This window comes from Schistocerca gregaria, chromosome 3, assembly GCF_023897955.1.
Source record: "Schistocerca gregaria isolate iqSchGreg1 chromosome 3, iqSchGreg1.2, whole genome shotgun sequence".
In the NCBI taxonomy this organism is placed as follows: Eukaryota; Metazoa; Arthropoda; class Insecta; order Orthoptera; family Acrididae; genus Schistocerca; species Schistocerca gregaria.
This window is the reverse complement of record NC_064922.1, coordinates 108,172,339-108,244,427: the sequence shown is the minus strand read 5'-3', so window position 1 is coordinate 108,244,427 and position 72,089 is coordinate 108,172,339. Positions and strand designations below refer to the sequence as shown.

Below are 72,089 nucleotides of genomic sequence, written 5' to 3'. Positions count from 1 at the left end.
GGCGATTAAGAATTATTTTCATATTACTCGCTGTAGAACTTGTGTCACCGACTGTAAGACTGTCTGAAGGGCGGAACCATTCGATCAGTACAAGTACTTTATTGGAATGTATCTTGCTTCAGAGAATCTGCGAATTTCTTTATTTATCTTGAGGTTTGTTCACACACACACATAAACAGAGAATTAAGCCTTCCATGAATACAGGGTACTTTTTGAGGCCCCTTTGCATGTTAAAATGAACTAAGTTGGGATGAAAATAGCCCAGAATTTTGCCCTATTGAAAATATCCTCTTTCGTCCAAGTGTTTAGGCTCGTTCAATAATTTTGCATCGCAATTTGATTTCAGGTATAATCTTAACAAAGGAAAACTTTCTTAGCGCAGCTATTAATTGAGCATTTGATGTTACTTAACGGTACGCGAATTCTCTTTCACAGAACCTAGCATGTGATTATCTAAACATTTCTTTCATTACTCCTCTCAGGGGAAGTAAGTGTAAGGAGCGTGTTCGTCTCTTGCTTATAATGCTGTTGAGAACGCCTTTTTACAATAAACTGAGAACACTCTCTGCGCGTGTCTCTGCCACTACATGTGGCCCCGCCACAGCAGGTCCGCAGTGCATCTTCTTCCTGTCGGTAAAATTTCGCGTCTGTAGCACGTCATCTTCGTGGTGTAGCAATTTTTCTGGCCAGTGGTGTATTTCCTTTCCTCTCCTGGGTTTCTTTATACCTTGAAACCCTGTTCTCCGGGCCACTTTTATTTGCCCCACCATGTACCATCGAATTCGAAGGTCTTCTCTCCACCATCGAGACCTTCCAGGCAGATACCGAGGAAGTCCCAGAACTAGGCACAGTAGAGAAAGACATGGCCGTAACAGCGGAGGCTGCGAAGATCCGGCCGCAAGAGTCGTCTCGGCAGAAGTGGACTGATGACAGTGAGGAAATCGAGCCGCCTGCAACCTCGGGTACCATAGTTGAGGCAACACCCCCCGCAGAGCACGTTAGATCTGACCATGGCTGATACAGTCACGTCACCGAAGTAGAGCCCGCCTAACACGCACGCCCCACAACACGTAGGACGCCAACCAGAATTCCGCACCGCATCCATTAGTACTAATACAATACGATCAAGATGACCTTTCTCGCAGATATGCTGCTAGCGGCAGATATTGATATCGCTCTTTTACAGGAAGAATACGTCGACGAATTCCCGTCACTCTGTGGTTACGACAACTTGGTTTCACCAGCTTCCGAAACCGGTAATGCAAACCGAAAATTGTTATGGAAGGCATCGTAGCGGACGTCTCCTACCTGCTATTTTCACCCGGATGGTTGTGTGCCTGAAGTTCGGCTTATCAACGTCTAGGCACCCTCGGGCATGGACAAATGATGTGACGGAACACGCTTCCCCGCGGAAGAAGTAGCCTCGTTCTTTCTAGAACGGGACTCTCATTACATCCCAGGCGGCGACTACTTTTGTGTGCTGAAGCCAAGGATCAGTTTCGACGTTATAAACAGTGCCGATAATTGAGAACATTGGTACAAGATCTTTAGTTGGTAGATTCGTGGGAACATATGCATGGAGACCGAACCGGATTTACGTATCTAACTAGCTACTCCACCAGCGGCATAGAACGCGTGTACATTAACGCGCCGCCTTCAGCGTGACATCCATGATGCAGAGCTATGGCCTGCAGCCTTTACCGACCGTTCGGTGCTGTCTGCACGGTCGCTCTCCAGAGGCAGAATGTATGGCGAAGCAGAGGTCAATAAAAAGTGAATGCAGCCCGCCTAAAAGTCCAGAGTGTTACCAAATTACTGAAGAAATCTCGCAATCTTGTGACTGGCGTAGACGGATACGCCCTTCGACTTTATGCTGATGTTTGGAATGTACCAAACCAGCGATGCGGAGTGCATTGATCCTGTTGGGACGCGAACATTCATAGTGGGGACGGCAGACTTTAAACTTCTGTTTCACCAGGTCCCCTCTCCTGAATGACAGGTACAACGAGCCAAAGCAAGGGCCGTCACTGTTATGCGTTCTCATCTGGAAGGAGCTGCGGTCTGCGTGAGGACACCCGATTGGGTCGAAAGCGAACGCCCATCAATGCAGACTATCATTAATCAACGTAAGCGGCGCAGAGTCCAAATAAATACCTTTGACACTGAGGGTGCCGCACGACACAAAACGGCATAGCAAATGTCTTCGTTGACGGTTTTAATGAAGAAGAACACGACAGTACGGCCCTACAACATGTTACTTGCAAGATCTTTGGCACGCTCCATCAAGAGGTGGAGGCCGTACTATTGAAGGAAATTAATGAGGACGAAGCGATAGAAGCTATGGGCGAGGGGACGCCGAATAAGTCGCCGGGGCTGGACGGCATGCACTTGATGTTCTATCGGACATTTCAAGACTTGATGGTTCCCTGTTGGAAAATGGCTCTAAGCACTAGGCGACTTAACTTCTGAGGTCCTCAGTCGCCTAGAACATAGAACTACTTAAACCTAACTAACCTAAGGACATCACACACATCCATGCCCAAGGCAGGATTCGAACCTGCGACCGGAGCGGTCGCTCGGTTCCAGACTGTAGCGCGTAGAACCGCACGGCCACCTCGTCCGGCACAGACATGATGAACAGTATTTGTTTGGACTGAGTCCAGCTATGCATTGCGGTTCCCCGTTGGACTGAAATCTGCCATGCAGCAATGTCTTCCGATGTCCCACGTCCACCTGTCTTTCTAGGGGTGCTGACCATCCCCTTATGCATGATCATATAAGCACTGGCCCTTGGCGCGCGTGGTAGCCGCGCGTTCTGAGGCCACCTTGTCACGGTCCGTGCGGCTCACCCCGGTTGAAGGTTCGAGTCCTCCCTCGGGCATGGGTGTGTGTGTTGCCCATAGCGTAAGTTAGTTTAAGGTAGATTAAGTAGTGTGCAGGCTTAGGGACCGATGACCTCCGAAGTTTGGTCCCATAACAACTTACCACAAATTTCCAGTTTTTGCACTGGCCCTTGAACCACTTCTCAGCGACCTTCGCCAACGGTTGAAATGAGTTAGGACACGGGGACATCGTTTGATGTGAGTTAGGACACGGGGACATACTTTTCGGTCCAAGATGTATTCAGACGGGCTGTTACTGGAAGTGCGGACTGGCAACGAGACAAATTCTGCGTTAGACTGGATCAACAAATACGGCACTGCTACGGGTAGCCATATGAACGTAGACAAATCGTTCGTCCTGAATATTGGTACTGGACTACCTGCTGATTGAGTTTCCACACTTCCAGACAAGGTACAATATAAACGGTCTGGGGATCGTCTTTACAAATTACAAGAGACGCACAGCGGCGATAAACTTCAAGAAATTCCTGCAAATAATCCAGGATGGTGACAGAGCGAAAACCTTGCGCACCTTCGACATGATTCAACGAGTCGCGTACATAAATACCCGCATCGCGAATAAATTTTTCCGATGCCGAAGACGATGGCTCGACGCATACAGCCAGTATCTGCATACTTCGTAAGCGCGGGATTACTCTTTAAGGTTCGATATGATGCCGTGAATTAGCGCATTTGTGGGTGAGGCTTAGGGCTCGTACACGTTCATGATAGTAAGGTGGTCCTTTATCACAGTGCGATGTTGAAAATGTGGAACAGACAACAGACGAATCTGTTGGGACTCTTGATAGATGGACTGGCACCACCTTCCCGAATTTCACCGGCGATGGTGCAGAACACTTCCCAATGATTTCATCATACCAGAGATTTTATTCTTGAATATAGCCACGTTGTGACATTCCCCCTGCCAACAGACGACTTACAGCGTGCTGTATATACTCACGGTCAGTCGCACCGCCCCACCCCCCTCCACGGCACCTGCAGCCTTGTACAAGCACTGCGCCCCACAATCCAATGCCCGGTGATATGGCGGACATTTCACCATACCCCACCCTTAATACAGAAACTCGAACGACATGGTACCAGGGGATTAACGGTAAACAAGTCGCCGCATTCCACCTCCACGCCATCAAATTACTGAACTCCCCGTTATGTAGTGTTAGAGACGACGACGCCCGCCGTCTTGTGTGGCACCTGGTGACGAAGATGTTTTCCTTCCTTCTCCGTGAAGGACAACAAGCCACTGACCCTACATTAGTTCTTCTTCCGGGCTGCCAAGACGAACGCGGCGACATGGATACGAGCCCAAGCGGTGCATTACCTGCTTCGTGGCGGCGCGAAGAAAGTGCTGGACTTCGGAAGCACCTATATGATCGACATACGGCGATTGTGGCAGGCCGATATACCAACAATATTTTTCTAATTTCCTGGGAAGTGAGTTACAAGATCCCCCGCGCAGCTGGAATGTTCCAGGTTGATGTTGAACATGATGAAAATCCATAGACTGACAATGACGAAACTGTTACATTCTTTTTTCCTCGCTTTTTATTCGAGAAAACGTATTATTTCTTTAGTGAAGAGCGCCCGGTGGATGCTATCGTTGTAAACATAAAAACATGTGTTTTGTTTTCTTTGAGTTATTTCCTTTCAAAGTGTAATAAAAAAATTCGGAGATGTGTCTGGCTGCAATATGAGGTAAAGGGATATATAGGCAAGCAACGCGGCAACGAAGAGGAACGCAGTCCATTATTGTTCTGTGGTGCGCGAAGAAGTTTATGCCTATTATTTGTTTCACAATTACCGCTTGTTATAACATCCTATTCCTTACTAAAAATCACTCCGTCGTCAGGCCACGAGTGGCCTACCGGGACCATCCGACCGCCGTGTCATCCTCATGAGGAGGATGCGGGTAGGAGGGGCGTGGGGTCAGCACACCGCTCTCCCTGTCGTTATGATGATAGTCTTGACCGAAGCCGCTACTATTCGGTCGAGTAGCTCCTCAATTGGCATCACGAGGCTGAGTGCACCCCGAAAAATGGCACTTGTGTTAACGTGCCACAGCAATGCCTCTGCGACGTCGCTGGCGGCGCAGTGTACTTGTCTATCGCAGTTTGAAGGCTATTGATATTGACCTTGCTGGTCAATTTAATAAACAGCAATTGATTGGAGGTCCGAATGTATTTCGTGGACTGCATCTGAACTTTACCTGTGATGTACAAGCAGTGTTTGGAGGTAGTACTTGGCTCACACTTGCTGTTGTGTGGGGCAATCAAGCAGATTATGGTGGCCTTGAAGCTTTTCCTGATGCTAACATTTTGACTTGGAAGACATGGAGTATTTCGGAGACTACAGGACTGTTGGCTAAACAGCCTAATGGTACTCTAGTTCCAAGCATGCCATTTGTTTTGAGTATTAGAAAGAAGAAGAAATTAAATGCTGATGAGTACCTCTTTATATGGGCCAAAGTTGGTAATGGCAATTGTAAAATAAAGATCAACGGCGATTGTATGATTTATTATAGACAAGAAAGATTCTTATCTCCTTTCCCATGGTAGCCCATCCAAGTGCCGACCACGCCCGATGGCGCTTAACTTCGGTGATCTCATGGGAACCGGTTCATCCACGGTGGCAAGGCAGTTGCCCCCTATTCCTTAATAAATAAATAAATTAATAAACAAAAATTTACTCATTTATATTTTCATGTTATACATGCGACAGAGTAAAAGAAGGAAAAAATAGGGTTTGTAGAGCACCTGATCTCGAAAAGCAACAGTCTCCAATTCGAGTCTCGGTCCAGTACATGGTTCTAATGTGACACGAAGTTTCATACTAGCGCAAAAAAAGGGTGAGGCTACTGCTCGCGATAAGCGGGGAAACCGGGGTAGAGTCCTTGTCCGGCACAAACTTTCACTGTCGTCATTCCAGTATCCAGCTGATGGTTGTCCATATTAGCATCTGCGAATACATTTCATGTATATATAGATGCTGAGTTTGTCGAATATCATGCAGGTTTCACGCCAAATACATCTTGTCCAGAACAAATTTTATTTCGGGAACTAGTTTTTAGGCTATAATAAGGGTCTAGTTTCTATCTTAGTCACATGGAAAGAAGACAAATGAAAAAGTGAGTAAACTATTTATTATTTTATAAGTAATTGCCATATTTGTTAATGTGTTTATCCCACTTGTGGGACTAGTCGGTCACTGCCTTCATGGAAGAATGTTTGCTACTGCGGTTTGTGGTTTTGTGGACCCGCTGACGCTTTGCAAAAGTTGTTTCGAATACGCTGAAGGGCTTCGCTGGGAAGCCCTTACACATCCTCCATAGAGTCCCGATCTCTCTCCATACGATTTCAGTGCTTTGGAGTCCTGAAGAATAACAATACGGCTGTCGATTTATTTCGGACGGAGAGGTACAACCATTTTTCCCTTGGCAACTGCAAACACTTTCCAAGAAGGCACTGACCGGCTTGCCTCACAGTGGGATGTGTTACCAGGTATGTCTATCAGTTTTGTAATTATAAACAGTTTCCTGAGTTTTCCATCCGTGTAGCTTTCACTTGACTGTCCGTTATAGATTTTAAGACAGCTTACACGATACTGCGCCTTCGTGGTTGAGTGGTCAGCGTAGATGGCTACCAGCTACCATGTGAAGGACCTGGGTTCGTTTCTCGGCAATGCCAGAGGGTTTTTTTTTTGTAGTAGGAGGACTGGTACGGGATGCTTTCAGCCTAGAGAAGCTAATAGGGGAGATACTTGATCGAGCAGCAGAGACTCCACCGCTTGGAAAGTCCGCAAAACGCCAGCGAGACTAGTTTGCTGAACACATGCTCCTCCACAACGCATACGCATGAGGCTATAAGGTGGAGGTTGACACGGCGGCCAGTGGAGATCACTTGTGACTTCACGATGTGGCGAGGAGATCGTCTCCTTTATGAACCAGTAGTCTGTAAATCTCTGTTACATATTCTGAATAAGCAAGATGTGGACATCAAATCCAGTACAGTTATTAGAGAAACGCTATATTTTTAAGTCTACGGTAAAGTTCAAGGGAGACACTTCAGATGACTGAAATCGAAATAGGACTGGGACGACGAGATGATTCTCTCCGTTGCTTCCCAACTGTGCTATAGAAAAAGTAATGCAAGTGTGTAAATAGGAGCTTGCAAGTTCAAATGGCTCTAAGCACTATGGGACTTAACATCTGAAGTCATCAGTCCCCTAGACTTAGAACTACTTAAACCTAACTAACCTAAGGACATCACACACATCCATGCCCGAGGCAGGATTCGAACCTGCGGCCGTAGCAGCAGCGCGGTTCCGGACTGAAGCGCCTAGAATCGCTCGGCCACCGCGGCCAGCAGCTTGCAAGTAAGCAATCAATCGAATTAGGAGGGACTAAAGTTAGAGAAGACTGCTTATTGTTGCTGACAGCCTGACGATTCTGACCCTGGACATTCGAAAAGTACAAAAATATATGGGACTTTTTAAAGGCACAGCAGAAGGATTAGGTCTCCTAACATCATTTCAAATTAAACGGACTATAGGTCTGATAACAATCTGGCACCCAACATCATTGAACCAAATATGGAAAAATGGACATTAAGCGAAACCATTCAAGAGTCTAACCTAAAATACTGGCTATGAAGTTCGTCGCCACAAAATAAGAATTGCAACAAAATTCTCTTTCAAAAGGTGGATAAAATTCTAGCCTATAACTCTTGTTAGCCACGTCGTTAACCTGGGCAAATACATCAAACCGTTTCACACAGCAATGTGCGTGATACGAATCTTAATAAGGAGCAGGAAAGATCAGAGTAAAGAACTCAGCAGTTTCTGAAGGAATTTGGAGTGGAAGTGTTGTCATGGTCAATTTTCATTTCACTAACGATTCGAATACGTAATTGACTTAATTCGTAAGAGTTAAGTGCTTGTGTCAGTTTTGCAATGTAAAGATTGGCAGTAACTAATGTGAAGATTTATCCAGTTGCTTCAAATAATTTTGAAATTCTCCGTTCATGGTTTGCGGTTATTTTGTATACGAATTTTGTCGCTCTAATTTTTTGCTTTCTATCAAAGTGTTATTACTTTTATTTACTGTGTTCAGAACACTTGAAATTCTGAGACAACTTATGGTAGGTATAAACTTTCGCGCGAGTTTACACGCAGAATTTGCTATCGTGGAAAATATTAACTATAGTGTTATCGATTCGTATCATGTTTAGTGATTCTTCTAAGCCAGTTCATATTCCATGTAGACGTTTTATAGACCGTAGTGATTAACTTTCGGCGACTACTGAGTTAAGTTCCCCGACTGCCGACTGTACAAGTTTCTTTTAGTGGCACTTGTGGTCCACGTGTATAATTAAAGCTGAAAAAAAAAAGTCTATCCCTCTCGGATCACATGTGAATGAGAGTTTTTTTTATTCTCGTTTCAGAAAACTTGTACATATTCCCTTAAAATTCCGTTTTGTATTTCCAAATCTGTATCTTATTATCTATAAAGTACTATATTCTAATTATCACCGCACTAGGCGATGAGATTTGAAAAATTAAAAGCTAACACACATTTAATCGCGCGCAGTTTCAAGTAATATGTGGAAAGATGTCATGCGATGTCGGTAACATTACGTAACGATATGACTACTTGAATAATAAAAGACAAACACCAGCGTCAGCTGAAAGTGTTTGACAGTATTTTGTGTGAAGTCCTAAGAATATGGTCAGTAGATACCACACGATTTAAAAAGTTTGGAAATTCTTCGTTCATAAAAAGTGCAATGCGTTAAAGTATTGTTAAACTGAAAAGGTTTTGGATTTGAAATGTTATCAGGTACTATAAACAATGCTGTCTCTTAGTTTTAGTACGGTAACCATTAATGTTCCTTCTGTAATCAACAAGATCGTGTAATACAGTCGTAGGCACGTTGGCAGTGTATCCTCTCGCACTGATCAGCGCGAAACAACCGCCTGTGATTTCACAATCTGTTCTCTGAAGGAATCGTCCCACTACACTTTTCACCTGTGTATCAGAAGTACAGTACGGTGGAAAGAGATCGGTCCAGAAATACATACTTCTGTTTTTATATCAATCACCGGGTCCTGAGGTGACTGATGATTTTCAGAACGCCAACATCATTGTTGTTCATGTTCACACACCCCAATAAATGCAGCCATGCTAAATAAAAAAGAGAGCGTTTTAGGATCAACCTCTCCATAGTGTACGGACTTCAGTAACCAGTCCCGGTACTCATGTAGAGAAACAGCATCTGAATAGGTCAGTTGATACATTACCGTTACTTTCTAACGTTTCAGTTTTGGTGCGAGCACAGCTGTGCAACGAGATGCTCCACACATCCCTGTCTGGAGCGCTAGGTGGCGAAACGATTTTCGCTGACTTGTCTCCTGGGTCCCATAGTTCGGTTAAAACCATTCGCCACACTCCACAATTCGAGTAACCGGCCGCAGTGTTATCGGCGATCGGTGTCGGTCCTCTCTTATTGGCTCTCTCTCAATGCAACATAGCATTTGCTTACTGCGTGGAGTAGTCAGTGCACACCAAGGGGAAAAAAGACGCATCACGAAGGAATTATCGGAATGGGGTGGAAATCGGTAGATGCAGTGTATATGTACAGACAGACAAAAGATTACAACTACGGAAAAATTGAATGATTTATTCAGGAGAGAGAGCTTCAGAAACTGAGCAAGTCACTAACGCGTTGGTCAACCTCTGCTCCTTTCACATGCAGTTAGATCGTCGAACTCTCGAGCACTGCCCATATTGCTCCAAAGGTTCTGAACTGGGGAGAGATCCGGCGAGCTCACACGCCTAGGCATTCCCTGGCATGAAGATAAGTAATACACTTCTGGCCATTAAAATTGCTACACCAAGAAGAAATGCATATGAGAAACGGGTATTCATTTGACAAGTATATTGTACTAGAACTGACATGTGATTACATTTTCACGCAATTTGGGTGCATAGATGCTGAGAAATCAGTACTCAGAACAACCACCTCTGGCCGTAATAACGGCCTTGATACGCCCGAGCATTGAGTCAAACAGAGCTTGGATGGCCTGTACACGTACAGCTGGGCATGCAGCTTCAACACGATGCCACAGTTCATCAGGAGTAGTGACTGGCGTATTGTGACGAGCCAGTTGCTAGGCCACCGCTGACCGGACGTTGTCAATTGGTGAGAGATCTGGAGAATGTGCTGGCCAGGGCAAAAAAATGGTGCAAATGGCTCTGAGTACTATGGGACTCAACTGCTGTGGTCATCAGTCCCCTAGAACTTACTTAGAACTACTTAAACCTAACTAACCTAAGGACATCACACACATCCATACCCGAGGCAGGACTCGAACCTGCGATAGTAGCAGTCGCACGGTTCCGGACTGCGCGCCTAGAACCGCGGGACCACCGCGGCTGGCTGGCCAGGGCAGCAATGGAACGTTTTCTGTATCCAGAATGGCCCGCACAGGACCTGCAACATGCGGTAGTGCATTATCCTGCTGAAAGGTAGGGTTTCGCAGGGATCGAATGAAGGGTAGAGCCACGGGTCGTAACACATCTGAAATGTAACGTCCACTGTTCAAAGCGGAGCCAATGCGAACAAGTGGTGCCCGAGACGTGTAACCAATGGCACCCCATACCACCGGGTGATAGGCCTGTATGGCGATTACGAATACACGCTTCCAATGTGCGTTCACCGCGATGTCGCCAAACACGGATGCGACCATTATGATGCTGTAAACAGAACCTAGATTCATCCGAAAAAATTACGTTTTGCCATTTGTGCATCCAGCTTCGTCGTTGAGTACACCATAGCAGGCGCTACTGTCTGTGATTGAGCGTCAAGGGTAACCGCAACCATGGTCTCCGAGCTGATAGTCCAAGCTGCTGCAAACGTCGTGGAACTGTTCGTGCAGATGGGTCTTGTCTTACAAACGTCCCCATCTGTTGACTTAGGGATCGAGACGCGGCTGCACCATCCGTTAATGCCATGCTTATAAGATGCCTGGCATTTCGACTGCTAGTGATATGAGGCCGTTGGGATCCGGCACGGCGTTCCGTATTACCCTCCTGAACCCACCGATTCCATATTCTGCTAGCATTGGATCTCGGCCAATGCGAGCAGCAATATCGCGATACGATAAACGTCGGGCCGCATGGTGTGCGACAGTCAAGTTTGTGTCTCACTGCTGTCCGTGGCGTCTCCAAACACGTCTTTCTTAGTAATCGTGGCTCAGTTCGAAGTAGAACTCGTCACACAAAACAGTGATACTCGAATTAATGAGGCTATGGACTGAGGACATGTCTGGAGACGCCCCGGATAGCAGTGGGATACAAACCTGCCTGTTGACCTCCATATGGCCCGACACTCTAGAGTAATGATCTGGGGTGTCATTTCATTTCATAACAGGCCCCCTCTGGTTGTCATCCGTGGCACCCTCACAGCACAGTAATACTTCGATGTTATTATAAGCTCCGGTTTGTTGCCCTTCATGGTAAGCCATCCTGGGTTTACGTGTCGGCAAGATAATGGCAGCCACACAGAGCGAGTTTCTACTGCTTTTCTTTGGGCTTGCCAAATACTATTTTGGCCAACAAGATCGTCGGATATCTCCCCAATTGAGAACGTTTGGAACATTATGGGCAAGGCCTTCCAAGCAGCTCGGGACATTGACCATTTAACGTCCCAGTTGGACAGGATTTTGCACGATATTCCTCAGGAGTACATCCAACGATTCTGTCAATAAATGGCAGGCCGAGTAACTGCTTTCATAAGGTCCAGATGTGAAACAACGCCTTACAGACTTGCCCAATTTGTGAAGTTCTTTTCCTTCAATGAATCATCCATTTTTTCTGAAATTGTAAATATTTATTTGACTGTGCATATACATTACATCTACCCGTTTCCCTCCCAATTGGACAGTTCCTTGATGTTGCGTCTTTTTTGTCTTAGAGTGTATACACACAGTCTAGAAAAAAAAAAGCAGTTTAGCGCCCAGCACACATGATCGGGTGTCGATGTAACGTTGTACAGTACACACCATCGGCGGGGAAGTGAATGATAAGAGTTTGGGTTCTCTGCGACAGGAAGAACGCCACCAGAGTGCATTAGTTTTGTTCGCCTTTAGTGTTATTTTCTGGCCTGGTGGCTATACAGGGTGAAATGTATTTAAACCGACAAACACTGGGAGATTGTAGGGGAGATCAAAACAAATATTTTTCACTAATGTCATTTATTTCTATGAGGAGTATTTAAACCGGTAGAGGAAGATTTCTCTGGCGGCAAATTAATTAAACCAACAAACACTTTTCCATTTTTTATGACCAACAGACAACACATTAACACAACCCTATTTCAATTACAGTAGATTTTCAAAAAATGCCTCCATTGACACGAAAACAAAGGTTGCACCGTCGGATCATGTTCTGTCTGACACGGGCAAAAAAAAACCAGGAGTATCCTGAATTGTTTCTGCTGCTGCTACTATCCCGGCAATCAGAGCCTCTTCTGATGCAACAGGAGTTGCGTAACAAGGTTGCGCATCTCTGCCCACAAAGAATAGTCCAGAGGGGACGTATCTGTGGATCGAACAGGCAATGGTACAGGACTACCTCTGCCAATCCACGTTTCTTGGAAACGTCGGTCCAGGAATCGACGTACACGACGACTGAAATGTGCCGGCGCCTCTTCATGTTGTAACCACATGCGTTGTCTCGTAGGGAGCGGGACGTCTTCCAACAATTCTGGCAATGCTCTGGCGAGAAAATTGTAATAGTGCCTGCCATTTAATGGCCTAGGTAGCAGATACGGCCCAATTAAACAGTCCCCAACAACACCGACCCACACATTAACGAAGAACGTCACTTGATGAGCGCTAGCAACTGTGGCGTGTGGGTTATCCTCACTCCAAACATGCGAATTGCGCATGTAGAAGATACCATCACGTTGCTTCATCGGTAAACAACACCGATGATGGAAATGTAGGATGCATTTCACACTGTTCCAGGTACCAATGCGAAAACTGTACACTGGGTGGATAATCAACTGGTTTCAGGTTGTGGACACGCTGTAAATGAAATGGACGTAACAATTTCTCTCCAACGACTGTTTTTACATTCGTCTGTTTCGTCCCCATGTTACGTGCAATTGCGCGAGTGTTGATTGAAGGATCCCTCTCCACATGCTGCAAGACAGCTTCCTCAAATTGCAGCATTCTTACCGTGCGACGGCGTTCCTGTCTATGTAAACTGCTAAATGACCCGGTCTCACGCAGACGTTGGTACACAGCAGAAAAGGTCGTATGATGCGGGATACGGCGACTAGGATATTGTTGCTGATAAACACGCTGTGCAGCTCGTCCGTTGTGGTGCGCTACGTAGTACGCACCAACCATATCAGTGTACTCAATCCAGGTCTATCGCTCCATTAGTAAAAAGAGACAATGCACTACTACACTGGTGGACAGCAGTTGCCTACAACTGAAGAGCGTAATACGGCCTCCACCGGTTTACACACTCCTCATAGGAAAAACTTACATTAGGGAAAAATATTAGTTTTGATGTCCCCTACAACCTCTCAGTGTTTGTCGGTTTAAATACTTTTCACCCTGTATAAGGGACATGAACAGCGTCAGTTTTCGACTGATCACTGTGAAGGACACGAAGTTGCCAGATACTCATGTGAGACGCCGTAATCAGCACCTGCTAGATCTTGAAACAGGACTCACTGTGAGTGTCCATTTTGCCATCTCGTCAAGTCGCGTAATATCAACATTTTGGGGCATTCGGTTGTAACAGTGGCCCAATGTTGGATTTCATGGGAACGTGAGGGAGGGCCCATTCGTCGTCAACATTCTGGTCGATCACGTCTTGACACGACAAGAGGGACTGGCCGCATTGCACACCAAGCACATTGTAGTCGTTTCGCATCCGTTCTTGACATCCGAGAACAAGTAATGGACTCCTTGCTACATTACATGTCATCGCGCACCTTTTATCAGAGTCCAGCAGCAGCCGGCCTACGGAATTACTGTTCCACCCTCATGTTCCCGTTAACACAAACGGCTGCTTTTGAGGTTGTGTCGTAACTGGGAAGCATGGACTGCTAATGAAAAGCGTCGTATTGTGTTCAGCGATGAATCACCGTCCTGCGTACCCGAGATGTTCATCGTCGGCGAATATGACGGTGACCTGGGAAGTGGTCCCGTTCCTCGAATGTTTTGGGACAAGACCCGTCCCTCGAATGTTTTTCAGGGCTACAGTGGTGTTAGAATTGCTGTCATGCAGTGTAGAGCCATCCAGTATGACTTCAGATCACGTCTGGTAGAGATTGAGGGAACTCTCAGGGCACAAGTGCACGTCACAAACATCCTCCGTCCTCATGTTTTTACGTCTTATGCGACGGTATCGTGTTGCCAGTTTTCAGCAGGACAATGCTCGTCTACACGTGGCCATTGTCCTTTGATGTTGGGGTACTTCCATGACTAACAAGATCCCAAGGGCAGCTTGCCTCAGTATAGGATACGACTGTTTTATGACAACCTTCCCGAGAGAACCAGCGATCTATCCAGACCCAGAGGGGCTCTAACGTCGTACTGATAAGTGGATTCATAGCTCCAAGGTCTTTGTACATTTCACTTTATACTGTAATCACTGGAATATCCTATCATCAATCCGTAAAGTTTCTTTTCGTGTCTACCTTCGCTTCTGGGTGCTTCACTTTTCTCTGTCGGGCAGTGTACTTACTCTATATTGCAGTATAATTGCTTACAGTGTAAGTGACCCTGAACAGCAAAGAAAGTAGAGATAGGTGCATAAATGCTCTTTTGCTGAGTAGAAGCAGACGACACTATCAGTGAAATGAAACAGGTGCAGCCATCTTAAGGTTGGCATAATGGGCGGAAACCAGTCACTGCAATCAAATAACAACATTTAACTGCACGACAACCACACATTTTAACATCATCCACCACAAATAAAATAACTCTGAAATAAATGTTTGGTGCATCTACAATTTCCTCTTTGTGGATAGATAGCGTAACATCAACTTAATCCATAGAATATACTCCTTGCAATATCTGTTCTGTATATTCATACTGTTATTGATTTAGGCTTTTGCTGATAATATGATCTGGGGAGAAACATAGTTGGAAGTCCAGTTGTTGCTGGACAAATGAATTGCAGAAAAAACGGCTCAAAATAAGTAAAGCCTAAACGATGTCAATGACAATGAAAAGCAAAGGGCGACCAGTAAATATCAGGCTAGGTAATTACTCCCTGGAAAAGGCAAAAACTAGGCCTAACATGCCAGTGTAATTTCTGGAAGCAATCTAGCAAAGGAAGCCTTTGCAAATGGGATAGAAAAGAGGTCACGCTGCTAAAATCTTGTTTTTTTGTGAGATCCCAAGGTGTTAGAAAAAGCTAAATCAGCGATCTTCAACAGCTACTTCAAACTAATCCTAAGTAACGCTATAGAAACAATCACCCTTACAAATAGTGATTCATCGCAACAAGAGGCGTCAGAGCTATTTTTTGTGGTCACGAAATAGGAACAAAAACTAGACATACTATGGAATAGAGAAGTGAGACAAATAGAAAGTCATAATCTTTCAACTCAGATGGTTTGAGCACACTTTAGTTATGGAACCAGCGAGGGATGCTCCAGCATACAAATTGAAAACTCTGTGCGTAGAAAGACAAGGAGCACTTTGGATGGACATTATAAAATTGTGCATTACAGCGAGAAGAGGTACACTGGCCGATGTCATGAAAACCAAGATTTATCCGGATAAGGAATTACTGATTAGGCTTTTAAATAGCGCTGGAGAAACTGGACCTGTTGAAGGTCGAGGTATGTTTTCGGTCATTTCCCTTATCGTGTCTTCAATTAGCGCTAGAATTGCTGGGAAAGACCGAATATACTTCAAAAACGGACATAATATCAAATTCACATTTGTGCTACATCTACGGGGGTATAGATAGGAAGTGGAAATATAGTAATTTGGCCACTGCTCGATATAAACTGTACCTTGTCGTATGTTTCCCGTACAGCATTTAAAATAAACTCATGTATTTTTTAAGGAATTATTTATTTTAAAAGTAAGTTATTCAATGTACCAGACATTATGAAACTACCATCCATTTTATCTATGAAAGATTATACAAAGATGCCAGTACCATCCATCTGCAGCACTTTTAAATTGCGACGTCTACATTCCGCACAGAAAAACTTTAGTTTTTCTTTTGTAATTGCTGTAAGGGATCTGAACACGGTTGCCGCCGAAACCGGTAGCTAGAATAAAGTGCGTAAGCGATGAGTGACGGAAAATGATAATAAATAGAAGACAGCTGAAACACATATCCCGTTTTCTATTTGGTTATTGTGTTTGTATTTCTGGCCGACGTATTTGGATGCACGAGATATTGAACTAAATGTGCGATAGTTCTCGCATTTGGCTGCCTTTGATATCTTCGGATTCTGTGGATGGCAATCTTCCGAAACTCCAATGCAAAGACTTACTTCTCATAGATTATGCACACTAACCGACCTTGAACGCTCAGAACTGCACAAAAATATACGTAGAACATAAATCGCTCATCCCAAAAGCAGTGGTACGAATCATTCGCATACAAATCTAAGCGTCTTACCACGAGAGACATTTGAATGAGCACATAGTCAAGGCATGAGAGAAGAACCTTAGTGTCGCGAGGAAACAAAATCTCGATATAACAGGACCAAGAAAACATTTTTCCACGACTTGGTAGTTTGCTATATTTCCTTCTACTTAAAGTAATTACGCTATCTTATCAAAAGACTTTTTCCAGCCACTTAACTGTTTTGCACAACAATTCAGTGTTTAAAGTGCAGGAGTGGGATTTCAATGAAGTGGTGTGGGCAAACCGGAACAGAAAGAAATGCACATCTGACTAAAGCTCCTTTTTCTTCTTCAGAATAACTTCTGCATTCGAGCAGTCCAGTATCAAACACCACACTAATTACACTTTCAAACAGTGATGTTGGTATGTAGATGCCATAACCTGCCTATTGCCGAGTATATTGGAAAATTAGCTTGTACTTTGTTGCAGAAGGTTGATTGTATAGCAGTGACGGCGAGTGTTCGTCAGAGAAAAGGAGTGCCCGAAGGCAGTGTGACAGAGCTGCTATTACTCTCCATAACACGTTAATGGTCTGTCGGACAATGTGGATAGCAATTTACTTCTGTTCCCTGATGACGCCGTGTTGTAGGGAAAGATGTCCTCATTGACTGAGTGCACGGGATACAAGATGACTTAGATAGGACGTGTAGTTGGTACGATGAATGACAGCTTTCTCTAAGTATAGAAAAATTGTATGTTAATGCGGATGAATAGGGTACACATTCCGGCAACATTCGAATAAAGCATTGGTAATGTGCTGATGACACAGTCAAATAGATTAAATACCTGGGCATAACGTTGCAGAGCGAAGTGAAATGGAATGAGAACGTCGGCTGGTAGTCGCGTAGGCGAATGCTTTACTTCGTTTTAATTGTAGAATTTTCTAAAGAGTAGCCCATCTATAAAAGACACGGCGTATAGAACGCTAGTGCGACCCATTCTTGACTACTGCTCTCGTGTTTGGGATCCCCGCCAGATCGGATTTAAGGTAGACATCGCGCAATTTAAGCGTGCTGATAGATTTGTTGTTACCTGTAGGTTCGATCATCACGCGAGACTTAAGGAGACGCTTCGTGAACTCAAATGGTAGTCCCTGGAGGGAAGACGACACACTTTTCGCGAGGCACTACTGCAGAAATTTAGAGAATCTACCTACTGTAGATCGATTCTACTGCCTCTTAGTACGTTTCGTGCAAGGATGACGAAGATAAGAGAAATTAAGGCTCGTCCGGAGGCACGTAGACTCCAGCTGCATTTTCGACTGGAACAGAAAAGGAAACGACCTGTAGTGGTGCAAGGTACCCTCCACCACGCACCGTTCCGTGGCTTGCGGAGTATGTACGTAGATGTAGATGGTCCTATTATTGAGACAGTTTGCTCCTTCGGGCTACCGAAGTTCCTCTCTCAGTTCCTGAACAGGTGGTTATTTAAATAACTTATGTATCGGAGTAAAACGCGCAGATTTGAAAGCGAATGGCTAATACTACAGATCGTGGGCTGAGCAGTTCGTATTCTGAGCACATTCCTGGCAATACTGAGGTTTCGAGGTCACGCACCTCCTTTGTTAGTGTGCAGAATCTATGTGAATTGAAACATAGCATCGAATTTTCGGAAGATTAAATCCACACGGGCAGCAGATGCCAAAAGCAGACAAATGTGAGAACCATCTGCAACCTCCTCTACTTTCAACAGTGGAATTTCCTTTGCCTTCTTGATATTGATGGTCTAACTACTAATTTCATCGAACATTGGTTAGGCGCGTGTTCATGCCTGCACTTCCACTGTAGTTTCGACGCCGCTAGAGGCGACCTGGGAGGTTTTGCTGGACTCGTCTCGGAACTAGGGTCTCGCTTTGTCGCCGTGAGAGCTGTGTGAAGCTCTGCAGAGATTGCGAACTCGAGAATAACTTGTGCCTGCCCGCAGACACTTGCCAGGAGGGTGTTCTGAGAAGGAGGGGGAAGGGGGGGGGGGCACCCACACCAGTGTCCATGGTCAACTCCGGGGTAGGACTTGATACACTCCCTACCTGTGTAGTCTGGTTACAGCGACACAACGCTCTGCTTGTGCTCTGGTCTCTGGTGTGGTAGTTCAGTGACAACCGGAAGAAGAGGTTGCTACAGTGGCCTTTAAGCAAATGCACGGTGGAATGTGTCCTATTTATTGGAAAACTTTTATTACTATTAGTTGTAATAATAGCAGTACAATTACACTACTGCCCATTAAAACTACTACACCACGAAGAAGACGTGCTACAGACGCGAAATTTAACCGACAGAAGGAAGATGCTGTGATATGCAAATGATTTGCTTTTCAGAGCATTCACACGAGGTTGACGCAGGTGGCGACAAATACAACGTGCTGACATGAGGAAAGTTTCCAGTCGATTTCTCCTACACAAACAGCAGTAAACGCGCCTTACCTGGTGAAACGTTGTTGTGATGCCTCGTGTAAGGAGGAGAAATGCGTACCATCACGATTCCGACTTTTATAAAGGTCGGATTGCAACCTATCGCTATTGCGGCTCACCAATCGTGACGTCGCTATCCGCTTTGGTCGATATCCAATGACTTTTAGCAGAATATGGAATCGGTGGGTTCAGGAGGGTTATACGAAACGCCGTGCTGGATCCCAGCGGCCTCGTATCACTAGCAGTCGAGATGACAGACATCTTATCTGCATGGCTATAACGGATCGTGCAGCCACGTCTCGATCCATGAGGCGAAAGATGGGGACGTTTGCAAGACAACAACAATCTGCACGAACAGTTCGACGACGTTTGCAGCAGCATGGAGTATCTCCTCGGAGACCATGGCTGCGGTTACCCTTGACGCTGCATCACAGACAGGAGCGCCTGCGATGGTGTGCTCAACGGCGAACCTGGGTGCACGAATCGCAATATGTCATTTTTTCGGTTGAGTCTAGGTTCTCTTTACAGCATCGTGATGGTCGCATCCGCGTTTGGCGACATCGCGGTGAACGCATATTGGAAGCTTGTATTCGTCGTCACCATACTGGCGTATCACCCGGAGTGATGGTATGGGGTGCGACTGGTTACACGTCATGGTCACCTCTTGTTCGCATTGACGGCACTTTGAACAATGGACGTTACATTTCAGATGTGTTACGACCCGTGGCTCTACCTTTCATTCGATCCCTGTGAAACCCTACATCTCAGCAGGATAATGCACGACCGCATGAAAACGTCTGATCAATGGTGGCAGAACAACTGGCTCGTCACAATACGTCAATAACTACTCATGATGAACTGCGGGATCGTGTTGAAGCTGCATGGGCAGCTGTAGCTGTACACGCCATCCAAGCTCTGTTTTAGTCAATACCCAGGCGTATCAAGGCCGTTATTACGGCCGGAGGTCGTTGATCTGGGTACTTATTTGTCAGGATCTATGCAGCCAAATTGCGTGAAAATGTAATTACATGTCAGTTCTAGTATAATATATTTGTCCAATGAATACCCGTTTATCATCTGTATTTCTTCTTAGTGTAGCAACTTTAATGGCCAGTTGTGTAGCTTCTCGTAGATCACTTTTAGAAGTATACAGGACATGCCTTGCACTACAACATAAGAGTAACAAAAACAACATAAATCATATGTGGAAAGTCGTACACAGTTACAGCGTAGGACCCAAAAGAAGTTACTGGTCAAATCATTACAAGTGCTATTTATTAAGATAAGAATAATTGTCTCAAAATTGCTTTTTTGAGCAATAAGCGGTAGGAAATATCAAAGTATCTTTAATTTGACAAACGTGGTAACCTTAGTAGTGATATTCACTATTAATCATTTTATTGAATTAACTGGAATCACTTGGTGAATAATTTCGGTTGTAATATTAAATTTTATTTTTCTGTACTCTACATTCCACATACCTCTAATTCTGTACTACCGAGATTACGGTTTATTGTTGCTTTATCGAGTGCAGCGACGTTGCTCTGAACGATGTTAACCGTCTAATGCAGTAGCAACGATGCAGGAATAAAAGTACACTTGTGGCCATTATAATTGTAACACCATGAAGGTGGCATGCAACAAAGTTAAAAATGGCTTACTTGGATATGTAAATGGTTGGTATATCAGCACAACCGCACAAAGTTCTTAGGAGTAAGGCCATCTACGTTTTGTATGTAAGGAAGGACCGTGCAGTGGTGTTCTCATTCAGAAATAGCATGTGAATGTTGGTTCTTTGTTACATGGAGCTGGTAAGTTTGGTCGACATCTGACGACTGCCAAGCAAAATATGGAATCGATGGGTTGAGGAGGACCGTGCTAAGCGCCATGCATCATCTGAACACTTCCACGCGACTAACGCCCGAGAGGGCAGAGATATTGTTTGCTCGGTCGTGCAGAATCATACAGCCACGTCACATAATACGACCGAGGAAATGCGCTTGTTTTCTACAGCCGCAGTGGCCGAGCGACGACATCTTCTGCACCGCCCATTCTCAGCTCGGCGAACATCGTTGAGGCTTCGCCTGATGCGACAGCAGAGAGAGGTGCCTGTTAAGTGTTCGACCGACAGCAGCACTGATCTGGCACTGCGTCGTCATTTTAGACCAGCCCCTCATCAGCGTACAGCGTCACGGTGGCCGTATCCTATGCGAAGGCGCCAAAGGGGACAAACGTTGACATATTCCTACACCTGATAATGTGGATAACAGACGACATATTTCTAAAGTGTTAACGCCGGTGATAGTTCCGTACCTTCAAACTGTCCGTAATATTATATGTCAAACGTTGTTACGCAAGAGCTGTGCTGGACTACTGCGACACAGAGGACGTTGGACCTTTGCCTTGGCCAGCGCATACTCCACCACATCTCTCAGCTGTTGATGTGTTGCAAAGGGACTGTCACACGACCATTTCTGATTGATGAACTCAGGCATAGAGCTGAAATATCATAGAATAACATAAACGTATCCGCCACCAAAGCTCCTTTCCACTCGAAGCCCAGCCGTGTTAGAGGCAGTGTTATTTGCAGAGCTGGCATCTCCGTGTACTAAATTACACTCTCTGTGTACTCCCAGATCACATAGAAAGTTGGGCCACGTATTCACCCTACTATACTGTATTCGCACAATAACTAAAATGTTCTTACGTCAGCCAGCCGGAGTGACCGCTACAGTCCGGAGCCGCGCGACAGCTACGGTCGCAGGTTCGAGTCCTGCTTCGGGCATGGATGTGTGTGATGTCCTTAGGTTAGTTAGGTTTAAGTAGTTCTAAGTTCTAGGGGACTGATGACCTCAGCAGTTAAGTCCGATCGTGCTCAGAGTCATTTGAACCATTTTTTTTCTTACGTCTTATCCTCCCTCATGAACCAATTTTAAAATGGTTGAAACAATGGTATTCAGTAACTTCCCATTTTCCACTCTATAAGTTGCATGAGGACCTAAAGACATTGCAGACTCTATGAACGGTGAATAGCATCTCATACTGTTAAGCCACTTCAATCACTTGCGGCGCATATGTTGCATCTCCGCCTCAACTTTATTAAATTTTTAGGGTTCCGTAAGTCAGTCAGTAAAAACAGAACCCTTGAAGGATCACTTTGCTGTCTAACTGTCTATTCGTCTGTATGTCGGCCCCACTGGCAAAAACCATATTTCTTAGGAACGCCTAGACTTATCCAGTGGAAATATGTGTCACATACTGAGGTCTATGATCCTTTGGAGGTTGAAAATTTTAAGCTTCTAAGATAATGCAGTCAAAAGATACGTCCATTTATGTCATATGCATTGATGCTAGCAAAAAGTGGCTCTGAACACTATGGGACTTAACGTCTGAGGTTATCAGTCCCCTAGAACTTAGAACTACTTAAACCTAACTAACCTAAGGACATCACACACATCCATCCCCAAGGCAGGATTCGAACCTCCGACCGAAGAGGTCGCGCGGTTAAATCCTAAAACACGTAGAACAGCTCGGCCACATCGGCCGGTTGATACTCGCAAACTCACTCACGAAATCTATAGGATACTTCCAGTCGCACTAGAATCATGAAATCTGACAAGAAGCAAGGTTTCGAAGTACAAAAAAGGAAAAAAATTAGGAAATTGTTATTTTCAAATTATATCACACGAAAGAAATATTTAGTTTGGCATTGATTATCCAAGGTCAAACTGGAAATTAAAACTATCTGCATTCTGGCTAACAGGTTCACTATGCCAGAAGTCAAACATTAGGCAAAGAATGACTTATGGCTCATATGACGCATTTCGGAATTTATCCATCGTCAGATATCCAAGAGAGACTATTGTGCGTGGATATGGCCTTTGAAGACGTATGTGAAACAAACATTCACCGACTAGTCTACGTGCAGTAATCGCTCCTGGATATCAGATGGATAAATTGCGAAACGCGTGATATAGGCAATAACGTCATTCGTTGCCTGATGTTTGACTTTTACCGCTGCGACCCCAGGCAGCCTGAACGAGGGACCACTGATTACAGTAATAATGGTCGTCCGCCTCCTGCATGACTTATGTCACATTTATATTATCGAAATTAAAACATTCTATAAAATCTTTGGATCAGCTGGACCGGTGTCTTTCTTGTGTCACTGTCGGTAACAGGCAAACATGGACGAGATTCTCGATTCCCGGAATGGATGAATTGTCTATATACATAATTGAGTTTGTACAGAACCTTCAATGAGTGAGCCGTACGCGCACCTGCCGAATTTTTATTGCTACACTCTAACGTCCGATACAAGAAGGTTCATGTGACTATAAAATCACCGTAAACGATCAAACATGTCGTTAAACTTAACTATGCTTGCCAAATATTTGACCGCGTACGGTGCAGTTTGACGTGTCTGTTGACAGAAAGACAAGACGGCGGAAGTTGTTTGTGTCGACGTGTCACCGCTTATGTTCAGTGAAAAAATTGTTTTATTACGATTTATTTCATTGTATTGTGACTTTCCGCTATTATGAAAACTACGGCCACATTTTACCAGCCATATATGAACAAAATCAGTAGCTTGGGCATACAGTGACATACACTGAAGCGCCAAAGAAACATGTACGCCTGACTAATATCGTGCAGGGGCACCCGCGAGCACACAGAAGAGCCGCAACACGATGTGACATGGACTCGACTACTGTCTGGAGTAGTGCTGGAGGGATTTGACACCACGAATCCTGCAGGGCTGTCCATAAATCCGCAAGAGTACGAGGGGGTGGAGATCTCTTCTGGACAACACGCTGCAAGGCATCCACGTTAGGCTCAATAATGTTCATGTCTCTGGAGGTTGGTGGTCAGCGGAAGTGTTTAAGCTCAGACGTGTGTCCCTGGAGCCACTCTGTAGCAATTCTGGACGTATAGGGTATCACATTGTGCTGCTGGAATTGCCCAAGTGCGTCGGAAAGCACAATGGTCGTGAATGGATGCAGGTGATCAGACAGGATGCTTACGTATCACCTGTCAGAGTCGTTTCTTTACACATCAGGTGTCCCATATCACTCCAACCGCACACACCCCACTCCAGTACAGAGCATCACCTAGCTTCAATAGTCCCCTGCTGACATGCTTGGGTCCATGGGTCCATCTGGTTGTCTTCATACCCGTACACGTCCATCCGCTCGATACAATTTGAAACAAGACTCGTCCGACCAGGCAACATGTTTCCAGGCATCAACAGCCCAATGTCAGTGTTGACTCCACGCGAGGCGTAAATCTTTGTGTCGTGCAGTCATGAAGGGTACACGAGTAGGCGTTCGGCTCCGAAATCGCATATCGATGATGTTTCGTTGAATGGTTCGCACACTGACACTGGTTGATGGCCCAGTAGTGAAATGTGCAGAAATTTGCGGAAGGGTTATACTTCTGTCACGTTGAACGATTCTCTTCAGTCGTCGTTAGTCCCGTTCTTGCAGGATCTTTTTCCTGCCGCAGCTATGTCGGAGATTTGAAGTTTTACCAGATCCTGATATTCACGGAACCGTACACTCGTGAAATGATCGTACGAGAAAATCCCCACTTCAGAGATGCTATGTCCCATCGCTCGTGCGCCGACTATAAAGCTATGTTCATGCTCACTTAAATCTTGATAACCCGCCATTTTAGGAACAGTAAGCGATCTGACAACTGCGCCAGACAGTTGTTCTCTTATACAGGCCTTGTCGACCGGAGCGCAGTATTCTGCCTGTTTACATGTCTCTGTATTTGGCTACGCATGCCAGTATCAGTTTCTTTAGCGATTCAGTGTAGAAGCGGACTGGAATAAAATAAAAGAAATCGAAGTCCTCCGGTTCTTCCACGGACCATGTGGACTGTATGTTCCGACTCTGCGGTGTTTTAATGACTTGTCGTTAGAGGACCGAGGAGACGAGAATAAATGTTCGCATACTTGTGTCTTCTATTTTGGTGTGAAGATGGAGTAATGCTAAAGCAGTTATTCAACGTTTCACTGTCGATCCGCAGAAGGTTCATGTAATCATCAGGTTCTGAGTGAAACATTTCCGTTGACTGATTCCTACTTGTATATTTCCCATTTTAAACCATTCGCTGGACAAGCGTTTTGTTTTCGTATTCTTTAAACGCATTGCCAGACGCAGTGTTTGATATGCTTTCTCTGAATTCGTAGCCATTCCCACCAATGCCGAAATACAGCATACACTGCTTCAAAAGTAACGTTTAACTGACAAGCTTTCTTACTACGTGTACGGGCTTGTTTGACAAATCCCTGGCTAGATAAGAGCGAACTTGACAGGCAAGTCTGCTCTTTTAGGAGGCACTTAAATAAGTTTCAAAAACTTTTTATTGTCTTTTCGAAGAACGTTGATGTAATCATCTGGTTCTGAGAGTAATATTTCCATTAGCATGTTTTCTTTGATAAATCTCTCATTTTACGCCATTCCCTGTACCGGAGACCTGTTTTCTTCTTCTTCCTCTTTAAACACAGTCTCAAAGTCCAAAGCCAATGCAAGAACTGCTTTCTCTGCGTTTAGGGCCATTGTCATTGCTCTCAAAATACACACGGAGACGGTTAGCATATGCTTCAAAGCAGTCTTGTTTGAAAGTATGTCGGCTACGCTTGATTGTTCATGAGGGCCTCAAGGAAGCTTTTGCGTCACGCGGCAGATGATCTCAGAGCGTGAGAATGGATAGGTGAGTGAAGGCCATGTCGTGCTGGGACAAATACTGACTGCACGGAAGCACGTACGAGGCTTGGCGCTAAGGACAATAAGTTTTATCATTTATATTTATTGTTTAAATATTAGCACGCTTTTACAGCCGTTCTTCTGTCGTTTCTGTCACTGAAAGCTCGTTAATAACTATTTCAATAGCTTTCAATCGATACGTAAAAGACTTCAAACATTTCAGTTAACGTTGCTAGCCGTTGATGGAAAACGACGAGCCAATCACAAGCGCACCAAACTGTCAAGATAGGTTTCCGAGGAGGTAACATGTGCTTTAATGCGTCGAGCGTGGTTTGGCTAAAAACTAATCGAATCTTTAAAAGTTGTCTAGTAACACGTTTATGTGTGATCTCGTCTGAAGTATGAGCCCTTGTGTATCATTAATGTAATGTGAATCTGGAAATTTTTGCCGTGATTAACTATAAAGCAACTTCGTTTCAGTATCACTAAATTTTCTCGAGTTTGCCGTTTTATTATGCAATGTTTACTACTTCCACATCACAGTTTTTAGTCAGTGGAGAAGAAACCGATTGGGAAATCAGTTACGAGACGTCTTTAGAAGAGATGAGGTAAGCAAGTTGCTTCCACTTGTGCTAGGGAAAGCGATCGCTGGCATCATTTACTAAAATCCACTGTGATTTTTAATCCCTGCACTTCTTTAATGTGGAAAGTGTCATTTCCTGTAACTCATCATGTTGTTTACGGGTGTCAAATTGACGTTTGTCGTGAGATGACATTGTCAACACCCGCCGAATATCTTCTAAAATTTCAGATGCACAGTTAGGAGCTTCATAAGCTAACATCAAAGGGACGAATGTCTGTCTCATTGCATACATTAGTAGCGAGTTTCCACTTCATAGTGCAGTTTCACATATTTGTCACGATACATGTCAGGGGGGCAGTCAAATGAAGACCAGACATGTGGAAAATTTGGCCAGGTGCTAGTACGACTCACACACTGAGAGTTACGTACATACTTAATTATGTATGTACACCCTTCATTCATTCCGGGAATCGAAGATTTCCACATTGACATTGTCAAGATATCAGTCCCAGAGATTCACCATTTCTCAGAGTGTTTTAATTCCAGGATTACGCATGTTATATAAGTCACGTAGGAGGCACGTGACCATTATTATAAAAATCGGTTGTTCTCCATTCAGGCTGGCTGGGTCACAATGCTAAAAGTCAAACATCAGGTAAGGAATCATTTACTTTCTCAAATGACTCGTTTCGAAATTTTTTGACGAGTCATACTAGCAATAAAGTCATTCTTTGGCTGATGCTTTGTCTTTACCATTGGGACCCAGTTAGCCTGAATGCCAAACTACTGATAAATTAATTTTAAGTTCGACGTCTGATAACAAATGAGAAAACAAATATATTTTCGTGTAATATAATTAAAAATTTACAGTTCTCAAATTTTTTCTTTGGATCTACCTTCAAACAATTTTATGATTCCAGACCAATGGAAAGTACCCTATGGGTTTTGATGAGTGAGTTTGTAAGTCTCAAAATACGCAACTTAAATGGCCGTAGTTTCTGGTTGCATTGGCTTAGAAGCTGAAATTAATTAAACCGAAAAGGTCCTACAGACCTTAGATTGTGACAAAAATTTCAACTTAATACTACACCCATTCATGATAAAATTGGGGTTCTAACAGGAGGATGAATAGACAAAGTCAGATAAGAAATGAGAAAAAAATTCCTTTGATATAAATACAAATTTAAAGTTGTCGGATTTTTTCCCTTTTTGTTGTACTGTGAAACCTTGCTCCTTGCCAACTTTCATGATTTTAGGCCGTATAGGGTTTGATGAAGGAGTTTGTATTAAAATACGTGACATAAAGGGCCGTATCTTTTGATTGCATCGACTTAAAAGCTTCAATTGTTTTACACCGTTAAGAAATTATAGACCTCAATATGGGACTATGTGACACAAATTTCAACCTGTTACGCCTTCCCATTCCTGCAAAAAGGTTTTGTAATAGTCAGACAGGCAGGCGAACAACAACGCGATATTTTACGCACTAGGGGTTCCGTTTTTACTGAATGCGGACTCGGAACCGTAAGAGGTAAGTAAACTATTGATTAGTTCAGAAGCTTCGTTGGGAAACTCTTACACGTTCTCCACACAGTCCCCATCTCTCCCCATGCCATTTCCATATTTTTGGAGCGCCGACGAAAGACAATCATGGCCGTAGATTTGCTTCGGACGAACAGGTACGCACCTGGCTACAAACATGGTTCCGTGGGCAACAAAAAACATTTTTCAATAAAGGTACTGTCCATCTTGTCTCACAGTAGTAAGAGTGTGTTAACAGTTGTAGCTATTACGTTTGATACAGCAAACAGTTTACCTTCAAACAGTTTACTTTCTTTTTCGCATCTGTCTCGTTTTAATTTGACTGCCTCTTATGGAAGTTAGTTTTCTTCAAGATGACTATGACACCTCTTACAGAACACTTCCAAAACAGACGCCGTGCTGGCTTTCCATTTGAACCTGATATATATGAATACTGATTTCGCGTCTAACACAATTTCATTTGGTAAGACACAACTATTTATTAGTAGTGTCTACATGCAAACATCTAGCACATGTTCCTACTTTTCAAAACTGTAATTCCAATAGAACATCTAAGTACTTCACTGTTTCGATCATATCATGTCCACCCAATTATTTCATGCATGACACACTTTTTTTATGAAATATGCTGGTTTATGATGATCTCAAGAGCTACAGTACTGGCTGAAAAAAATGAAAAAAAAAGCGCATTACCTCAAATAAAATATAGACTTTAATTTAGATTCATTTACAGAAATGTTCACTCTGGACGTACTTTCATCTCTATGGTGGATAGACACACGTCACGTGGAAACTCACATGGTTTCTTCAGCATCGGCGCTTTAACCAGTTTATGAGGCGGTGTACTGTACAGAGAATGGGACTGTATCTGTTAAAGTCTTCATCATCTTCGTTAATGGGCGTACTCTCGGGCAAAAAATGCAGTCTGCAACTATAAAAGGTTTTTATCACACACATTTAAAAACAAACTGAACTAAGGCGATGAATAACATGATTTAGATGTCGCCTGTCTAAACAGTGTAAATTGCATATGGTAGAATTACTAAAACAGCAGGAATAGGCTTGTTAATATAGAAAAATACTAAGTGATTTCTGCATAGATACATTATTCTCAGCGCGTTAGTAAGGAAGGCGAATGGTGACATCGTTTTACTGCGACATTTTTTGGAATGTGTAGTTCATCTACAAAACATACCGCATACAGAACACTAGCGTCACCCAATCTTGGGTCCTGTCCGACTGTGTTCGGATCCACTCCAAAACAAACTAAGCTCCTCTCGCACAGGCCATGAAGGCCCAAAGGTACCGACCGGCCGCCTTGCCATCCCCGGCTCACAGGCGTCACTGGATGCGGATATAGAGGGGCATGGGTTCAGCTCACCACTCTCCCGGCCGTATGTCAGTTTCCGAGACCGGAGCCGCTACTTCTCAATCAAGTAGCTCCTCAGTCTGCCTCGCAAGTGGTGAGTCCACCCCGCTTGTCAACAGCGCTCGGCTGACCGGATGGTCATCCATCCAAGTCCAACAGCGCTAACTTCGGTGATCTGACGGGAACCGTTGTTATCACTGCGGTAAGGCCCTGGAGCGGATAGACACCAGGTCGGGTTAAAGGAGTGTTACATAGATGCTTCGAGGAGTGAAATGGAGATCCCTGGAAGGAAGATAACATATCTTTTGCGAAGTATTATGCCGTAATTTTTGAGAACCGGCATTTTCTGATCGCTGAACTATTCTGCTACCGTCAACGTGCATTTCACGTTATCACCACGAAGATGAGGTAAGAGAAACTGCGTTTCGTACGGGGGAATATAAAGAGTCGTTTTTCCTTCTCTCCATTTGGCAGTGGGACGGGACACGAAATGAATGGTAGTGGTACAGGATACAGTGGTGTGCCGAGTATGTATATAGATATAGATTACTGTTCCCGTATTTTAGTGATGAATTACATTATTATTCAATTATATTTACTCATTATTTTATTTTACTATTATTTTGAGGAACAACGTAATTACTCTCTGGATCTTTCCATGTGCTCTTGCTGTGGCCATGATTGGAGACTGTGCAAAGTTACATATATTTGTCGTATTATTTCCAATATTAATATAATTATAATCAAATCTAGGAATCGTTTTAACTTCGAAGTAATTTATTAAAACAAGAGACCAGTTGCGTAATTTGATTGAATTATTTTTGTAGATAACAGTTTTAGCGGACAAAGTGGAGGCTCTTAATGACAGGAATAGTTAACCAACTTCCATTCCCCAGTCTGGCGTGAAAGGCCGAGTGAACAAAGGTTCAGGAATACCGATAAGAGGGCGAGTGTAGCGTCATGGTGTCATTTCTGGAGGCTGTCGGGTTGGTAGTTTCTGTATGAGGAAATCTCTAGAGAAGAATGAGAAAAGCCTTATCCTGTTTACATTTATTGCCACATGATCGTCTTGGAAAACGAAGTGTTGATTAAGTTCTAACAACTGCCTTAGGGGCAAACTTTGGAAATGTTAATTATATTTTAGAAAGTTACTGTGGAAAAAGGAAGATAAACTCGTCATATCCAAGGAAGAGGGCCGTAAAGCCAAAATGGCCCAGATGTGCTACGTACACGCACAGAATAGTATAAATGAACTGCGGGACATCGTCGGTAGCTCCATGACACTATTCGCAGATGATGCACTTGTTGATAAGAATGTAACAACGTCCAAAGACTGGCGAACTGTCGGAAGACCTACTGAGGATCGGCGTTTCTTGAAGGACTGGCAGTTGACGCTAAACATAAATGTCACGTAATGCGCATAAATAGGCGAAACAATCCACTACTGTGGGATTACACTGTTGATGACAGATCAGTGGAGGCATTACCTACTGTAAAACACCAAGCATTAACCATTGGGAGCGTCCTAAAGAAGGGTGATCACATAACATAAACAGATGCCAAATTGAGATTAATTGGAAGCACGAATGCCATGGCTGGCTTGTCGTATGCTAAAGAGACCATGATATCAATAGGTGTACTGGTGGAAGATTGTTTCTATGAATATTCTGTGGAAGTGGCTGTACTCTGGCGGTGATCCATAGGAATACTATTTTACGGCTTGTGGAATATGCGAAAAGTAACTTTTGTGAAAATTGTGTTCTGAGGTGTTGCAAAGCTGTGTTTTCCAGAAGTGTCAAATTCCAATAAAGCTGATGCATTGGACTCTCCATAAAGTCCTGAATTTTATTCTGTTTCAGCTCATTTATTGTACTGTGGTTTGGACATCTATCAAAAGGTAGTACCTTGTTGGAACCCATATGGTGTGACGTAGTGACATGACAGGCCAATGTATCAGCGGTGACATTCGAAAAGACAGTTATTGAAGTTACTATCTTGATAAATTTCATCTAATCCTTCTCGAAATTCTGCAATGCTAAAGTTGATCGCTACTTTAACGGTGTTCACGTTAATATATACACAGACATCGATCACTATTAAGAGTTGAAACTAGTGAGCTGTTACAAACTTGACTCTTAGGCAAGATGTAACTGCTTTTAATTGATTGATAAGCTATTCACTGTTTTCTGCTTTCTGTCTCTGAAGATAAATTTACGGGATTGTGCCGAGTAAAACTCAGCTGGGGATTAGAAAAAATATTTTTCTTCATTTAATGGATAATTTTCATTTGAAATTTATGTGCTCACATGGATAACTGATTGGAGTGTCATTGTGAATTGTGTGCTTGAGTACGTAGCGTCTTATGTGAATGAGTGATGTCTGTTCCTTTGGACATATTTGAAAGAATATACACTATGCAGAATCCGCAGCTGTGTTCCAATGCAGCTGACATCGGTTAACCCTTCCCTTTCCTTTCCTTTTTCTTCAGCCCCCCCCCCCCCCCACCACCACATTCAATTTACACATAGTATCTTCATGAATGTGACTTGTAATCATCCTGAACCTCTCTGTGTCACAAATTTGCTTACTCGGTGTGAAGCCATAAAGCATGTACGATCAGAGAATAGTAATGGCCATCTTTTACGGTTTTCAAACTGTGAACATTGATTATATATTAACATGTTTGGGTACTGAGAAAAAATTGTGTTTTGCATAACTGGCGGACCTCAAATGCAACAATTGAAAATATATTGAGAGTTCGCATCCAGTTATGATTGTTGAATAACAGCGTCAGTATTTCTTTTATTCATTGAATTTGAAAATTTTATGTTTATCTATTTAAAATAAATATGTTGTGTTTAAACTAGCACCCAAGTTAAATCAACCACTTCACCCTCTCCTAAGTTCCAGCATCTTGCTACACTTAATGGTGTGGCTGTGACTGTTGGCAGTGCTGAGGTCGCCGTAAAGTGTATGACCCGTGATTGTGATTGTGTTTTTTTTTCGTCAGATTTATTTACTGGAAGCGTTGTGGTGCAGGAGTGTGTTTGTGTTTTCAAACGTCGGTGCATACAAGATCCTGCATGTATTTAGCACTACAGTCTATTTGTGGTGGAATTTAATTAGTTTATTTGTAAAATGCATGCGGGTGGCTCTCAAACATTGAAAATTTGTTTTTTTACGAAGCAGAATCATCGTAAGGTGGTGGTGAGTGTTTCAAGCGATCTATCTGGCTTACACCTTTCAGAGCTTGTTTCTCTATTTTCCATCCACTTCCGATATGAAATTTGTGTGCACTATTTTTCCATCCAAACAAAGGGAACCATAGCCAAGCATTTCCCAGGAATTTACAGAAATAAAATAATATATGGCTAGAGTTGACTGCCAACTTCGTGATGTGAAATCCTCCCAGTCTGGCAACTCAGCACAGCTGAGTCTTTCTTCCATCAATTGGAGCTTATGGGCACTCATGGGCGAGGTTTTCAGTGTTCCACCAATCTTCAGATGGGGTAAATTGGAGAAGGAGGGCTGGGGGATTTCCCAAGAGGCGTAAAAGTGGCTCAGAACTGAACTGGAGAGGAGTAATAAGAAAAGATGCGTAGTACGTTAAATTTATGTTCAGGATCAACTGCCAGTCTCTACAACAAGGCTCGTTCCTTAGCAGGTCTTCCTACACTTCGTTACAATTTCATACTTGTGCCACTTCTCTGTATGCAGCAGCACCATCCGCGGAAAGGTAATGGAACATTAGAGTATCCACCGGGTCATTTATGCATATACTCGAAGGTCAGAGACTGTCTGAAAAGCTTGAACGATGTTACAGCGTAGGTTGCGCTGAGAAATATTGTTAAGAAAAAAAATGGATACGTTGCGTCGTTTCCGAGCTAGTAGCACGTCAGAGATGGGAGTCGCCAAACGTTTTCTTCGTTTGGTTTTCTAAAGCCAAACAAGAGAACGATACAAAAATTATACGTGGGACGGTAGTAGGGATCGAAAGAGAGCCACTGGCTGAGCAGTCCCATGAGCAATCACCTACGCACTGACAATAATTACCAGGAACTGTATCTGGCAAGCTGTTTAAATTTGCGCTCGGAAACGATCCTCCATAGGGTAAACAGTAAACAGCGTCTAAGCCGACGTTTCTACACTCCTGGAAATGGAAAAAAGAACACATTGACACCGATGTGTCAGACCCACCATACTTTCTCCGGACACTGCGACAGGGCTGTACAAGCAATGATCACACGCACGGCACAGCGGACACACCAGGAACCGCGGTGTTGGCCGTCGAATGGCGCTAGCTGCGAAGCATTTGTGCACCGCCGCCGTCAGTGTCAGCCAGTTTGCCGTGGCATACGGAGCTCCATCGCAGTCTTTAACACTGGTAGCATGCCGCGACAGCGTGGACGTGAACCGTATGTGCAGTTGACGGACTTTGAGCGAGGGCGTATAGTGGGCATGCGGGAGGCCGGGTGGACGTACCGCCGAATTGCTCAACACGTGGGGCGTGAGGTCTCCACAGTACATCGATGTTGTCGCCAGTGGTCGGCGGAAGGTGCACGTGCCCGTCGACGTGGGACCGGACCGCAGCGACGCACGGATGCACGCCAAGACCGTAGGATCCTACGCAGTGCCGTAGGGGACCGCACCGCCACTTCCCAGCAAATTAGGGACACTGTTGCTCCTGGGGTATCGGCGAGGACCATTCGCAACCGTCTCCATGAAGCTGGGCTACGGTCCCGCACACCGTTAGGCCGTCTTCCGCTCACGCCCCAACATCGTGCAGCCCGCCTCCAGTGGTGTCGCGACAGGCGTGAATGGAGGGACGAATGGAGACGTGTCGTCTTCAGCGATGAGAGTCGCTTCTGCCTTGGTGCCAATGATGGTCGTATGCGTGTTTTGCGCCGTGCAGGTGAGCGCCACAATCAGGACTGCATACGACCAAGGGACACAGGGCCAACACCCGGCATCATGGTGTAGGGAGCAATCTCCTACACTGGCTGTACACCTCTGGTGATCGTCGAGGGGACACTGAATAGTGCACCGTACACCCAAACCATCATCGAACCCATCGTTCTACCATTCCTAGACCGGCAAGGGAACTTGCTGTTCCAACAGGACAATGCACATCCGCATGTATCCCGTGCCACCCAACGTGCTCTAGAAGGTGTAAGTCAACTACCCTGGCCAGCAAGATCTCCGGATCTGTCCCCCATTGAGCATGTTTTGGACTGGATGAAGCGTCGTCTCACGCGGTCTGCACGTCCAGCACGAACGCTGGTCCAACTGAGGCGCCAGGTGGAAATGGCATGGCAAGCCGTTCCACAGGACTACATTCAGCATCTCTATGATCGTCTCCATGGGAGAATAGCAGCCTGCATTGCTGCGAAAGGTGGATATACACTGTACTAGTGCCGACATTGTGCATGCTCTGTTGCCTGTGTCTATGTGCCTGTGGTTCTGTGAGTGTGATCATGTGATGTATCTGACCCCAGGAATGTGTCAATAAAGTTTCCCCTTCCTGGGACAATGAATTCACGGTGTTCTTATTTCAATTTCCAGTAGTGTATGTTACTCAGGCGTTTACGGTAGGCGCATGAAACCTCTCCTGAGTATAAATAACTTGTAACAGATGCACTTTTGCAAGTTTATTCTAGACTGGGCACTGTCACATTGACAATGGGACACAGAAATTGCTTCGCCATAGCTCACAACAGGATCTAACCGTATGAACATACAGTCAGAAATGCGTTCCAAATGAGGTACACCCACTTGGAGGGGGAATAAAAGAGCTTTGACATTCTGTGTTTCAATGACTAGCCGGCGATTGTGGCCGAGCGGTTCTAGGCGCTTCAGTCTGGAACTGCGCTACCGCTACGGTCGCAGGTTCGAATCCTGCCTCGGGAATGGATGTGTGTGATGTCCTTAGGTTAGTTAGGCTTAAGTAGTTCTATGTTTTTGACGAATGATGACCTCAGATGTTGTCCAATAGTGCTCAGTACCATCTGAACCATCAATGACTGAAAGCGCACTGAGAATACACCAGGCAAATTTGAATGTTGTGTCTGTAACAAGTGTTTTATCATCGAAACCGTAAACAAGAAGACTGGGATTTTAGCTCCACACTCAAGAGCGGAGAATTGTCCGTGACGTTCCGTGCTGAGAAATCGATACTAGGAGACATCCGTTTCAGTGCTATTGCTGGCTCACTCTGGTGTGCACGCGGGTCGTGTAGTAAAGCACTGAGAGACGATGGCGCGGTGTACAAACCAGGAACACATTGTTAGGGGAAGTCCACTGTGTGCGCCACAGCGCGATTGTACAGGGCAACGAGTCCCTCTCCGTATCAGCACCAGACCGGTGTCACGCCAGCACGAGGTAAGCCAGATGATCATATCTCACTCTCTACACGACAGTCCTAGTTTTTGTATTACTTACAACACGTTCTGGCGTTATTACCTACGGAATTGCCTCCGCAGCGAAGGTTGTGCCTCTGGTTCGTCGCACAGGCCACTATGGTGATGCGATTTTTATCGTCTATCCTGTTAACAGGTAAGGATCCCTTAATGTGGAGCGATATCACCATTCTTCACAACATCCGCCTGTGGACTACGGAGGATACCTCTGGTATGGTGGCAACGAACCGTCAGCATGAGTTGAGGCTCAGTATGTGGGCAGGGATTATTGGCGACCACCTCGTGTTACCAGTCATCCTCCCAGAGCGCCTTCCAGGGGAGGTCTACCTGCATCTCCCAAGGCTGACCCTGCCTCACTGGTGGAGGTGTCTCCACAATAGATCAGATGAGGCGGCCCAGACACTTGGCCCACTCAGTCACTGGACGTCATCCATTTTAGGTTTATAACTGTCGGGGCACATTGCGCGACTTATTTCAGTGGTTACCATACTGGACACGCATTCCAGAGGATGACAGCGCAATTTCGCATCCGAACACGCACAGTTAGTTTTTCCTTCCTTTCGCCAAGTCACTCCAGCCAAACGCCGGGACGGTTCCTACGAAGAGCACGGGCGATTTGGTTCCCCATCCTTCAAACATTCCGAGTATGTGCTCCGTCTCTAATATCATCGAAGTTGACGGGATTTTAAACCCTAAACTTACTTCCGTTTGTTTCCTGTTGAACATCTAGGCGATATTAAATTTCTCCCCACGTCTTTGCCAAAAGGTATTCCGTCATGCCCTTTACAGCATCTCGCATTCGTGCCGTAAGAGTTTGCACAAGAAGACCTGGTGAACTGAACAATGTATACTTAACGCAAACCAACAAAAAGGAAGATCCGGAGGGATAATGTCTGGTAAAATGTTGGCAGGAGTTCCTGTTTGTTTGCATGTAAATGAAGTCGTTTGTGTAACACCTTCACTGCAGTACTTTAAAAACAGGACGCATTGACATCCGCGGAATGCGGTGAAATTCTGTGCGCATTGCGTTCACAATGTCGTCATTGACTCCCAGCTCACAGCTTCTTGCCTTATCACCTATACCTTCAGTCTCTCTAAGCTTTTCGTACCATCCATTAACGTTCTTCATATCAAGCTGATCTCGATCTTAGGCGCCTTGCAACTGTAGCTGAACTGTAATAGTCGACCGAGCTTCAAGAAACCATAATAAACACGGCGCATTCTACGCCATAGACGGCATTCTGGCAGCAGCATACCCATATTAGGCTACTATCCATAACAAGAGAGAACGAAAGGAAATCAGAATATGTTCGAGGACATGCAGAAGGGTATCTATAAAGATTTCATGAGTTCAGCTACCATTTACAAAAAAAAAAAAAGTATGAGTTAAGCTAACGTTTGTTAAAGCAATATAACTATATGTATTGTACGCAACAAAATTAAAGGATCATTTCTTCTTAACCGCGTAATCGTCTCCTGTTATGACGTATAAGATTGAAATTTGGCTCAACGATGTTTGAAATCATCCTCTATAATAGTGGAAAAGCTTTGGAAGGTAGGAGACGAGGTATTGGCAGAAGTAAAGCTGTGAGGACGGGGCGTAATTCGTGCTTGGGTAGCTCAGTTGGTAGAGCACATGCCCGCGAAAGGCAAAGGTCTCGAGTTCGAGTCTCGGTCCGGCACACAGTTTTAATCTGCCAGGATGTTTCATCACTTGAGGAGTTTCAGAGTGAAGTTTGTGACTGGAACATTTGTAAAGTGCTCAACTAATGTGTGTGGGTGGCACTGAGAGTGCTATCGAACTGGCAAGTCTTAGCGGGACTCTATGCCGTTTAATCACACACATCTTACTGTTCCAAAGTTCCCTCCCACCCTCGCCCCCGTGATCACGCCATAGAACGGCTCGAAAAAGTAGGGATGAAAAAGCATATGAAAGCTTTGCGGCTTTGTATCACGTTCACATTTCGTCGAATGGTTTCTAAAAAGCCTTAGTGATTCCAAGCTGTACAGCAGAGCAAAAACTACGGTCGTGCAACAGTCCATAGAGGTCAAACACGTACAGTGCGTTTACAGGCCCACAATGTCCTTAGAGTATGGTTGAAATGCCCAAAGGTTGGCAGCAGCGTCAAACTTTGTGAAGAACGTCATCATTCACAACTGCCGTTTACGACTGCGAAATGTAATTGAATGAAAACTTCAAGCGGAGGTGTGGTTTGAGTGACGCCCTCTATGCCATTCCCTAGAGTACTGGATTAAAGCCAGTTCTGGGGAATTTTTAATATCAAATTTATCTGCTAATTAATTAAATTGATCAATTAAACCACCTCCCCCCTCCCGTCCACTTACCCATTGCTCTCCTAACTGGTTTATGACCCTCTAGGGGTTGATTTATGACCATCTGGGATAATCTGTCCTTCCGAGAAACCCCCATTCTCCTCCTCCCTCTCCTCCTCCACAATCCCTCTGGGAAATGGTTGGAAACTTTTACTCATGTCAGCACATTGTAGGTGTCGCCACCGGCGCCAGCCTTGTGTGAATGCTCTGAAAAACTAATAATTTGCAAATCACAGCATCTTCTTCCTGTCGGTTAAATTTCGCGTCTGTAGCACGTCATCTTCGTGGTGTAGTAATCTTAATGGCAAGTAGTTTAAGTTTTCATTTATGATACTGTATTCATCTTTGCCTAATGTGTATGACAAGTGAGTGAAAGATAGATAAGTTGAAGAAAGCTTATCTGAAAGTAGTAGTCAGTTTGTCGGTCCTGTTTGTGACTCTGGGATGCAAAATTGCTTTGCACAGCACTATTTACTAATGAAAAGAAACAGAAAATTCGTCAGTCTTAAAAGCGATCCGCAAGCCAGCGGGTAGTGATATATATGAGTGCAAGCATCGGATGACCGCTAGTTTTCGGTGGTAATTAGCTCCAGGTTACCTGCCACAGGACTCACTTGTGGGGCCATCTCTTGCGGCGGTAGTGGGGCGTAGGGAAGCCGAAGGCAGCCATCAGGTTGCGCAGGATTTCCAGACCAGTAGCAGGCTCGTACTCCTCCAAATAATCGTCTTCCTCCTCGCCATCGTCTAAGTCCGTGTCTTGATAAGTCGGCACCTCCTCCCATTGCAGCATCACCGAACCTTCGTTATCTGTGGCACCTTGTTCATATGCCATCTCGTGCACATGTGGTGGTGGATACTCCATTCCGTCTGGTGCCTCCTGCGTATGGTGGTCGCCGAGATCCACATCTGTGGAAGAAGAGGTGCGCGTGGTTTAAAAATCTCAGCAATATCGTCTCTCCACAGTTACCCATGTAACAGTGAGAAGTGCTTTGAAAACTGTGTCCCAATATGTGGCTACAACGCACTTTCTTTGTTCATGAGACCCAGGAAATATTAGTTACAGGCTCCCATATAGATGCCATTTTCCTTGACTTCCGGAAGGCGTTCGATACAGTACCGCACTGTGGCCTGATAAACAAAGTAAGAGCCTACGGAATATCAGACCAGCTGTGTGGCTGGATTGAGGAGATTTTAGCAAACAGAACACAGCATGTTGTTCTCAATGGAGAGACGTCTACATACCTTGAAGTAACTTCTGGCGTGCCACAGGGGAGTGTTATGAGACCATTGCTTATCACAATATATATACATGACCTAGTAAATAGTGTCGGAAGTTCCATGCGGGTTTCGCGGATGATGCTGTAGTATACATAGAAGTTGCAGCATTGGAAAATTTGCAGCGAAATGCAGGAAGATCTGCATCGGATAGACACTTGGTGCAGGGAGCGGCAACTGACCCTTAACATAGACAACTGTAATGTATTGCGAATACGTAGAAAGAAGGATCCTTTATTGTATGATTATATGATAGCGGAACAACCATTGGTAGCAGTTACCTCTGTAAAATATCTGGGAGTATGCGTGCGGAACGATTTGAAGTGGAATGATCATATAAAATTAATTGTTGGTAAGGCGGGTATCAAGTTGAAATTCATTGGGAGAGTCCTTAGAAAATGTAGTCCATCAACAAAGGAGGTGGCTTACAAAACACTCGTTCGACTTATACTTGAGTATTGCTCATCAATGTGGGATCCGTACCAGGTCGGGTTGACGGAGGAGATAGAGAAGATCGAAAGAAGAGCGGCGCGTTTCGTCACAGGGTTATTTGGTAAGCGTGATAGCGTTACGGAGATGTTTAGCTAACTCAAGTGGCAGACTCTGCAAGAGAGGCGCTCTGCATCGCGGCGTAGCTTGCCGTCCAGGTTTCGAGAGGGTGCGTGTCTGGATGAGGTATCGAATATATTGCTTCCAACTACTTGCACTTCCCGAGCCGATCACGAATGTAAAATGAGAGAGGTTTGAGCGCGCACTGAGGCTTTCCGGTATTTTTGTTTTTCATACGAACCATACGCGACTGGAACAGGAAAGAGAGGTGATGACAGTAGCAGATAAAGTGCCCTCCGCCACACACCGATGGATGGCTTGCGGGGTATAAGTGTAGATGTAGATGTACACAGTGTAGTTCGGTATGCAGGTTACTCACACAACTCGTTGCCAGTTTTACTGAGAAATAACACCATCAATTTAGCAAAGATTATCTATATGTAATTATGTAATCGTACTGTCGCACCTGAGAGTAACGCAAGACAGTGCATAGAAAAAAAAATCGGAGACAGAACTCAGTAGAAGTACATTATTGCAATTGCGATGTGTATCTACAATCTATTCTGTCCACTTGCGTTACTGTGGCCACGTATCGAAAGCCTGAATAACCAAATTTTGCAGTGCTGAATACTGCAAGACGTGCAGATAGAAACTTAGTGGGGCGCCAGAAGACAGCGACAGGGATGTGGAGTCATGTAGACTCAGGTACTGTGGCCAGCTGAAGCTCCATGGCACGTACAGCCCAATCGATGTGGTCCCACAGATTCTGGAGCGAATTTAAAACCAAAGAGTTTGATGCCCAGGGGAGTACGGTAAACTCACCCTGGTGCTCTTCGAACTACGCGTGCACACTGGAAGCTGTGCGACTCGTTGCATTGTCTGCTAGCAGATGCCATTCAGCCGAGTAAAACGAACTGCATCCAGAGATCCGCTTGGAACCGTAGGATAGATGCACGATTGTGTTAATCCATTGCGCCTTCCAGAATGGCGACATCAGGCAGGAAATGTCACGAAAACATTCCCCTGACCATAATGTTCCGAATAGTATATTTGCCTTCAGAAGTTTCACGCCGTACACGCTAACGGCCATCTGTCCGATGAAGCATAAAACGTGTTTTATCTGAGAAGGCCACCCGTCGCCATGCAGTGGATGTCCAGCTGTGGCACTGCCGTGCAAATTCTAGTCTTCGTAGTGGATGAACAGCAGTCTGCAAGGGTGCATCAAGTAGACATCTGTTGCAGAGGCCCATAGGCACCAAAGTCCCGTGAATTGTTTTTGAGGAGACACTGTAGGCAGCTCCCTGGTTCATCTGGGTGGTCACTCGCTCATCATTTGCACACCTATTCGTCCCTACACTTCTCCGAAGCTGGCGTTCACCGCTGTCATCTATGGCCCGTGATGCACTATACTTGCTTCGGCGCCGGTTTTGAATACCGCATTTTGCTGTTCATGGTATAGTTTAACCAGATTTTAACCACGATCACGCGCGTACGGTTTACAAAATTAGCAGTTTCGGAAGTACACTACGTGAACCTATATGATCATAAGTATCAGAAAACCTGGCTCAGAAGGACTTAAAGTTCGTGGCGCCCTCCATCGGTAATGCTGGAATTCCATAAGGTGTTGCCCCATCCTTAGTCTTGATAACAGCTTCCACTCTCGCAGGCGTTCGTTCAATCACGTGGTGGAAGATTTCGTTGAGAATGGCAGTCCATTCTTCACGGAGTGCTGCACTGAGGAGACGTATCGATCTCGGTCGGTGAAGCCGGTCACGAAGTCGGCGTTCCAAAACATCCCAAAGGTGTTCTTTAGGATTCAGGCCAGTCCATTACAGGGACCACTCCGCCACATGCGGTGCATTATCAACAGTTTAAACATTCATGGTGGTGTCTGTTTGTTCTATATCGTGTCTCCCTACCACTTTCGCGCAACCACACTCCGAGCGTGTTTCTTGGGGAATTAACTAGGTTGAACCTGGGACCTGCTGCTGGTAAGGAGACGCCAGACCACACATGACATGTAGAATTCAGAAGAGTTCAGTGAGACTAGCGATGATATAACCAAATACATAATGACCTCAGCGTCAGCTCCATTGCACTCCCTGTAAAAGAATCTTAATACTAACTAAATTTAGTGGAAAGGGTTCAAGGTTTTCCTATTTTTAGTTAGCTGGTAAAATAACGTCGAAACAGCAGTTAAGTTTACCATTGGAAATTTTATTCTATTCACAAAACATCGTTTATAAATTGCACTATTGATAAAAGGAAATGTTTTAATACAGGACGGTAAAAACCAACTGCGTTCAACAAAAATGTGAACGAATATTCCCTGAATGGGTTTCCAAGTTCTACAATCGATCGAAGGATGGCCTATGCAATATCACATCTATAATCTAGGTTTAATTTAATTTTCACAAAAGAGAAAACTATCAAAATGGTCTACAGTGACCCTCAATTATCTTTAATTAATTATCTAACTTGTCGTAAATTACAGTGGCTGATGTGGCTTCTCAATAACTATATAAAAGAAACATCATCGCGTTTCAGATCTGTTCTTCAAGTGGCAAATGTGAACACCATGAGTTTTAATTAACGATCGACACTAGCATTACGCAAAAAGGGGGTGTAACAGATGAGACTTCTGCAGTTCTGAGTGAAGCCTTATGCGCTCAAAAATGCGGCATCGCGTGCGTTCATTACCTTGTCGGTGTTTAGGTAGCGTCAGGGCAGCGGCGGGCAGCACAGCTCCGCTCACCTCACCATCTCGGAAGCAACTCTCTCCTAACTTCTCCTTACTACAATTTACCGAAGTTGGTTTAAAAAAAAACTATCTCGCTGTGTTTTCATCTGACCAATCAGGGTCTCAATGTTAACCTTAAGCTCCGCCTACAAAAATTCTGTCTATCCAATAAGAAACGTTATACTTTTCGTGGTGGGGCAATGTTTTTAAAGTTTGCAACGTAACAGCGACGCTAAAAAGTCTCACGCTAAAACCTGCAGCTGGTGTGGTCCTTTTAGCGTTATCGTAAGATCTATACTGTTCTTCTGGAAGGCTCTATCTTTTAACATGGGCTGAGGGGTGGTCCTTGACGTAACAGGGACGCGAAAAAGTCTCACGCTAAAATGTGCGGGTGGTAGTCTTACAGGAAGGCTGGCGACGTGGGTGTCCAGTCCGTCCCTTATCGTAGGGCCTTCTAGCTTAACACGGTTCTGCTCTCGGCTTCTGTCTTCGTTTCTCCCCTCGGAACTGGGTCTGCCTCACGGTGGGAAGGTACGACATGCATTTAGGCATTCTTGTATTAGTCTGTGGTATTCCATTTGCTCACTCGTTACTCGTATTACTTTGGTTAATTTAATGTCACGATTTATTCCGAGCTATGTTACATACTACTGGATTTGCTTATCATGTCAGAGTTTTCATGGAAGGTGTGGGATTTGCCTGACACCTTACAACAGGTGCTAGATCGTGTTGAAACATACAATCGCTATGCCCGACTTGCTCTTCAGCAGTGGGAAACAAGAAGGTGCTTACAACATCAATGTAGGCCTGTGGTGTCATAGTGCCACACAAAACAACAAGGGGTGCAAGCCCCCTCCATGAAAAACACCACCATACCATAACACCAGCGCCTCCGAATTTTACTGTTGGCATTTCACACACTGGCAGATGACGTTCACCGGACATTCGTCATACCAACGCCCTGGCTCGGATCGCCACATTGTGTACCTTGATTCGTCACTATACACTACGTTTTTCCACTGTTCAATCGTTCATTGTAAACGCTCCTTACACGAAGCGAGGATCATTTGGCATTTACCGGCGTGACGTGTGGCTTATGATCAGCCGCTCGACCATGAAATCCAAGTTTTCTCACCCCCGCCTAACTGTCATAGTACTTGCAGGAGATGCTGATGCACGTTATAATTCCTGTATGATGGTCGGGATAGATGTCTGGCTATTACACATTACGACTCTCTGCAACTGTCGGCGATCTCTGTCAGTCAAGAGACGAGGTTGGCCTGTGCGGTTTTGTGATGTACGTGTCTCTTCACGTTTCCACTTCACTATCACATCGCAAACAGTGGACCTAGGGATGTTTAGGAGTGTGTAAATTTCGCGTACAGACGTATAACACAAGTGACACCCAATCACCTGACCCCGTTCGAATTCCGAGAGTTCCGCGGAGCGCCCAATTCCGCTCTCTCATAATGTATAATGACTACTGAGGTCGCTGATAGGGCGTGCCTGGCATTAGGTGGGAGCACAATGCACGTAATATGAAAAATGTATCTTTTGGGGGTTGTCCGCATACTTTTGATCACATAGTGTACTTGCACCCTTGGTCCGAAGGCCAATGATCATGCCCTACTGGACGTCAGATAAATCGTTCTGTTTTCACCCTACGACAATGAGACGGCCGGTGTTGCCGAGCGGTTCTAGGCGCTTCAGTCCGGAACCACACGACCGCTACGGTCGCAGGTTCGAATCCAGCGTCGGGCATGGATGTGTGTGATGTCCTTAGGTTAGTTAGATTTAAGTAGTTCTAGGTTCTAGGGGACTGATGACCGCAGATGGTAAGTCCCATAGTGCTGAGAGCCATTTGAAACATTTGAACGACAATGACTGAACAGTTATCCGTGTCCCCCCGACGCGTTTTACACAAGGTGTGTATGAAATGAATGTCGAAAATAAGAGGTTTGGTTGAATGGGTCATAACAAGCATATTCCGAATACCAACACTTGTCCGCAACCCCTAGCGTACGGCACTAGGCGAGTGTCGCTCGCCGCCAGGAGCGTAGACACAGAACATGCCATCCGTGCCGTCGTGGTAGTACGTCTGCACGTCAATGTTGTCAGTGTATTTGTGCCATCTAGGCAAACGAGAAGCCAGGGTGAAGTTTTAAAGCCATTTTTAAACACATTGGCGTTAACTCATACCTAAACACGTAGTATAAAGAATTCTACGGCACAGTGATAGCTCAGAATAAATGTTCATTTGGTCTACACAGCGCGCGTGCGTGCGCATTCTCGTGCGCCTGTTTGTGTGTGTGTGTGTGTGTGTGTGCGCGCGCAATTTTACAAAGTGAGATCCATTGTGTACAGATAATTTCTGAACATTCAGAATTCTGACCAATTATAGAAAGAACTGAAGTCAAATCGACAAAGTTGTTGTCTCATTAGAGTGCAACCTTACGCAAATGCTGCTTGTTCTGTCAATTATTTCGATCTACTGACCTCAAAAAGGCAGATACGATGCCTAGACACACTGTTTAATATTTTCAACGTGTCTACATTAGAGTCAAACCCCACAGCGTATCTCCCTAGACACATGCCGGAGATACACCTAGATGAATTGTGTAAGGAAATTCTACGTATGAAGAGAGGAAAGATGATTGTAAATAATAGTTAATCATCAGAAATGACTAAAGCGGGAAGTAAACTGGATAAAGGGATTTAATTATCGGCCGTAAGCAGCGAGGTTACCAGTTGCTCCGTCCTGGTGCAAGAAAGCTTTGGTATTTGGTCTGCTATTAAGTGCCTACGGATTACTAAGTAACAGTCATCGGAGCTTGCTGTATTTGTTTGCCTGCCAGGGCCACACAACTTTTTAGCTTACCTGGGCTACATTGGAAGGAGAAGAGTATTTTTGGGCCGTACATAACATACTTAAGACTAATAATTATCCGCTCGGAGGGTGGGAGGGGTAGGGAGGGGGGGCGTTAGAAGAGAGACAAGGGGGTGGACCAATGAGAGAACAGAACCATTTGGTGGGAGTTTCTGTTTAACACATGCAATTTATCTTACCTTACATAAATAAAATTTTGTGGAATTTTCTTTAACGATCGTGTGATAGATGCTCACTTTTTGGGCTACATTGACACTTACTTTGGGCTGCAGGCGAGCCGCGAGCCGCCGGTTGGACAACCCTACTGTAGATCAAATGAACAGTTACTTTGAGCTATCGCTGTGCTGTAGAATTCTTTACACTACTTGTTTAGGTTTGATTTAACCCCGATATTATTTAAAGAGTTTATGTCCAACTTGGTTAAAAGGTATTGCTGAAATTGTTTATAGAACCTGGGCCTGTTGGTATTTTATGAACATAATTTGTGTTGGTACTACGTAATTTATTTTATACTCGGGATGAATGTAAGTTCAATATTATTACCTGATGTTGTAGTGGAAGCCATTTAGACGTTGTTGTTTAAATTATATTTATACATTATTTTATATGACAAGCCTCAGTTATTTGTATTCTACTTAAAGAGTTCAAATAAAAGATTTGCATTTCGCGTTGTTAAAAAAAAGTAGTCTAGGATATCACTTACTGAATGCTGGCTCCTCTTTCAACTGTGCATGAGATTGGCTTCTTCCTACACGTCGGTCAAGGGACCTGAAGATTGCGTAGAGAAACGCCGAACTGATCATATAAATACAATAAAATATAAAATTTAGACGGCTGAAGGTGTTTTTGATGTGATGTATTATACTGAACAGCTGAAGTCCCTCAACCATCCTGTACAAAGAGACTTGATTTATGCGTAGGTTATATTTTCTTTTTTTACAATAGGTGCTCATAGTTTGTTCTGATCTGCTATGCTTACATGTTTTAATTGATGTGCTAATGAAATGTTTAGTTATGCTTTGGAAGAAGGGTAAATGAAACATTTTGCTGTGTGTTCTGGTGGAAGTAGCCTACCTGAATTCATACTATGCTTTAGCGAAATTATGTGAGACACAAGCTCTACGCAATGACACGATTTCAGGTGTCAACTGAAAAAAGCTTAAAAATTTAATTCAAGTTCATTTATTATTTTCTTGCATTAATTTGAGTCTTTAAGATTTCAAGTGTTAAAAAAATGCATAATAACGGTTTGGAAATTTTTTTATAAATAAATTTGTTTTCTGGATGAAGCGCAATGTTTTTGTGTCCTAACGCCTTTCCAGTCCCATCTCCTCGCTTGCTAACGTATTTAATCAATAATGAAGACACAGGAGCAATTCCTCAGACCTTGTATTTGTAGCACCGCACGACATCGACTAGATGAAAATGATGTGAAATAAAGGGTAGAATGAGGCCTTTCATATACTAAATGAAAGATTACATTGTTTTTTAAGGTAAATGCTAAGAATCTGTGTTTGGTACCAAACTGTTTAGCGTCAGTAAAATATGGAGTTTAAAGTGGTGCAATGGAAACATTTCCGTTACGAATTTCTAAGCGAGACAGAAGAACCAGAAAAATCAATCACGGAAAAAGCTGGAAAGAAAGACGCAGATATGGCCTCATCAAAATGAAAATCAGTTTTCGAAACATGAAAAAGACTAGAAGAGGCGTTTATCCAGCAAAGCACGAAACAACTCCGGTCATAAGTATCGCAAATGGTTGTTGCAATACGTAGTGAGCCCAAAGTTCGTAGTGTTTGCCGTAAAAGGGAAGAACACACCAGATCATCGAGTTTGCTCATCCGTTGCGCGATTCTAGTACAAAACCTGGATATAAAATGGAGATGCACTTCTCAGGCGGTTTCGAAAAATCTAGGTTCCACGTTTTCTTGAACCTGTGCAAAACCTTACAGTCAGGCTCAGACGTTAGATCAGCCAGTCAAAAATTGCTCCTTTATAAACTAATTTGATTAATTTTTGTGATGCAAGCGTACGGCGAAAGACTAGAATAAAATGTCTAGTCTCTAAAGCTGTACTGGCAGAGTCTGAGTGTGCAGTCTTAGCTGGTACGATAACGCTTCTCTCGTGGGCTGGCGCTCTCAGCTGTTGGATATTCAACCAGGCTTGCAAAACTTTGAACCTGACTGCCGGAAAACGCTTGAAAAGCTCATCGTACTTGAACAGTTTTATACAAACAGCACCTTTGGTGTTAAAATGTCTCTTCTTCAATATTTGAGAATTATAGGACGTGACACCCTGAAAATATTTATCATGAACAGTGTTTGTTGTACCTAAGTAAGTACTACAACACTGCGAAGGATGGCGACCCTTTAGGTGTATGCTTCCCTTGTTAGAAGCGTTATTGTTAGTAATCTGTATATAAAACGCAGGAATCATAACGGGGAAGAATCATGTATCTTGTACGTGGATATAATCTTACATCTATAGCACGTCCAGACGTCTTTGCGTGACATTATTGTTAGTACACAGCAGTATACTACGGTGCATCTGTGCCTATATCTTACCACAATAAGAATTTCCTTTGAATTCAATGCTTCTTCAGTGTGTAACCCTTAGATCTCGTTACTGTTAACCTGCAGCTGAATATGTGTATGTGCGGAGTTACGGCTGAGCCATCGACACACACCTTTGGATGTCAGAAAGATCTGTTCTGGGTGAACTTTCCTACAAGTGGGTCACTCCCCAAAGGGCCATGTGAATTTAATTCCAAGTGTCACACAAAGAACAAGTTAATGAATTGCCTTTATCAGACAGGAGCGGCACCAGCATATGTGAAAGATGAGTGCCGCAACTCACAAGATGCTGAAAATGAAGGGTTCATCAAACTACTGATTGAAAGAGTAGTCGCTATAAAACTTTGTTTATTACGGTTTGTTGCAGACTTAAACGTAAGTCTACAAAGACAGCAAACTGATGCATTTGTTAACTTCTACTACGGGTTGCAATGGGATTAAAATATCAACACCTCGTTGGGAATGAGGTTCAGCTGAATACATTACGGTCAGCGAAACATTTGGGGAAACAACTAAATTCGCAGAAGTCACACAGTGATTGTTGAATGTTAATCAGAGGGGATAAAAAGAACTACAGAAAGATACGTACACGAACCCACTAACTTGACTAAGTACTTGTTGGCTTTTGAGTGCTAAGATTGTGGGAAGCCTAACGTCATTCTGAAATCTTTGTGTACACCCTATAACTCGGCTTGCGAATGCTGCAGTTGCTCACCACACTTACGTATCCACTAGTATCCACGAGTGACACCTATGGCGACTGAAAATTCTAAGTCATCTGGTATGCACCAAAAGCTGGTCTCCTGTTCTCCCTAAGAGCTTTCAGTCGATGTCGCTCTCTCGGCTGAACTATTCCTTTGCGACTCTCGGATGGAAGTTAAGTAGTCCAGAGGGCTCCCAGGGTGAAAGAGAAACTTAGTTCTATCTTTCTGTGTGTAAACCTTGTTCATGATTCTTTGAATGAATGACTCTGATTCTTCCTAGTGCAGACCAATCAGGTTCGTCTAACACTGCAACAATCTCCTTTCCATACTCAGTTTCAACATAATTAATTATTAACCAGTCTTAGAAAATTGATTATGGAAAGGCAAACCTACGTTTCTCTAGACTTAGAGAAAGCTTTTGATACTGTTGACTGGAATACTATCTTTCGAATTGTTAAGGTGGCAGGAGTAAAATACAGGGAGCGAAAGGATATTTACAATTTGTACAGAAACCAGATAAGAGTCGAGGGGCATGAGAGGGAAGCAGCGGTTGGAAAGGGAGTGGGACAGGGTTGTAGCCTCTCCCCAATGTTATTGAATCGGTATATTGAGGAAGGAGTAAAGGAAACAAAAGAAAAATTCGAAGTAGGTATTAAAATCCATGGAGAAAAAATAAAAACTTTGAGGTTCGCCGATGACATAGAATAGAAGTTTTCGAAATGTGGTGCTATAAAAGAATGCTGAAGATTATATGGGTAGATCACATAACTAATGAGAAGGTATTGAATAGAAATGGGGAGAAGAGGTGTTTGTGACAAGAAGAAGGGACCGGTTGGCAGGATATGTTCGGAGGCATCAAGGGTTCGCAAATTTAGTATTGGAGGGCAGCGTGGAGGGTAAAAATCGTAGAGGGAGACCAATAGATGAATACACTAAGCAGATTCAGAAGGATGTAGGCTGCAGTAGGTACTGGGAGATGAAGAAGCTGGCACAGGATAGAGTAGCATGGAGAGCAGCATCAAACCAATCTCAGGACTGAAGACCGCAACAACAACAATCAATCTTCGAGGTTGTAAGTGCTGGAGCTCAGAAACGGGGAACTTCAGATTGCCATCGTCCGTCCCATTGCGTGTTTCAGCCAACCATGTCTTATCCACGTACACGCAAGGGTGTTCGTTTCTCCCTCTACAGAATTTATTTATATTATTCAATGGTAGCCGCTTCTACTGTTTCTTAGCAGAGTCACCAACAATGCATTTTACATGGCGCCAAGCTAACGATTATGTGCCATTCTAGGCCTATCGGTTCACCGAATAGAGGCTTACGACGGGACACAGGATACCGCTGTACTGCGCTTCCTGTCATTGTTAGAGCCTGTCTCCTTGGTGCCAGTCGACTCCTCACATTAAAATCAGTACGCAATGTCAGTCCATCGTTTAGGACAGGAAAAAGAATGGCGCCTCTTCGGAAGAGCTTGGGCTGAATGCGATGTACTGGTCCCGACTCCTGCCTTGCTTCTCCTCCCATTGTCCTACCGGTGAGGTGGCTCACCCTATTGACCTGACGCTGGGCTATTCTTCATTGTTCTGTTGGCCTCTGCTCAACATATAGTCAACAGAATTCCCAACTAAACATTTCAAGAATCCTCCAGGATAAGACATTAATATGGAGATTTAGCAGTTAGATATGGCAGTCAGTAGGGATTTAATTTAAATTGACTGCTTTTATTCCTTTAAAGCAATGTGATTATGGTATGTGGCACTTTTGACAAAAACGGTTGAGTAACACACGGTACTTGCTCCATGAAATCGAGAAAGACTGGTAGCCGTGATAAACGCTGTTTCGAACTTTAGCGACAGTACTCAGAAATTCTATCTGTGGTAATTTATTTCTGTAGTAGGCTGATGCACTTACCGCGGGAGTGTTCCTCGTGGGCGTGCCAGTCCGTGTCATCACAACCCTCACCCCATCTCTCCGACTGGTCACGATCACCGAAACTTCGTCCACTCAGTAAAAACCACGCCATATCTTCTCTAGTGACAGCACTTATCAGGGGGGACATTGGACACCCTTCCTCTCGGCTCCAGTTCTAGAATCAAACAATTCAATGTGTTTAAAACGACATACTACATAATAACAGACTGCCTAAACCAAGGAAATTCTCTTCGGCTCCAGTTCTAGAATCAAAAAATTCAGTGTGTTTAAAACGACATTATACTAGGTGATCAAAAAGTCAGTATAAATTTGAAAACTTAATAAAACACGGAATAATATAGATAGAGAGGTAAAAATTGACACACATGCTTGGAATGACATAGGGGTTTATTAGAACCACCCCATATTGCTAGAAGCATGAAAGATCTCTTGTGCGTGTCGTTTGGTGATGATCGTGTGCTCAGCCGCCAGTTTCGTCATGCATGGCCTCCTAGATGCCCAGACCTCACTCCGTGCGATTATTGGCTTTGGGGTTACCTGAAGTCGCAAATGTATCGTGGTCGACCGATATCTTTACGGATGCTGAAAGACAACATCCGACGCCAATGTCTCACCATAACTCCGGACATGCTTTGCAGTGCTGTTCACAACATTATTCCTTGACTATAGCTATTGTTGAGGAATGATGGTGGACATATTGAGTATTTCCTGTAAAGAACATCATCTTTCCTTTGTCTTACTTTGTTGTGCTAATTATTCTGTTCAGATGAAGCGCCATCTGTCGGACATTTTTTGAACTTTTGTATTTTTTTTTTGGTTCTAATAAAACCCCATGTCATTCCAAGCATGTGTGTCAATTTGTAGCTCTCTATCTACATTATTCAGTGATATATTCAGTTTTCAAATTTATACTGACTTTTTGATCACCCAGTACTCAATAACAGACCTCCGAAATCAAGTAAATTATAGTGTGTTGTCTTAGTAAAACTATATACAGAAATGTCAGCATTAACGGTTCCAAAATTCCTTCTTCAGGAAGAAACAAGTAAATAATGCAGATGAGCCGATGTGATGTACCTGTTGCTTGTAAATCCCCCCCCCCCCCCCCTTACACCGAAAAAACCTTTAAGCTATCTATCTTACTTGATATAGACACAATATTTCCTATTATAAATTATCTTACAAGCTAGATTAAGGAAGGGCAAACCTACGTTTCTAGCATTTGTAGACTTAGAGAAAGCTTTTGACAATGTTGACTGGAATACTCTTTTTCAAATTCTGAAGGTGGCAGGGGTAAAATACAGGGAGCGAAAGGCTATTTACAATTTGGATAGAAACCAGATGGCAGTTATAAGAGTCGAGGGACATGAAAGGGAAGCAGTGGTTGGGAAGGGAGTGAGACAGGGCTGTAGTCTCTCCCCGATGTTATTCAATCTGTATATTGAGCAAGCAGTGAAGGAAACAAAAAAAAATTGGAGTAGGTATTAAAGTCCATGGAGAAGAAATAAAAACTTTGAGGTTCGCCGATGACATCGTAATTCTGTCAGAGACAGCAAAGGACTTGGAAGAGCAGTTGAATGGAATGGATAGTGTCTTGAAAGGAGGATATAAGATTAACATCAACAAAAGCAAAACGAGGATAATGGAATGTAGTCGAATTAAGTCGAGCGATGCTGAAGAAATTAGATTAGGAAGCGAGACACTTAAAGTAGTAAGGGAGTTTTGCTATTTGGGGAGCAAAATAACTGATGATAGTCGAAGTAGAAAGGCTATAAAATGTAGAGAGGCAATGGGAAGAAAAGCGTTTCTGAAGAAGAGAAATTTGTTAACATCGAGTATAGATTTAAGTGTCAGGAAGTCATTTCTGAAAGTATTTGCATGGAGTGTAGCCATGTATGGAAGTGAATCATGGACGATAAATAGTTTGGACAAGAAGAGAATAGAAGCTTTTGAAATGTGGTGCTATAGAAGAATGCTGAAGATTAGATGGGTGGATCACGTAACTAATGAGGAAGTATTGAATCGGATTGGGGAGAAGAGAAGTTTGTGGCACAACTTGACCAGAAGAAGGGATCGCTTGGTAGGACATGTTCTGAGGCATCACGGGATCACCAATTTCGTATTGGAGGGCAGCGTGGAGGGTAAAAATCGTAGAGGGAGACCAAGAGATGAATACACTAAGCAGATTCAGAAGGATGTAGGTTGCAGTAGGTACTGGGAGTTGAAGAAGCTTTCACAGGATAGAGTAGCATGGAGAGCAGCATCAAACCAGTCTCAGGACTGAAGACCAGAACAACAACACAACAACAAATTATAACACCAGGAAATATACCAAATGAGAACTTTACTTATTGTACATACAAAAGTGTAATAGGACAAGAGAATGCTCCACTGAACAATTTGAGGTAGGGAACCTGAGGTCGGAGATACCAGCTTAAGGAGATACGGAAGTAAACTTGTCTAACGTTTTATCTAGCACTCCTGTTTTCCAAATAAGTTACAATAGCCGGCCTACAACTTTACACGTACTTCGCTGTTTATTTGCAGGTACACTCTTTATTTCCTGCAAGGAAATAAGGATGACGACCTTGATTACCAGAAAGTCATGAAGCAGGTTTTGTTGTATCGTATTTGCACTGTCCCGTTACAGAACGTGCTATGAATCAACGACGCACCCATTCATTACTCGGTGCTATTCAGAGACGTACAGTACAACACGATGGAGCAGTACAGATACTGTAAAGTGTTTCCTGATCGCTGGATTGGATGGGGAGGTCCTATTCCATAGTCTTGGAGGTCACCTGACCTGAATCCTTCTGATTACTTCCTATGGGGATATCTAGTCACTTGTGTATGAGACCACAGTGTACACGTAGATGGAATTACTCTCCAGAATTGTAGCTGCCTGCTTTATGATTCGAAACACACCATGGATATTTGTCACGGTGCGTCAGAATCTCATTTGCCGATGTCATGATTGCGCTGAGATTGATGGCCATCAGTTTCAGCACATTACGTAAGATAGACTACAAATGGTACATTCATAGTGTCAATGATAGAATTTGCAGTTAACAAATGTAAATAAGAAAGTACACAGTAATTTGATTTTATTCCTATTATCTCCTTAAGCTGGCTTCTCCGATCCCACGTTGATCAGTGGAGCATCTTTCATATCCTGTTACGTTTTTGCACGCCCTTGCGGAAACACTGTGTATGCAGGATAATGGGAAGAACTCATGATCAAATTGAAGCAAGGCAGGTAAATTTCCACGCCAGTTTCACTGAAAATAACATTTTTTATTGAAATTATACGGCGATATGAAGGGCTTATTTCAATAGTGGTTCAAGTCCATTACCTCCACTTTTCTGTCTACAATGCTTCTGAAATTAATGGTCCAAACAAAATAAAGATAGGTTCATAACTAGCAAGAAGCCATGTGCTTCAATATTTCTGGTATCTCAACTGCAGATTTTTCAGCGCTCATTTAACTTTAGGATTCTGTATCCCAGAATGAACAAAAATTGACTTGTACCACTACTGAAATAAGCCCTTCATATCGTACCGAATTCCATAGGAAATGTCTTTATTCCAAAATATAGAAACACAGTGAAAATCCGAGCTTTAATAACCTCATTTCCTTCCACATTTACGTGTTGCTAGACTCACTTGTTTGTTTGTGTGTGTGTGTGTGTGTGTGTGTGTGTGTGTGTGTGAAGGCGCGGCGTGTTGGATCTGGGATAGGCCAGACAGTGAATACGGCGAAGAAGTGGGTCTCCGGTGAGAGATCATTGCGTAGGTTCAGCTGTTGACTTCGCAGGTATGACGCTGTCAGAGCGTGGGGTAGCGGCTATTGGTGTATGTCCTCTGCCACCTAAGAATCAAGAGGCTTCATTTTGGAGGGATTGTGTATGTAGAAAGAGCATCGCTGTTGGACTACTATTTTCTGCATTTTTTTTAACTATTGGCCTGCACGCAATGTTCAGTGGTAAAAAACAGCTGGTCGTTAGAATCCACCAAAATGTTAAGACTTCTTCTGAAGAGGTGGCAGAGTGTGGCCCTTAAGACTTCGTAGGAAGAAGGGTCGTTTTTGAATGTAAAAAATTTTTTTGCACGTGTGAGTGTCTGTCATACCAGGAACAAACAGCAAATAGTAAACAGCACTGCCACCACTATTCTGCCGAGCTCAAGAGAGTCGAGCCGGGCGAAAAATGCCACATTGCAATGCAAATGGAATTATGTTAATTGAAGGTATGGACGGGGAGAAAGGAAAGGGAAAGGACAACTGATTCAGCTGCATTGGGACTTTAAGTGGATTCAGGAGCGATGGGAGAAAATGTGTACCGCACCAGGACTCGAACCTAGTAACTACTGCTCACGTTAGCCACTGAGCCACCCAGACACAGTATTTATTACAATGCCACGCCTCGCAACCGACCCACGCATAATCGTTACATCGAGATTGCCACAGGAAGTCAGACGGAATTGTTCACAATCGTGCAAAGGGTGAAGCAACTGCCTAGTAGGCAGGAGATCCTGGGTTCGAGTCGCGTCCCGGCAGACATTTGCATTCGTCGCCGCTGATACCGCGTGAAATCCCCATGCAGCTGAATCAGTAGTCCGATTCCTTTCCTTTCTCTCCCCTCCACATCTTTAATTAACATAACATGTATCACAGCTGCAGTTTCCGCTCGGATATGTTCGAAAGAAGACACAGGAGTTGCAGGAGGAGATTAGAGTTTAACGTCCAGTCGACAACGAGGTCATTAGAGACGGAGCACAACCTCGGATTAGGAAAGGATGGAGAAGGAAAGCGTCCATGTCCTATCGAAGGAACCATCCCGGCAAGGACTGACAGCGCGCGTTCATATCGCTAAAGTGTCAGGCTTAAGAACTTTGAAAGTGCATGGTGTATTCGCGTGGCCAGCACGCGCCTGTAGTGTGTTCGTATGAGTACGAATACGCTTCGCGAACGCTAGCGGAAGTCGCCGATGATTACCGATGCTAATAACTACCGTATGAGCGCAGGTAAATACCGTTGGCTACGCGCTGCGATGACAGAATCGAGGCGCTTGCCCTGGAATATTTACGATGAAATGCTGAAGGAATGTCTTCAGCTAAAAAATGAGTACTTTTGAAAACCCTAGATGAAAAAAAAGATAATGTGTTTATAGTAATCCAAGCTACCGTTACTGAATATGACATAGGGTAGTATGAGTTTGCAAATTACCAAACGCACTGTCTCCCTAAGTCAAGGCAGATAGCTAGTGGAATTTGATTTGGTGTTCGCAATAAATTAAAAAAAATAATTCTGTTGTCGTTAAACGAATAAATAAACGAAATAAATTAGAAATTATGTATAAATATATAGTCAGTATTTCTTTATTAATGGTCTATGTAATCCTCCAAAGAACAAATCGGATTTCTAGGACTGGATTCTTTCGAATGTGGTATAACATATATATTACTCCGCTCACATAGCCTCTTACTCATATTACAACGGTAATACAATTAATCCGGATTTATCTTTCTATCATTTGTTATTGCTTCTAACATAACAACAAAAATAATAGCTGATTCTTGCAGGGGACACTATATGATAATTTTCAACATTTATATATAAAATAAAGCAAAAACTAGAAGAAGCGCACAACCATATAGCAGCTGGAACTTCAAGAAGAAGAAATACAATCAATTTCTAGAAGAAGTGCGAGAAGTTAAATTCATGCGATTCTGATTTCATTACAAATTGACCAGAGAAATTGATAAAAGAACTGTGTTAATATCATCAGTGGGACGGCCGAAAGAGGTATCCCCAAACAAAGACAATTTGGTTACAATTCCCTACTGGAATGACACACTAACGACACTGAAAACAGAGAGAAAGCTATATAGGAAGAAAGCTGAACCAGCAGGAGAAAAAAAATCACCGTGGTAGAATGGAGAACGGCTGTAGCAAAATCCAAAGCCGGTACTTTCAACAAATTTCTTGACTATTTATGTTACAGAAAACAATGGCAAGTTCCATAAATTCATTGGAAAACTTGGAAACAAATATACATGTAAAAACTAGAATCAGTAAAGGCTTGTAATACTAACAACACATTATATAGAGATCAAAATATAGCAGAAGCCTTCAATGAATTACATTATCAATGTAAACGTATACCTGAAGTGTTTGAAAAGGAAGAGAAAGAAATCAAACTGTACCGATGGCGTTGCTTTAGAAGTCGTACACTAGCGATTTCAGGTCTGAAGGATTAGAAATCCTCTGGATCTGATAACATCATGTTTGAGCTCTAACAGCATGTTGGTCAATCTGCAATGAAACATTACCGAAATTAATCAACCAAAAATGAAAATCACATATACAAACCATCTGAAGGAAAAAACAAGTCAGCGCACTGGAAACATTAGCGATAGTAAAATGAGATGGTGCTCAATAATAACTATAAAACCTACACACAAGGCAAATTTTAACACACAGTAGCGAAGCACTTGTTACTGATACTACCATATATGCTAACCGTTTATAGTCTAGAATCAAACAGTAAGAATTATAACTGACGTAGTAAAATCAACACCTTTAATATCCATGAGATTCCTAACTAGACTACAACTTGAATAAGTTTTAGAAGGTTAATACAACTTCAGTAAGAGAAAATGTTGCGTTTACCCACTGAAATCAAATGGTTAAAATATATGGATTCATATAACGACATATAGTCGACAGTTGGAAACACAGACTAGCTTCATCCAAAAAGTGGAAAACATTAGTTCACAGTATAAGCTACCGAAATTTGATGATGAAAAATTTACTTTTCCACCCTCTCCAAATATGCTTCCCAAGCTACAATACAAAGGAGAAATAATGCATAAATAAAAAAGAGAAGCAGTTAAATTAATAATTAGGACTACAACATTGGGATAGAAAATATGGGACTCTCTGATGATCGGCGGTTTCTTATTTAGAAAGACGGTTCATTAACGGAAAGGGTAGGAATGTACAGCAAAGTTTTCTCTTTCTGTGAGACTTTAGGAGCACATTGCTCAAATTATGAAGCTAAAGTTGCAAACATCAGAAATGCAGAATGTCAGCTAAAGAAGTATTTACACACATTCGACAAAGCAGTCATATTTTGTGATTCCGTAGCAGCAATGTCGGCTGTGTTCAACACACAAGAGCCAAAATTCATGGAAGTGAAATAAGTACAAGAAGTAATTAAATACCTACAACAGAAGGACAACGCAATGGAAAAGCAGATATTTTCTACCCAAGAAAGGAGAAACGATCCAATGAAATTTCATGTGAAGCAAAGTTCTGCAAAAGCCTCAGGAACGATTGATTCACTAGCACCTGATTAACCAGGAAGAGAAGCAGTAACCTTATTTCGCTTGACTGGTGGGCATGACTCTGGCCGCCCACCTGAATTGTGCCGTCTCCATAATGTAAACTGTGTCACAACATTGGTTCAGTTATGAGTAAAGAGCATTTATAATTGTACAAAAGTAAATTATTGTAATTTAAATTTAACAAGTGCAAGAATATTAAAATAATAATAATAATAATAATAAAATTACTACTCACTGATATGTGTGTTTCATTGGGCTAGTCCGTTCCAAGCTCTGCCAATGACGAAGTATAAAGCAATTGAGGTCTATATTGTAGAAGATATGTAAACACCATTAACTGACATTGTGTGCGGTACTTAACAAGAAGACGTCTGTATTGCAGAGGATACGAATTTCTTTCATTCGGACCCTTATTTCTTTGAATGTCTACAAGACGAGGCTGGTTGTGTTGAAAGCTTTCTAGCGTAGCCCCAGATCTTACGTTGTGCTGAAAAATATTAGTTTTATTTGCAGCGAGAAAAATAAACAACGTGAACAAGGGTTCCGAGACTGCGGACTATCGAAGGGATCCTGTCAACTACAAGAGTTGCGCCAAAAAACAAGAAGACAGTGAAAAAATATGCTCAATAGTTATCTAATGGAATGCGTGTGCCGAAGAGCTATGATGGAGAGAAGAAGAACATTGTCTTCATTTTTATTAATTGTGTGGTCTGAATCTACAAGCCGAAATAAACATTTCATGTTTGAGGTTTTCTTTTAAAAAAGGAAACAATTCATGTTTGAGGTTTTCTTTTATAAAAGGAAATAGAATTCAGTGTTAACCAAATTTCCTATATGTTTAGAAACATGTTTCCTGTAAAAGACCAATTTTTTCCTAACAATACCATTTTTGCAATCTAACCGTTAAAATTTAACCTTCACTGTCACATCAGAAGTAACTCCTAATTTTCTCTGAGTCGAAAGGAAATCATCTACTCGTTATCCTGTTGGGTACTGAAAATCCGCCATTTTAATTCCCATCATCGCTGGCGGCAGACTAACAAGGACTTCAAAGTTACTTCGTGGATGTATGCTCATAAACGTCTACGCAATATGTAACAAACTACTTACATTTAATGACACACAATTATTGACATCACTTCACGCAAAGGACGCAGGCTTCAAGAAAGAAAAAGATACAGAAACCATTTCTTCCCAGCAGAAATTCTAACGAAGGCGCAACTAGCGGTGTAAAGATTATATTTATTACTAGCCGTCAGTCAATGTTGATTTTGTAGTATCGTTGACTTAAAAGCAGAACAACGCAAATGAATCTCAGTCGCTTTTAGTTACTTTTGTCAATAAAAACGACTGAGACTGTCTTTTTATGGTCAATATGTAGCAAACATTCCAGTTCCACTCACGTTATATCTAAAAATATAACTGACTGTATCTCTTAATATTTTAACATTTAATAGCTACTAAAGGCCAACGATTACCCATTGCAGACCAACAGCTATAGACGTAAGTGCTAACCAAAAACTTTGCTACGTGTAGAATTAAATTATATTAAGCAGAATTACAAAAAGAAAAAGATTTTCCAAGGAAGTAAATAGTTTCTTATCTCCTGCAGTGGACCATAGTTATCTGTGTTGGAAACAACATTCAGCGTTTCTTACCATACGCCAACATATGTGGAGAGGACAACAGTGTACACTGATTGTTATTCGTTGTTAAGTGTACACCGATTTTACTCGAATGCGTGCTACAACGGGTACGTGGCAGTAATACAGTTTCTGGTTTGTAGCTCGGCATGTCGAGCAAACTACATATGATGGTCGCGTACACGTGCTGTATCGCTACTATATGACTGTGAAGAGCTACAGGTACAAGCTGCGTAACTTTGGTAATGCTGCTTAAGTCAACTGAAGTACGCAGGTTTAGCCTATATGTCCAGCGTTGACTACACAAATTAAATTATCAACTCTGCATTAAAGTCAGAAGAAAACTAATCTTCTATTTTCATATTCTATCCACAGAACTGTTTCAGACTAACAGTAAGTTAAATCTCTATGAGGCGGTCTCTGTCCACACGTGATTATTTTATTCATTGTTCTGTTTCCACTGGAGACCGTCCGCTGCCTACAACCTCTGACTACAGAGTTCAGTGCGTGAAATCAGAACGTTCGATCGGGCAACACTGGCGATTCATAAAGCTACTGCTGCGTATCGGCCGGTGTTGACAACCTGCCCCCACCGTAGATCATCTACATCTACATCTACATCTACATGTGCATACATACTCCGCAATCCACCATATGGTGCGTGGCGGTGGGTACCTCGTACCACAACTAGCATCTTCTATCCCTGTTCCACTCCCAAACAGAACGAGGGAAAACTGACTACCTATATGCCTCTGCACGAGCCCTAATCTCTCTTATCTTATCTTTGTGGTCTTTCCGCGAAATGTAAGTTGGCGTCAGTAAAATTGTACTGCAGTCAGCCTCAAATGCTGGTTCTCTAAATTTCCTCAGTAGCGATTCACGAAAAGAACGCCTCCTTTCCTCTAGAGACTCCCACCCGAGTTCATGAAGCATTTCCGTAACACTCGCGTGATGATCAAACCTACCAGTAACAAATCTAGCAGCCCGCCTCTGAATTCCTTCTACTTCCTCCCTCAATCCGACCTGAGAGGGATCCCAAACGCTCGAGCAGTACTCAAGAATAGGTCGTATTAGTGTTTTATAAGCGGTCTCCTTTAGAGCTGAACCACATCTTCCCAAAATTCTACCAATGAACCCAAGACGACTATCCGCCTTCCCCACACCTGCCATTACATGCTTGTCCCACGTCATATCGCTCTGCAGTGTTACGCCTAAATATTTAATCGACGTGACTGTTTCAAGCGCTACACTACTAATGGAGTATTCAAACATTACAGGATTCTTTTTCCTATTCATCTGCATTAATTTACATTTATGCATATTTAGAGTTAACTGCCATTCTTTACACCAATCACAAATCCTGTCCAAGTCATCTTGTATCCTCCTACAGTCACTCAACGACGACACCTTCCCGTACACCACACTATCATCAGCAAACAGCCGCGCATTGCTATCAGCCCTATCGAAAAGAAGATCATTTATGTAGATAGAAAACAACAGTAAACCTACCGCACTTCCCTGGGGCACTCTTGATGATGCACTCACCTCCGATGAACACTCACGATCGAGGACAACGTACTGGGTTCTATTACTTAAGAAGTCTTCGAGCCACTCACATACTTGGGAACCAATCCCATACGCTCGTACCTCAGTTAGGAGTCTGCAGTGGGGCACCGACTCAAACGCTTTCCGAAAGTCAAGGAATATTGCATCCGTCTGATACCCTTCATCCATGGTTCGCAAAATATCACGTAAAAAAAGGGCGAGTTGCGTTTCGCACGAGCGATGCTTTCTAAAGCCATGCTGATGCATGGACAGCAACTTCTCTGTATGAAGGAAATTCATTATATTCGAACTGAGAATATGTTCGAGAATCGTGCAACAAACCGATGTTAAAGATTTGGTCTGTAATTTTGAGGATCCGTCCGTCTACCCTTCTTATATACAGGCGTCACCTGGGCTTTTTTTCCAGTCGCTCTGGACTTTACGTTGGACAAGAGATTCGCGATAAATCCAAGCTAAGTAAGGAGCCAATGTAATAGAGTACTCTCTGTAAAACCGAATTGGAATACTATCAGGACCTGGCGATTTATTTATTTTCAACCCAGTCAGTTGCTTCACAACCCCAGGGATCTTTATCACTATATCCTCCATACGGGAATCTGTACGAGGTTCAAATGGCTCTGAGCACTATGGGACTTAACATCTGAGGTCATCAGTCCCCTAGAACTTAGAACTATTTAAACCTAACTAACATAAGGACATCACACAGATCCATGCCCGAGGCAGGATTCGAACCTACGACCTTAAGAGTCGCGCGGTTCCGGACTACAGCGCGTAGAACCGCATGGCCACCGCGGCCGGCAATCTGTACGAGGCTCAAACGGTGGTATGTTTGTACGATCCTCCTACGTGAAAGATTTCTCAAATGGTAAATTTAAAATTTCAGCTTTCGTTTTGCTGTCTTCCGTTGCCAGGTCAGACTGATCAGTGAGTGACTGGATGGACGCCTTCGACCCGCTCAGCAAGATCTTTTGCTGAGGTATGACGGTGGTAGTGGTTGAATGCTTCGCGTATCTGAGCATCGTGTGTGTTCCTTGTTAGACCTGTTGAACGAAGTGTGTTGGTTCTGATCTGAGAACAGGACAACGAGCTAGCAAAGGATCAATTTAAAGTGTTTTTTTAAGCTGGGCAAGACCTTGGAGGAGACGCATGCAATGCTGGTACTTGTTTATTGGGATCAAGCACTGCCAATGAAGTGTGTGTAAGAGTGGTTCGCCCGTCTTCGAGGAGGCCGGGAAAGTGTTTCTAGTAATCCCCGTAGCGGACGACAGGTGACTGCCGTCAGTGACGAAAACATTGAGAAAATGAGGACATTAATGTCGAACGACTGTCGATTAACTGTGCGCATGATAGCGGATGAACTGCAGACGAACAGTGAATCCGACCGACAAATCCTTACCCTGGAGTCAGGGAAGAGGAAAACGTGCCGTCGTCTTGTGCCACATCACTTGACTGACGATCAGAAGTAAACAAGTTTAGAGGCTTCACAGGATTTTGTCAAAACGGTGGACGCGACACACAATTTCTTTAACCATGTTGTCACCAAGGATGAAACCTGGTGTCTCCAGTACGACCCTGAAACGAAACGGCAAAGCATGGAATGACGTTCACCGACATCACCTCGTCAGAAAAAGGTCGGAGCCAAAAAATCACTCGTCAAAACGTTGCTTACCGCCTCTTTCGATAGTCATGGCATTATCGGCAAGGAATTTCTACCTCAGGGAACGACGCTGAACGCTTAACGGTACGTCGAAATTTTGACCCACTTCATGCAACGTCTTCACAGGGTACGACCCGAGTAAGCACAACAAAGTTCTTGGTTTTATGTTCACGACAACGCTCACCAACCCCGCAGTCAATATCGTTACTGGCAAAAAAGGGGGTGGTGCGACTTGAACGCCCACCATAGACACCGGATCTCAACCCTCCAGACTTCTTCTTATTCCCTCGACTCAAACTCGCTTTAAAAGGAAAAAGATTTGACGATATTCCTGAGATACAACGAAACGTCATGCGGCTTTTGAACACCATCCCAAAGGAAGACTTCGTGCAAAGTTCCATGACATGTGTTGCAGAGCTTAGCGGTGCATAGTTACGGGTGGCGACTATCTCAAAGGGCAAAATGGTAAGTGTAGTTCATAGTTCATCTACGTTAATGTTACAGGAATATTCACCGAGCTTTACTGTGAGAGGTTGTATATATAGGCCGCTATTTCTATCTCATTCGATGTCTTGAAGCCTTAAAGACACAAGGAACATTCTCCAGGAACTCCGTAACAAACCTTGAACTGACTAACAACTTTCAATTACTAATTTCTGCTCCTGCACCATTACTCAAGCGCGAGGCTCTGTTCCAGGTGGTGCTGCAGCTGCAGGGACTGTGATTTTCACTTACTAGCGAGATTGGTTTACGCGCAGCGATGTTGCGGACCATGTCCACGTTACCTCTGGTACCAACCTTCGCAAACTCTTCTTGTGTGGAGTGGGAATACACCACACTTTGAATGTCGAACTGCTCCATTCTGTGGACTGCATCATTCTTGGGCCCTCCTTATTACGCTGTTCACCAGTTGATGGGGATTTAGATTCTCCAACCTGGCTCACTCTTCGTCAGTGACCCTCTTGGAGTGTGATGAGGATTCCTGCCACGACCAACTACAAGTTTCAGTAGGACCTAAGCATGCTCAGTAGCATTCGTTTCAGTAGTGACCACAAGACTTTGCATTCCCTTGATTACTGCCTCCTGGACGAAGGCCTTCACAAGATAATCAGAATGTTCTGCAACATTATCGTCATCAAACATCAAAGGCAAAACCATTACCAAAATGTTGACAGTAGCTCTGGACAGTAGATTACAGGATCAAGTCCGATACCGTACAGTCGTCATATTAGCCTCCATAGCTATGACAGACATCCGACATCCGTACGTGACACTATCCTAAAGCATGGCAGACCTGCTTCTCTAATGAACCAGTGGGACTGTATGCCTAAGATGCAAACTGCAACACGGCTGTAAGGCGATAATCGGGAGTCAGGCACATGTGCACTCATTTGTGAAGATATGCCGACACCACTGAGCCAACCGAGAGAGATGGCTCAGTGTTAAGCAAGCCAGACTCCCGTTCTAGAGGGTAAGGGTTCAAATTCTTGTCCGCCCATCCAGATTTAGATTTGTTGAGATTTCCCCAAACCGCTCCAGGCAAATGCCGGCATGGTCCTTTCAAAAGGGTATGGCCTAATTTTCTTCCGATGTGTTCCTGATTCGAACCTGTGCTCCGTCCTTAATGGCAGCGCTTTCGACTGGATGTTAGAAACTACACTCCTGAAACTTCCTGGCAGATTAAAACTGTGTGCCGGACCAAGACTCGAACTCGAGACCTTTGAGTTTTGCAGGCAAGTGCTCTACCAACTGAGCTATCCAAGCACAACTCACGCCCCGTCCTCACAGTTTTACTTCTGCCAGCAACTCGTCTCCTCCCTTCCAAACTTTACAGAAGCTCTCCTACGAATCTTGCGGGGCGTGAGTCGTGCTTGGTCAGCTTAGTTGGTAGAGCACTTGCTCGCGAAAGGCAAAGGTCCCGAGTTCGAGTCTCGGTCCGGCACACAGTTTTAATATGCCAGGAAGTTTCATATCAGCGCACACTCCACTGTAGAGTGGAAAATTTCATTCTAGAAACTATACTCCTGCTTCCTTTTTTCTATTGACCCAGCTCTTGCAGCGCAGAAGGAATAGCCCAACTCCTAGGAAATTTGTGAGACTTTTACTGCCCCAGAAGCACACGACTGATAACATAGCAGACCAGCAGACCTCCCCACACCAACCATTTTTCCTGGATTTGCCTGAGTGTGAAGATCATATCAACTGTAGACCTTTAGGAACGAAATACACATTGTTCCTAAGGGTATATGAGCTCGGCAAGCTTCTGAAGCCTGCCCAACAGTATAAATGGAAATGTTTTTCCAGGTGTACTAAGAAGTGAGATTCCACAGTGACAGCTGAATTCGCCGGAATCACCTTTACCTTTATAAAGTAACGATATTGGCATCGCGCAATGGCCCTGAGCACGGTCGTTTTTCCCTCGCGCGATCCGCGAGTAGAACAGAGGTTGGGTGGGGGGGGGGGGGGGGGGGGGGAGGGGAGGGGGATCTGACTTTGGCGCGAATTGTTCCCTCCACCACACTCCGCTTGGTGGCTAGCGGAGTATATATGTAGATGTAGAGACTAGAACTTGGGACGTTGGCCTTTTTGAGGGTAAGTGCTATCCTGTTTCGCAGGGGAGCTAATGTGAAGTTTGGAAGGTAGGAGACGAGGTACCGGGGAGCATAGATAGTGAGTCGCGCCTGGGTGGGCATTGCAAGCTGTCTACAGAACGAGTCTACTGACGCCAACATACATTTCGCGAGCAGACCACAAATATGAGATAAATAAGGCCTCGTATGTGTGCAGGTAGGCAGTCGTCTTTCCTTCACTTTATTTGCGAGTGGAACAGGGACGGAAATGACTAGCAGTGTGGCAGGGCCCACTCATCCAAGATACGTATGGTGGCTTGCGGAGTGTGTCCGTAGGTCTAGATGCAGTTGTAGATATCTGGTGTTTTTCTAACTTGTAGTTTTTACTCAGTGGCCTTTTGATATCCCAGAGGTACTTACGAATAACCCAGTTGTAGACTTAGAGAGAGCTTTTGACAATGTTGACCGGAATACTTTCTTTCAAATTCTGAAGGTGGCAGCGGTAAAACATAGGGAGCGAAAGGCTATTTACAATTTGTACATGAACCAGATCGCAGTTATAAGAGTCAAGGAGGATGAAAGGGAAGCAGTGGCTGGGAAGGGGATGAGACAGGGTTGAAGCCTATCCCCGATGTTATTCAATCTGTATATTGAGCAAGCAGTAAAGGAAACAAAAGAAAAATTCAAAGTAGGGATTAAATTCCATGGAGAAGAAATAAAAGCTTTGAGGTTCGCCGATGACATTGTAATTCTGTCAGAGACAGCAAATGACCTGGAAAAGCAGCTGAACGGAATAGACAGTGTCTTGAAAGGATGATATGAGATGAACATCAACAAAAGAAAAACAGGGTAATGGAAGGTAGTCGAATTAAATCGGGTGATGCTGAGGGAATTAGATTAGGAAATGAGACACTTAAAGTAGTAAATGAGTTTTGCTGTTTGGGGAGCAAAATAACTGATGATGGTCGAAGTAGAGAGGATATAAAATGTAGACTGGCAAAGGCAAGGAAAGCGTTTCTGAAGAAGGGAACATCTTGTAAAGTGTCAGAAAGTCGTTTCTGAAAGTATTTGTATGGAGTGTAGCCTTGTATGGAAGTGAAACATGGACGACAAATATTTTCTACAAGAACAGAAGCTGTCGAAATGTGGTGCTACAGAAGAATTCTGAAGATTAGATGGGTAGATCACATAACTAATGAGGAGGTATTGAACAGAATTGGGGGAAGATAAATTTGTGGCACAACTTGACTAGAAGAAGGGATCGCTTGGGAGGACATATTCTGAGGCATCAAGGGATTACCAATTTAGTACTGGAGGGCAACGTGTAGGGTAAAAATAGTATAGGGAGACCAAGAGATGAGTACACTGAACAGACTCAGAAGGATGTTCGCTTCAGTAGGTACTGGGACATAATGAAGCTTGCACAGGATAGAGTAGCATGGAGAGCAGCATCAAACCAGTCTCTGGACTGAAGACCACAACAAAGAGAACAACAACATGACCAGTTTAATTTTCAGTTCCATTTGGTCCATAAGCAGAAATTGCACCTGTTGTTTCTGGTACGATGAAAATCTATCTGCCTTTTTTCTTAGTTCAAATAACTCTTCGCTTTGACCTTGTAAGACAAGGCGCGAGTGCAGAGGTAACTGCAGTTGCACGTTGACTAAAAAGCTTTGTCAGGAGTTTCCTCAGTCCACTACCACCAGTACTCACACTCGCGGCTACCACCAACACACACACTGCGGGAACGCAGACTTTGCAGAAGCTAACACGTGGCAGGTGGGCCTCCGACAACCTAGCCGGGTATACGGTAGCCTGCTACAGTTAGAAGACCTAGTTGAGATACGTACGTGAACAGTGTTAAATCTCGCCAGCTGTCTCCCCTTTGCGGTCACAATCAGTCAGCGTACTAACTACATTCCAGCATAGCCGTCAAGCCACTATTTTAATTTATAATTTATCAGGCATCGTGAGCCTTATAATGCTTTCGAGTATCCTAAGGGTAGGAAACTTCAACACACAACGTTTTTTGCAGTGCATGTGGGTAAATCTACCTTCTATATTAGTTCCTCCAAGTATTCGAACATGGTTGCCTCTATGTTACTTTGTTGTTGTTGTTGTTGTTGTGGTCTTCAGTCCTGAGACTGGTTTGATGCAGCTCTCCATGCTACTCTATCCTGTGCAAGCGTCTTCGTCTCCCAGTACCTACTGCAGCCTACATCCTTCTGAATCTGCCTAGTGTATTCATCTATTGGTCTCCCTCTATGAGTTTTACCCTCCAAGCGGCCCTCCAATACTAAATTGGTGATCTACTGATGCCTCAGAACACGTCCTACCAACCGATCCCTTTTTCTAGTCTAGTTGTGCCACAAACTCCTCCTTTCCTCAATTCTATTCAATACCTCCTCATTAGTTATGTGACCTACCCATCTGCTCTTCAGCATTCTTCTGTAGCACCACATTTCGAAAGCTTCTATTCTCTTCTTGTCCAAACTATTCATCGTCCATGTTTCACTTCCGTTCGTCACTGCACTCCATACAAATACCTTCAGAAACGACTATCTGACACTTAAATCTATACTCTACTTGGACTATCATCAGTTATCTTGCTCCCCAAATACCAAACTCCTTTACTACTTTAAGTGTCTCATTTCCTAATCTAATTCCCTCAGCATCACCCGACTTAATTCGACTACATTCCATTCCCCGTTTTGCTTTTGTTGATGTTCATTTTATATCCTCCTTTCAAGGCACTGTCCATTCCGTTCAACTGCTCTTCCAAGGCCTTTGTTGTCTCTAACAGAATTACAATGTCATCGGCGAACCTCAAAGTTTTTATTTCTTCTCCATGGATTTTAATACCTACTCCGAACTTTTCTATCGTTTCCTTTACTACTTGCTCAATATACAGATTAAATAACATTGAGGAGAGGCTACAACCATGTCTTACTCCTTTCCCAACTTAGCTTCAATTTTTGAGACAGAACAGGTAGTTTAAACTGTGGAAAGGGGCCAAAATAAGGGTCTGTCACTTACACTCGAACATACAACTTTATTATTTGATCAAATATTAAAGAACCCAAAAAATTTTTTTTGACGCACAGCTTTAATCTTTGGGACAATTACCGGCTGAAAGCCACTTTAATTTAAAAACGGCTGAAGGCCAATAACTTAAAAAGCAAGTGTAATCAGAAATTTAAAAGGCAAGCCTTATCTTCAAACAGTTCCTTAGTTACGCTGAAGTAAAGAAGTTAAATTGAAATCGGATTTAAGACTAACACTTAAAAATCTATAACACTAATTTTTTTTAATACCAAAGGCCTTACCTAAAACAGTTCTTTAATTTAGGCTGATGAGCTTAAGAGCACAACAACAAACTCAAAATCGGCTGAAGGCCCAAGACTTAAAAATTCAACAACATTAAAATTTTTAAAATGGCAAAGGGCTTACGTTAAACAGTACTTTAAACTAGGCTGCAGGCTTTAGGATCAAAACAACTCTAATATAAAACAAATCGGTTAGAAGCCATACAAGTACTAACAACAAGAACAAATTTAAAAAAAAAATAGGGCAGTACACCCAACGGCGCTCAGATGTTCGATGGTCGGAATGGAGTTCAAACAGTAACGCTCGCTTAGGTGAGACAGGTAGTCAGCCCAACCATTTTCAATCCGCTGGGAACCCAACCGACAGACAGTCAACGGACCAATGATCAAGATCAGTTCCGATCCACACCTGCACCAAAACTCAAACGATGCTAACAGCGGAGACTGGAACAACAACCAGAACGGATCACAGACAGACCATAAGCAGTGGACGACCCAAATACACGTCTTCTAATCAGACGACCGACCAAACGGCCAAACAAGGTCGTTGCCACTCGAACGTGTGTCGGCAATCGTTGGGCGAGTGATGGCTACCCGGTCCTTCCTCGCTGCTCCACGCCGATCGACCATTTCAGAGCCAGTACGCCGACAACCTTTCATTAACTTGTCAGTCAAACCACATAAACTACACACAGTTTCACGAACACTTTCACGAATAACTAGACAATGCTAACGGCAGTGACTGAGGAAGACAACTACGCTGGCACACACAGCCAAGCCATAAGCGTTGACCTGCCAAATGTACGTCGCCCGACAAGGCGACCGACAGACGATCAGCCAAAGTCGTCCCCACTCAAACCATGTGTGTCGGGAATCATCGTCGAGTGATGGCTATCCGCTCCTCCCTGGCGCTTCGTGCCCCACTGGTGCTACAACGCGACTGCGCCAACCGAACAACTGCTACACATCAGCACAGAGACAGCACTAAAATAACTGGGCAGTGAACGTCACAGGCTACACACAATTTCACAAACACTTAGGCGAAGAACGCGACCAATGCTAAAAGCAGTGACTGTGCAATCACCAGGACGAACAAGTAGTTGAGACACACACCGCCAACCCATGAACGATCGGCGAGCAAATAAACGTCGTCCGGTAAGACGACCAGCCGACGGTCAACCAAGACCGTCCCCAGCCATGTGTGCCGGCTACGGTGGGGCGAGTCGTGGCTATCCAAACCTCACTGCCGCTCCAACCCGACCGAACCTCTGCCGCGTCCCAACTGTGCGACTACCAGGTCCGAACTGCACCGCTGGCGCGTTCCAGCTCGTTGGACGACACACGACGACCAGGAAGTAATAGCAGTCCAGCAAAGATAATACGGCGGGGCCTATATCGATAAGCGCTGCTGCTGCCGCTCACGGGCAGGCAAGGCAGCAACTCAGTGACACCAGATATTTAAAATTTACATAACGAGGCGGCAGTAGGTAAAAACAGGGTGTTAAATAAGAGATGGCACCAACACGAGCCACGCACTGCTCAACGATATTTGAAAATGTGTTTTTATTACCACACTCCTGGAAATTGAAATAAGAACACCGTGAATTCATTGTCCCAGGAAGGGGAAACTTTATTGACACATTCCTGGGGTCAGATTCATCACATGATCATACTGACAGAACCACAGGCACATAGACACAGGCAACAGAGCATGCACAATGTCGGCACTAGTACAGTGTATATCCACCTTTCGCAGCAATGCAGGCTGCTATTCTCCCATGGAGACGATCGTAGAGATGCTGGATGTAGTCCTGTGGAACGGCTTGCCATGCCATTTCCACCTGGCGCCTCAGTTGGACCAGCGCTCGTGCTGCACGTGCAGACCGCGTGAGACGACCCTTCATTCAGTCCCAAACATGCTCAATGGGGGACAGATCCGGAGATCTTGCTGGCCAGGGTAGTTGACTTACACCTTCTAGAGCACGTTGGGTGGCACGGGATACATGCGGATGTGCATTGTCCTGTTGGAACAGCAAGTTCCCTTGCCGGTCTAGGAATGGTAGAACGATGGGTTCGATGACGGTTTGGATGTACCGTGCACTATTCAGTGTCCCCTCGACGATCACCAGAGGTGTACGGCCAGTGTAGGAGATTGCTCCCCACACCATGATGCCGGGTGTTGGCCCTGTGTGCCTCGGTCGTATGCAGTCCTGATTGCGGCGCTCACCTGCACGGCGCCAAACACGCATACGACCATCATTGGCACCAAGGCAGAAGCGACTCTCATCGCTGAAGACGACACGTCTCCATTCGTCCCTCCATTCACGCCTGTCGCGACACCACTGGAGGCGGGCTCCGCGATGTTGGGGCGTGAGCGAAAGACGGCCTAACGGTGTGCGGGACCGTAGCCCAGCTTCATGGCGACAGTTGCGAATGGTCCTCGCCGATACCCCAGGAGCAACAGTGTCCCTAATTTGCTGGGAAGTGGCGGTGCGGTCCCCTGCGGCACTGCGTAGGATCCTACGGTCTTGGCGTGCATCCGTGCGTCGCTGCGGTCCGGTCCCAGGTCGACGGGCACGTGCACCTTCCGCCGACCACTGGCGACAACATCGATGTACTGTGGAGACCTCACGCCCCACGTGTTGAGCAATTCGGCGGTACGTCCACCCGGCCTCCCGCATGCCCACTATACGCCCCCGCTCAAAGTCCGTCAATTGCACATACGGTTCACGTCCACGATGTCGCGGCATGCTACCAGTGTTAAAGACTGCGATGGAGCTCCGTATGCCACGGCAAATTGGCTGACACTGACGGTGGCGGTGCACAAATGCTGCGCAGCTAGCGCCATTCGACGGCCAACACCGCGGTTCCTGATGTGTCCGCTGTGCCGTGCGTGTGATCATTGCTTGTACAGCCCTCTCGCAGTGTCCGGAGCAAGTATGGTGTGTCTGACACATCGGTGTCCATGTGTTCTTTTTTCCATTTCCAGGAGTGTATATGCATGTAAATGGATAGTCACAAAGAGCAAAATTTGAAAAAAAAAAATCGTCGCTAATGGATTAAACATGGTATGCGATCGTAGTATGGTCCTACAGTACAGAACATCCTGTATTTGTACCCATATACTAAAGATAACGGAAATACAGTGTCCATTCGGTACTATATGATACAAATGAAACTATAAACAAATTAAAAGGACAGTAGATATTTGGTGTGATCGTCATCTCTTTTTAAATTCGTTCCGTTGTCTGTTTGTTTCATGAGTACTTAGCGGGGCGCTATTTAATTCGCTGCATACCTCAACTGACAGTTTGGGAAAAATTTAATGCTGAAACTTGTTTTACGTTAAGCAGAAAATACAATACGAACACGCGCGT

The 72,089-nt window shown here is 44.0% G+C and overlaps 1 protein-coding gene across 2 annotated transcripts; it reads right to left on the bottom strand.

Annotated features, from left to right (window-relative positions):
* Positions 1-28,523: 28,523 nt before the first annotated feature.
* Positions 28,524-59,151, bottom strand: LOC126355396 (uncharacterized). Of its 2 annotated transcripts, none has more exons than XM_050005693.1 (3): positions 59,061-59,151; positions 38,551-38,842; positions 28,524-28,748 (listed from the first exon to the last, which is right to left on the bottom strand). In XM_050005693.1, the coding sequence occupies exons 2-3, from the start codon at positions 38,796-38,798 to the stop codon at positions 28,625-28,627; spliced, it is 372 nt and encodes a 123-aa protein (XP_049861650.1). In that variant the 5' UTR covers positions 38,799-38,842; positions 59,061-59,151; the 3' UTR covers positions 28,524-28,624. The 2 variants fall into 2 exon arrangements, with proteins under 2 accessions (XP_049861650.1, XP_049861651.1); XM_050005694.1 differs by having other exon boundaries at positions 28,524-28,742.
* Positions 59,152-72,089: the final 12,938 nt, after the last annotated feature.

What these genes read in the sequence shown, in the direction of transcription:
- LOC126355396 (XM_050005693.1), bottom strand. Translation starts at nt 38,798, where the DNA reads ATGGAGTATCCACCACCACATGTGCACGAGATGGCATATGAACAAGGT. An exon ending in CGCAAGAGATGGCCCCACAA is followed by an intron (nt 28,749 to 38,550) that starts GTGAGTCCTGTG and finishes AACCTTTTATAG; the next exon opens with TTGCAGACTGCATTTTTTGC.